At 38.2% G+C, this 72089-nt stretch overlaps 1 protein-coding gene across 1 annotated transcript; it reads right to left on the bottom strand.

Moving 5' to 3' along the window:
• Positions 1–42554: 42554 nt before the first annotated feature.
• Positions 42555–60266, bottom strand: ANKEF1 (ankyrin repeat and EF-hand domain containing 1; the record flags this gene model as incomplete). Its single annotated transcript, XM_081288832.1, has 9 exons — positions 42555–42713; positions 44212–44349; positions 45573–45736; positions 46948–47174; positions 48510–49332; positions 54524–54647; positions 55586–55735; positions 56498–56697; positions 59921–60266. The coding sequence occupies 9 exons, from the start codon at positions 60264–60266 to the stop codon at positions 42555–42557; spliced, it is 2331 nt and encodes a 776-aa protein (XP_081144958.1).
• Between the last annotated feature and the right edge of the window lie 11823 nt (positions 60267–72089).

The raw sequence follows: 72089 nt of genomic DNA, 5'->3' as shown, positions 1-72089 counted from the left end.
GGGCAGGACTCTCTGAGACTCTCCAATAAAACTGAGAGCAGGAGGGGTGTGCTGTGCTCCTCTCCAAGAAGACTCACTTTCTCTTTTCATTTTTCCTATTCCTTCAATACTCATGCTTGATATTCAGGGACATGTCTGAAATCTTTCTGTCATGATTACGAGAACTGATGAGAGAGGATCTTTGAAGCCACCTCATTTCTGCAGTGGAACCTTGCCCTATAACCCTGAGACCTGACAGACGAGAATGAGCCAGTCATAGCTGGGGCCTTTTGGGAAACCGAGGCAGTGCAAAGATAGACCTTCAAACTCCAGTTCTTGTGATCAAGTCAGACATGTCACTCAGAGTAACAGGCAATGAGTTTATTCTACTGTAGTGTAGACAGTACAAAGAACCAATATAAAAAAGGGAGGTGGGAAAAAGAGAAAAGGAGATACTATCAAGGGAGAGACTGAGCCCTCTCAGAGAGGAGAGGGACAGCATGCCTCTCCTACACTCCAGTTTTATTGAGGATCCCAGAGAAGTTTCCAGAGAGTTCCACTCAGGCCCACCTCTTGACTTTTGACTGACAGCAAGATGACATCAGATTTTCAAGTCCCCACTGCCATGACAACTCTAGATCACATTGGCCAGTTCTAATTGGATTCTTAACCAGAAATTCTTACAGACTTTATGATTAGAAGGAATTATGCTTATCTCTCTGAGTACTGGGATCTGATCTATGAAAAGGGTCACAAAAATCTTCCTCTTCCAGGGTTACTTGGGTTCCTCTTATCAACATTCTTTCAGGCCCACATTTCTCCTGCAGATAATATAGGCAGTTTGCTGAGGAAGTGGCATATCCTGACCACTTAAGCAAGGCAGGGCTTCAGGTAAATTGTTTCTTGGAAAAGAAAGCATGTGGGGGTCAGCACGGTGGGCTCATTTTATAGAATTATTCCCTTGACCTTGTGTTCCCACCACTCATATCTGTCTGTCCCCTATCAGTAGAAAGATCTGAGAAAGCTCTAAGAAGAGGAAACAGAAATTGGAAAATCCTAGGGTTGGCATAGGAGAAAGGAGTTGGCCTAGATACAGGAAGGTGTCATGGGGTTGGAGGGTAGGGAGAAAGAAATCTGTGAGAACTGCTGAATGAAGAATCAGAACCTGACCCCCTGAAAGGAGGACATCTCTGGCCTCTCTCCATCTTGCCAGGGAAGCTGAGGGTGGCTTTAGAAGGCAATGCAACATTTCCCAGGGTCATATTTTCTCTGGGATTTTTTGGAGTCCAGAAGAGGTTGTCCTAAACAAAAATCCCAGAAGGCAGAGCCAAGAACCTCTGAGACTCCATACTTCTTTGAAGCACATCATCTCTTCCCACATAGCTGGCCTTTTCTTTGTAGAATTTTGTGTATCAAGGCTGGCCATGGGCTTTCTCTAAGTTTTGTAGAAGGAATCTAGAGCTCTCTTTCACAGTCAAAGAAGAAAGGCAATATTTCTTTGCAGACTACATCCGCCCCGAAAGTCTGTTCTGGAAATAGGTTAGGTTCTCCTTCAAGGTAGAAGATTCCAAAGCCTTGAAGAATGTTAGAAAAATAGGTATTGTTAAATTTTAAAATTCATATTTATATAAGGAGGAGGATGTCCCTCCAGCCATATTTTCAAGAATTTTTTTTTTTTTCTCCTTAGGCCAACACTGTTCTTAGATTAAGAGGAGTCGGATGTCAGGGTAAGGCATTCAGACTTTTTTCTGTTTTCAGCATGGAAGAATAAAATATTCCATCTCAAATATGTTTCTTTTGGGCAGGGGGCGGGTATTGGAGATTGAATTCAGGGACCCTCAACCACTGAGCCATGTCCCCAGCCCTAGTTTGAATTTTATTTAGAGACAAGGTCTCACTGAGTTACTTAGCACCTCGCCATTGCGCAAGCTAGCTTTGAATTTGCGACCCTCCTGCCTCAGCCTCCTAAGCCTCTGGGATTACAGGTGTGCACCCCCATACCCGGCCTGAATATGTTTCTTTTGCATGTTGTGGTTTTGATTTTGTTATTCAGGGAAACTATTTCTGCAAACACAGCAGTGGCTCTGAAAATCTGTCCTATTATACAGAGAAATCGACATCCAGCTTCCTAAGTAAAGTAAATAGCAAATGCAGAAAAAGGCATTTCTGTTATTCCCCACTCTGTTTCTGCATTGGAGGAATATTTCCACAGGAAGAAGAGATGGAGGGTCTGACCGACCCCTGGCCCCAGACAAAGATGACCATGGTGGCTGCTCCCTGGGAGACTTCTGTATCATGAGACAACCTTTGCTCCCTTGTGCATATCCTCCCTCAAACTTTCACCACCTGTGCCACTTACCTTCCACTCAGAAGCCCAAGCCCCAATCCCTTTAAGTCAACTATCTGGTTCGCCTTTGAGATGAATACTTATATGTTTTTAGCAGATAATAAAATTTGTGTGTTCTTTTCCCTGTTATCTGTTTGTTGTTAGTTTATCTCATAGACTAAATTATTCAACCTACAGTGGAAGAGAGTAAATTTAAAACTTCCCTATGCTAGTGACATCCAACCAGCCAATCATCTGGCTTGACCCTGTCAGAGAGATGAGCCTAGTCCTTGAACAAATGTTGGTGGTTTTGAGTTAATCCAGAGCCCAGAGGAGGACCAAAAGGTACAATAAAGCTTTTTTGTTTTGTTTTAAGTGTGTGTAGGGGGGTCAATTTGCTTCAGGCACTGGCTAGGCACTATGAATGTATCATCTCATTTGAGGTTTAGGTCAATCCCCTGACATCTCATCAACAAGGAAATGAAAACTCAGTGTAAGAAGGATTTCAAGGTTCCTATCAATGCTGAAATCCATTAAGGCCTGGATAGATCCGGATAAAAAAGTCCTTTGCCTAACTTATCTTTCAGGAAAAACCTCTAGCTTTTCACTAAAGATGCTTACAGTTTGGAACAAGCTTTTCAAGAATGGACACGAGCAAAAGCCAGATCATCTGGTCAATGACGTCACAACCTCAAATCCACCCCACTCCCCAGATTATAACTCCCCCTGAAAAGAAATACATATCCTTTCTTGTTATGCAACCAACAAGCAGCTTTCCTCCTCTTTCTTCTTATAAATTCCCTCACCACCAACTGATCAGAGTGGCAGATTTGAGCTTACAGCTCCTGGCCTTCTTGCTGGTCAGCTGCCCAATAAAGCTTTTATTTCTGCAAAATCCCAGTGCCCCAGTATCAGTTTCTATGCACATCAGGCAGATAGCCCTTGCTTGACAACAGTGTCACTTCTTGAACATTTCCATTCCTGGCTAATTACAGGAGACCATCATTTCCTACCACCTTTGTGAAAATTTAAAATAGAGATAATAATGTAACAACCACCTGATATCCATTATGGGGGAATTAATCATTGTTGACATTTCATCTCACTTTTTAAAAATATTTCAAATAAAATGTCTTTGATCTTCATTTTTAACCGTATCTCTCCCATTTCCACTCCCAGCCATAAGGATAAATCTTTACTATAACTTTACAGTTTTTCCTTCTAGTCCATTTTTTATACATTTCAATGACCTTTTTGAGGTTACAAATCTTTCTCTGGACTGCTTCTTTTCCTAAGGGCTTTGTGAATCCTAATCCCTAGGAAATGCCAGCTACCTCTGCCTTCCCCTTTGCTTTATCCCAGCCTCCATGGTTTGTGATGTTGCTGCCAAAGTACAAGCTCAAGAGAGAGGTGGCCTTGGAGGAGCTGAAGTGGACCATTGTCACTATGGTAGGGACAGTTGTTTGCTCTGAACTCACGCTGCTGTTAAATTCCAAGGACAACTGGGAACTTCATTTGGCATTTTGTTTCCTGAGCCATAGGACAATTTGACATAATGCCATCTAGTGTCCCAACCTTTTCTGGCAAGAGAACTGAGGCATCAACCAAAATAAAGCAAACAGACTTAAAAAAAAAAAAAAAAGAAGGAAAAAAAAGATGTTTTGACTAAAAATAACTTCAACCAGAAGCTTGAGATTTCTTCTTCTTATTTTTCCTTCTTTGTCATGATCACATTGCAGGAGATGTTGTGGGTGCCCTTCCCTTTTTCTACCGTTATAACTTTTACCTGAACCACATCTGTGCACAGTGGTCTGGCTAACAGCTGTCAGCACCTGCCTTTCTTTGCCAAGCGCTGGTTCTGACCTCTGAAGCCACCCCATGCACTATGGGAGGTGAAATGATGTGGAATTAGTGCTTCTTGGGGGCAGCCCTCAACAAATGCCTGATGCGAATTAGCATAGAAACATCCCAGATCCCTCAGGTAGGGTTACATTGAGGCCTAGTTTCCATAGCTCCCAGACCTCTGCAGTGAAATTAAGCTCACACTGCCCAGGTGCCAGCTGACGTAGTTGTACGCCCTGTAGTAGCTGCCTCTTCTGTATCTCAATCTCCCACTCCCCTGAAGGTATTTCATCCACTTGCTACCTTCCTAACCCATTTGCCTTGGAATCTTTATCTCAGGGTCTCCTAAACTAAGTGAACTCCTCTGTGGCAGATTGCAAAATTGGCTATGAACCTTCACTCCCTTTTTATCTTTCTATTGTGCAGTTATAGTTCTTCTCATAGAGACATGGGCTGACCTTGAGTCTTGCTTTGGCCAATAAAATATGGTGGACATTATGTTCCAAACCTATGGAGTTTCATGCCTGTTTGGAACCTAGTGAGGCCCCATGTACATCTTTTCCTTTTTCGAAGACTTGTAAGCAATAACAAATGGGTGTCTTCCTAAGTCACTAAGGATTGACTTATTTGTCAATTCACAAAAACTGGCTGATACAACCCCCACCCCAAGTCCATATTTAAGCCTTCTTCTGCATTTATTCCTTTGAATTTTAGTATTGTTTTTCCTAAAAAAGAACATCTTTTCAGGCACAGAAAGTTTAAATGATCTTTACAGAGTTGCCAGTAGAATCTGGGTGCCAGTAGTTGGTAGTATACCAATTTATTACTGAGCTCCAGGGCCTCTGTGCTGAATCACCTGTCTGGGTCTGCTTGCTCGCTGCAGCATTCCCTCTTCTACTGTAGCAGTCAGCATGGCAGCTGGTTTTTTCCAAAGCCCTCTTTTCGCAGAGCTGTTAGGTAGGAGACCACTGTGTTTTCATAGATTGTGTTAGTGACATATGTGTCAGAAAAGGATTCTAGTGCCTGCAAAGCTGGCCTGAGATAGAGCGCTCACAGAAATACTGCAATTGCTGGCCAGAGAATTTATGGAGCTTCAGAGCCAGCAGCATGCAGCATAAACAACACAGCATAGAGTGAGTCAGGATGCTTACTCGTGGTTTACCTCTTGGCTGAGTACATGATCTTGGATGAGACCTTCAACTTGCATTTCCTTAAGTGAGACCAGGTGGTCTCTGACAATCCCTTAGCTCTAAAATGCCAAGAGTCAGAGACTGAGTAGGGATTAAGACAAGTCAAAAGTCCCATTAACATTAGGGTTAGTTATCTAGTTAAAAAAAGATCTGGTAGGCTAGAACAATGGTTTTCAATTTGGGGTCCCTGAAACATGCAGTATCACCTGAAAACTTGTTAGAAATACATATTTTCTAGCTTCACCCAAAACCACTGAATCAAAATCTCTTGGGGTGGGGCCCAGCAATCTATGCATGAATGAATCCTCCAGGTTATTTGAATACAGGCTCAAGTCTGAGAATTATTAATCTAAAGCCACATTATTGCAAGTGTGGTTCATGGCATTGACATCCTCTGGGAGATGGTTAGGGAAGCACAATCTTAGTACTCCCACCTCAGGCTCCCTGAATCAGTATCTGCATTTAACAAGATCCTAAAATAATCTGAGTGCATATCAAAGCTGTGTATAGGTTGCATCCTTGGAGACTGTGTTTCATTAAATGGGGAGTGGGGTGGGATTAGGCAATAAATTAATGCTTCGAAAAAGTTCCCAGATGCTGCTGATGCCACAGGTTCAAGGACCACATTTTGAGAAGCAAGGCTTTAGTATCAGGCCATGCTGAGAATCTTGAACATACAAAGTTTTCAAGCCAGAAGTTGGATTGGGCGACTCTGTTCAGATATGCAGGCTTCCCGATTCCATGAGGCATAATGCACACAGTCAAGAATTCAAAACCCAAATCTCAGTAAGACACAGGGGGGTAGCTAAAGGGTGGGTTCTAGAGTGCTGGAATTGGGTTTGAATCCGTGTCCTGCTGCTTACATAGTTGTGTGATATTGGCAAGTACATTCAACTGAGTCTCAACTTTCCTCATCTGTACAATGGAGATACTGAACGTTGTGTCCACCAAAAAACCATTCCCTCTGGCATTCCTTTCAGTTGAGGGAATAACAGATGTCATCGAATATGTAAATGTTGGCTCCTTGCTCTCTTTCAGCCTCCTCTTGGCCTCTTGCCTAATTGCCTGGTCAGGCTGAAAGCCAGGTGAGTATGATGGGCTTTTCTTTAGAACTCCCAGGGGTCAGATGAAGGCGATGCAGCCATAATGCAGGCTATTTATATTAGGAAAGCTTCCCATGGGGTTGGACAAATCGATTCATAAAAATGACAGATGTAGCCAATTTCCAACCGCACCCTAGATTCACTTACCTACCAAAGTCACAAAAGACAGTAATGGTGTCTGGTCCTGGTGAAGCTCTTTGCAAGGTCCCTAAAACATGAAATGGCTCAAATCCTTTGGGAGGGAAGGCACCTTGGCCCAATGGGCCTGCAAATCTCCCTTCCTCTGCAGCAAAGCTCTAGTTAGGCCTTCTGTGGGTTTCTGGGAGAAAAAGTTCATCAGAGACATTCTAGAACAAGTCTAAGGATGTGTTTGAGGTAAGTGAGAGCCCTTAAGGGTGTAAGTAGTCAAGAAGATGCTTTTAAAGCTCACAAGCCAACTAGGGGAAGATTAAGAGAGAGGATAAACTTGATGATATCAGAAAATAGGTACCTCTAAATTCCCTTTTTGTATTTCATGAGATGAAAAATAATGGAATATTAGTACATTTATTATTATTTATTATAAGTAGTAAGTTCATTTATTATTTATTTTCAATCTTGGGGCTGGTTGCATTTTTAACAGGAAGTGAAAGGGAGGGGGTTCAGGTGGGATTTCAGTCTGGTCCAGCCACTAGAGGGCCTCAGTGATCCAGGAAAACTGCTGGTGTTTGCTGAAAAGGCCCAGATTGCTGCCCATTTGGCCTGAGTGGGATATTTCCTGGGAATCTGAGGCCTGAGAACCTGCTTAGCAGGTACTGATCTTCAGGTGAGAAAGGAACAGTCAGCTCTGTTAGCAAAGCTAGGTCACTCACTGACTGGTTTATTCAGTAAGAACCTACTTCTGCGTGTAAGACAGTGTTCTATCCTTGGGGTGGAAGTAAAGGTGAGGGTGTTATCTCCAAATGAACAGAAAAATAGTTTTAGGGCTCGATGATAGGATCAACGATTGGGAGGTGTGGGATTTAATGTCCTCATTACTTCTGTGTGATGCCCCAATAAAATAGATTGCCACAATTTAATCCCTCCTTGTAGAATACAGAGTTATCTGGATTGGAGGCTTTCCAGGACTTAGTGAACTGGGATGACGCAGATTCCCTATGATTACTTAAAAACACTTTAAATAAGGTATACACTAAGGCAGAATACCTAAGAAATTTAGAAACTTGCCTTTCCTAGAGACCTATAAAGCAGGAGGGGCCATCTAGTTTGGGGCACATGCTAGATAATGATCTGCTGATGTGTTCCAGCCTGAGGAGTTGCTTGTCAAGTGCATGAGGGCAGAGCATGGTCAGAAAGCGCACTGACTGCTTCCTCTGTTAACAGATTCTTTTCCCTGGCCCCATCCTTCCAGCCAGGCATTCTGATAAGCAGAGGCCCTTTACCAACATGACCTACACTTCCCACCCTGACACCCACATCCCACATCTGGCATCTACTTTTGCAAGCCAGAAAGGTTGAGGGGTTGGAAAAAGGATTCCCTAAAGTGAGAGAAAGGTCTCCCAGCCCATGGGTTGTTCTGGGAGACCTGAGTCTTAAATGAATGCAGATATGGTTTCCTCTATGGGCAGAACTTCTAGGAAAAAGAAAGCAACTGGTTGGGTATAAAGCATATCTCCTATGAAGGAGATAGTCAGGAAAAAAATGAGATGAAATAGATGATCTCAAGCAATACAATGATACTTCCCTTTTCCATAGAAATATCCTTTTCAGAGACTACAAACTGAGTTAACCTATTATATCCCAGTTTCCAAAGGATAAAAGGAAGCCACTTCTTTGCAAGACCCCATGTTGCTGTCTGCATTGCTGGGGCCAGCCCTCTGCTTTCTCTCTTTCCAGGTGGTAGAGTTGACTACAAATCCCTCCTGTGGAAACCACTTTTGTCAAGTCTCTCTTTGCTCCCTGGTTCCTATCACATCAAGTTCAACCAGCCTTACCTGGCTTCCTAGGACAGTCTATCCCTTCCACCCCAAACCCATCCTCTGCTTTTATCCTGCTGGTCATCTCACTGTCTCTTAAAGGCATCATTGACATGAACCCTTCTGGGCTTTTGCTCATACAGTCAAACTGTTGGTTGTCTAACCTTTCTTTCTTGCTGGCATAAAAGAGAATTCAAGCTACAGTTCCTCCAAAGAGTTTCTCTTGACTACTTTAGACCTTATTGATTGTCAGTTCCTTTGAACTCTTCCATCTTCCTAAAGATATTAACGGTGTCAACCCAATACTGTTTTGTTCTCTATAATTTTAGGGAACTTGATTGCCTCTTAACAGCTGGCTAGTTCCTTTTTCTTCAATTAATTAATTTATTTATTCTAATGAGGTATGAATGACAGCAGAATGCATTTTGATTTATTGTACACAATTGCAGCACAACTTTTCAATTTCTCTGGTTGTACATAATGTAGTGTTGCAACATATGTGCAGTTATACATGTATCTAGGGTAATGATGTCCATCTCATTCCACCCTCTTTCCTGCCCCCATACCCTCTCCCCTTTCCCTCCCATTTGTCCAGAGTTCCTCCATTTTCCCATCCTCCCATTATGGATCAGCATACACTTATCAGAAAGAATATTTGGCCTTTAGTTTTGGGGGATTAGCTTACTTCACTTCGCATGATATTGTCCAACTCCATCTATTTGCCTGCAAAGGCCACAATTGTATTCTCTTTTAATGCTGAGTAATATTCCACTGTGTATATATACCTGGTTTCTTTACCATTCTTCTGTTGAAGGGCATCTGATGGTTAGATTCTTGAGGACAGAGGTTTGCATCCCAAAACCCCAGCCTGGTGACACTATGCACACATTAGAAGCTCAATTAACATTTGCTTGGTTAACTTCCATGCATCCTTTGGATCTTATGTTGAACCTCACTTCTTGAGGGCATCCATTAAATCCAAATCTATATGATAGACTCTCATAGAACCATTTGTCGCTTCGGAAGAGTGTTACTAAAAGATAGACATTTATATTTGTTTGATCATTCAGTTACCTCCATGAAGGCTAGAACTATGCCTGGTATTGTTTGGTATCTAGGGCAGTGCCTGGCACACAGTGGGTATTTATAAATGTTTATTAAATTAGTGGATGCATGTTGATGGCTAGGCTAAAATGAAATGTGATATGGACCTCTTGGGGAAGGAGAAGAACAGAGATCAATATATCAACCTCCTGCACAGTCCTAGACAGATTCTAACAACAGAATTTCAGAGAGGCCAAATTAGCAAAATCATTTAAAAATGGGCCACTAATGGCAATGAATGACATGACTTTTTTTCTCAGAAATATGAGTTATAAAAATAATACATATTCATTGTGGGAAATATATTTAGGAGATTATAAGGAGAAAAAGAAAAATATCTATGAGCCAACTACTCAAAAAGTTTTAAAAAGTTAATATTTCCCCCCCCCCAATAGTGGTTCAGTACATGTTTTTAATGGTGTGGAAATTTTGTTGCACATTCAATCCTAGCTCTTGTCTTCTATAGAACTACTCTATGATTAAATGATAAGTACATGCTCCTTTCTATTATTCTCTTTGTGAATCATAATTTTAAATAGATCCAGAATATTCTCCTTGATGGATATACTCTATTTCCCCTCCAATATGAGACGGGAAGGTTGATAAATGAGTTTCAACCCTTGTGATTTTGAAGACTTTCTAAAAATCTAAAGAAAATGATGATAAATGGGAGATGCATTAGAGACTTCCCCAGCTGTTTCAGTGAGCTACCTCCTTCCATTCACTGACATCCACGCTGGCTCTCTGGCTGTCAGCTGTACCCAGGAGAGTGCTCCTCTGTGCTTTCTCCCTTACCACCTGCCTCCTGTTCCTCCCCCTCTTTCCCTCCTCATGCAGCAGACACTATGGATGCTATGCACATTGACTCTCAAGGTCCAACATTTCTACATGTGCCAAGGTCTTCTTGGTTTCTCTGCCTAAAGACTTTCTTTGGCTGCAGGACTGAGCCTAGTCATGAAGGGGCAGTGGGGGTGCCAAACTGTAAACACTCCTGGGAACAGCCTTCAACCAATGATACATGGGAGTTAGTAGAAAGTGTCCCAGCTCCTATTCACACAGGAGGAACATAGAGCTCCCCCAGAACTGAGTTCCAGTGACCCACAGGCACTACTTATATTAATGCCTCTGTTTGTGCTTTCTTTCTCTTTGCTTCTTATTTCTGCATTCTCCTCTGTGTTTCTTGGGGTCACCTCACAAGCTATTTGAATTCAAGTGCTTGTTTCTGTGTCTGCATCTGGGGACCCAATCTAAGACGCCCCACCCCAACCCTTTATCTAACATTCTCCAACTTAGGTGTTCCCTCTTCTTTTGGACTAAAGTAGAAACAGAAACGTCTAAACAATCCAGCATGTATTTAAAGGAATAGGGTAAAAAATGCAAAACCCTGCCAGATTGCTGACTTCTTTTTCATCAGAACTTCTGATAGAAATGCTCCCAAGAGGGAATAAATTATACAGAGACTCTGGTGTCTTTGAAGGTGACTTTGAATTGTTCTTTCTTTCTCCTCTCTCTTGTCCTCTCAATTTCCTTCAGCTGCAGCAGAAGTTATTCTCAATGGAGCTATTTTTTTTGTTGTTGTTGTTGTTACCAACCCCTAATTAGGATTCCAGACACACCTGCAGGTCTGGGTGTGGTGCTAGGCAGCTCATAAAGCAAAGTCCAAGTTCATTTTATTGTTACACCTAGTTACTAAAGGCCCACTGCAAGCTGAGTGCTTACTAAGTTCTGTAGGAGATTCTGCAGGGACAGTGAAGATGCTGTTCCTGCAAAGACCTCGCACAGCTGGACTCATGCAGTGTTGCCTGTGATTATGTGTCGTTGAGGGGGCGCACACCTAGACAGCTCTGAAAAATGTAGCACTTCATTGTGGCTGGATTTTGAGAAAGTTTGGTGGATGAAGCCAAGAATGGTGGATGTATTAGATTTTAATAGATCAAGACACAGAAGAGGTAATCCAAGCATCCCTCATCTCCTTTCCTAGGGAACTTCTATCTGGTGATTTGATGGTTGAGGACAAGACTGCTGTTTCCATGTCTCTCCCTTCCCCTAGCAACTTCCAGTAGGCTATGAAACTTACAGAATTTTCTCCTGTTTCACTTCCTCTGATATCTAATGGGGAAAACTGTGTCTTTCTGGTGGAAACAGCCTGCGTTGAGACCCAAACCAAACCATAAAATAGTCATATTAGGTAGGAATTCATTTAATATTCAATATCACAACACCCTTCTTAGCAGGCTTACCCAAATTATGGACTGATTGAATCCCAAATAAAAAGAAGACTTGTCAGTAGGCATTGTGGCTACAGGGTGACATCATCAAAGACTCAGGCTTTTCCTGTCTTCCCCCCCTACCCTCCCTATGCTGCCAGCTTTTCAACCTCATGCTGCTTGCCTCCTGGGTATAGATTGGCTGCATAAGATTCAGGTGTCACATTTGCCTTCAAAACAACAAGGGAAAAGGGAAGCAATAGATGTCACTTTTTTTTTTTTTTTAAATCAAGACAGCAGAAGTTTTCTTGGGAGCCCCCTGAAAAACTGTGCTTCTATATCATTGACTAGATGACCCCTCACTGCAAAAAATTCTAGGAATTTAAGTATTTTGCTTTTTATATCTATAATTACATAAATAAAGGAAGAAGGATAGGGAATGGATACAATGAAATTCCTTCAAATGCTGCCTTCTCTGACAGCAGGAAATTTCACCTTCTGTGACCAGATGCTCATAGTCTTCTTCTCTCCTAGCTGATGGCTCCGAGAGGTTTCTACCATGACACTGCATAACAATCCACCCCAAATCTCAGGGCGTGTAATAATAAACATTTAATATCATGTTCACAGGTTTGCAAATGGCCAAGGTGGTTTGTTCTAGATATCTTTTCATTCTTTTGAAAGAAAAGAGTGATGTAGCAGAGGAACAAGCATAAATAGGTGAGGCCTCCTAAGTTTCGGCTCAGAACTGGCACATTGCCACTTTTGCCATATGCCACTGGTCAGGGCAAACCACATGGGGCCAAAGCAAGCTTCCTGGTGGAGAAAGTGCAAAGTTATTGGGCAAGAGTGTGGGTATGGGGAGAGGAGAGGAATGGGGAGCATCCCCAGCCCCCAGCTGAGTAACTTAGTATATTATCTGTGTGAACCTGGTGGTGGGGCACCACCAGGTTCAATGCATTTCCCTCCAGGTAGCAAATGCCTCAGTAACAGAGAAGGACCTACTGGGGGGCAAGGACTGATCAGTGAAGTGACTGTAGGCTTGTAATTTGAGACTAGTCCTTTTGGGAAGGCAGAGCATGTTGTGCCTTCAGTCACCTTTCCTAGGTGGCTCTTTCCTTTAGTGATTGTATCCAGCCAAAAAAAGGATTCTGGGACTCAGCTTCCCACCATATATCAGAGGAGTAGGCAATTCCCATTCTGTCTCCCTAGATACCTGGGAGTCTTTGTACCCTGAATGAGAACTAAATTCTGCCATCTCCAACAGAGGAACCTGGAGATGTAACCTTCACTTTGAAGGAGGCACTCCCCAGATAAACCTCACTGGTTATAATTATTGTCCTGGATAGCTTGATTAAGCCAAATATTGTGGCAATGAGATGGACTCGAGATAGAGGTAATTCCTCATGATAGTCATAATACCCAAATTGTTTCCTGATGCCATTAAATTAGCCAAAGCTTTCTTGACAGGAGGCTGCGTTGGTGTTAATTTAATTACATTCTGACGCATGCTCACAGAGCGAAATTACAGCACAGGCAAACCATGTTTAAGGGCATAAGCATGTCTCTGAAAAAAAGCATGCACATCTTTTACTTTGAAAATGAGATTTATCCATTTTATACATGTTTTCAGTAGTTTCTCATCTCTCTGGAGGCTACCCTGATAGGAAGAAGCATGTGAAATCATTTGAGAAGTCAATGAACCTTCTTAAGAAAAATATATAATACCACCTTTTTTTTTTGCATATTTATTTGGTGATTTTTTTTTAGCACTTGTCATCTGCCAGACTCTATGGAAAGCATTTCACAAATATTAACTTATTTAATCTTTATTATAAATGTATGAGGTTGGTCATGCTGTTATTTTCATTTTGCAGATGAAAAATCTGAAGCCCAGTGAGGTTAAACAACTTCCTAAGGTTGGAGAGTTTTTAAAAAGACATGAACTTCCACATAGCTCCTGGGGAAAGAAGATGGGGCACTTGGCAGAGGATACATTTTTTTCCCTCATGAAATACATAAATTATAAATTAACATAACCATTTGTGGGGAACAAACCAGCCTCCCATGGCTGAGTCTCAGTTTGCCATGTGATGGATTTTTCCTGCCCAGCATCCATTTCCTCAGCCTCCAGCTGTACTATCCCGTTCTGGTTTTTGCTGGAGAGCCAATCTCCCTCATCTAGTTCATGTGATTGGAATGGATAGCCATTGAAATGGACAGAGCCAACCCCTCCATCTCTGAGGCTGGGGAATGGGTCAGGCCAGGAGATGAGTTGAGGAATGATTGTGTAGTTTGGATATAGTTTATTGTGTCCCTCAAGGGCTCAAGTGTTGGAATTTAATCCCCTCTGTGAGATATTCAAAGAGTGAAGTCTTAACCTGACCACGGTATTCAGAGGCAGGGATCTTGGGAAATGATTAGGATTAGAGGAGGTAATCAGGGCGGAGCTTTCATGATTGAATTCTGATGGCTTTTATAACAAGACGAAGAGAGATCACATATACACTTGCTCTGTGCCTTCTACCATGTGATGCCCTGCATTGCCTCAGGAATCTGTCAGCACAAAGATCATCATGAGATATGGCTCCTTTGGTAGAAGCATGAGCCCAAATAAACCTCTTTTCTTTATAGAGTATCCTGCATCAGGTGCTTCATTATTGTAATGCAAAAGAGACTATGACATGATCCAAGAAAAGGTCTGTGAGTATCTAGGACTTTGACAGGGGGCTTTATAAAGGATAACACATCAGGCTGGGATAGCTGGATGGCCATCTTTCAACTGTTGGAGTGAGATTTAAAGCAACACAAGGAACATTGATCCTGGGAAAATCAGAAAAGTGAATTCTTAATGGTATTGTTTAAACCCCTGGTTTTGTTATGCCTGAGCTTCTTATTATAAAGCCTGTAGACTTTTTAGCTATGTGAGCCAAGAGAACTTTCAGTGTCAAAGCCAGTTTGAATCAAATTTTTATCATATAAAACAGAGTCCTGTCTAAAAGTGTGTGAGAACAGATTCATTCTGCTGTCTGAGGTCTCCATTCTTTCTGTCCAATAGAGCTTGAAGAGTTAAGTTGACTTTCTCTGAAGTTCACACCAACACCCTCTATTCATTCATGGGGCTTCTATTCTTTTCTCACTGTCTTCCTTATATTTATACCAAAGACAAGAACACAGTTTGTTTGTTTGCTTGTTTGTTTGTTTTTAATTGCAAGGCTTATGACTAATGATGATGAAGAGAAAACAGGTCATATGAAAAATTAGCATGAAAAAGTTACAAAGGTGAAAAAACTCACATGTTCTACAGTTGTGGTCTCTGATACTGTGTAGTGCTTTCAATATAGTGGCTATAAGCCTCAGTGGCTGCTGTGACTGAGAAAATAAAATTTTAATTTAATTTTAACTAAAAAGTTTTAAAAACCAATACTTGATTCGATTATTGAATATTATTTTTATATGTTCCTAGAACAACTTCAATACGTGAATCTTCCTTAACAACTGTAAATTTTCAGAAATCTAAATATAGGTCATATATTTCTGATTTCTGATAAATTTTAGTATCTGAACTGAGACATGGTATAAGCATAAAATACATGTCAGATTTCAATGATTGGATTTAATAAAAAAGAAAAATTTTATTAATTTTTATAGTGGTTACATGTTGAAATGATAATATTTTTGATATATTGAATTAAATAAAGATATATAGGTTGAGTGTACCTTATCTAAACAACAAAACAAAAAGATATAATCGTCCCGGAGAACTGAAGATTTTAAGGTTTTTAACATGACTTCATTATAAATGCAGAATGTACTCTATGAAGCAGGTGCCAGTCATTTCCTGTTTACTTTCAGCTCCAATCTCCACGCTTCCCCTGCCTGTGCCCCTCTGCCTTGCAGAGGGCTCATGTTGCAATTGACATTTTTCAGACTCCCCAGTCATTTAGCTTCTGGTTGGAAAAGAAAAAATAATTACTATGGCAAAGTTCAATTCTCCTGAAAAATATCTAGAAGTATGTTTTTCATTCTTCTTCTTTTTCTTTCCTCTTCCATTATCCAAAATTAACAGGGATTCTTTTACACCTCGTGACCTTCCATTCTGTTTTGGAGAGCAGTTAAATATTCATCACACATGGAAGGCAAGGGCAGAAGTGTGATGGGAAGATAGGAAGAAGCCATAGTTTTATTGTTCCTATTTCTTTCTTTGGATTCATCTTTGTTGGTGGTGGCTTTGTGTCCTGTTTTCTAGCTCATGTCAAGTGACCTTTCATTCTATGACATTATATTTAAAAACTATAGAAAGTTCAGACAAAATAATTCATAAACCTATTATGCATTTGCATATAATAGTTTTAAGTAGGTCATAAGAATATGCACTAATATATGATTGTGGATGATAGAAGGGGTTAGAGAATACAACTGAGCATTTAGGGCTAAAGGGAATCTGAGGTTCATTGTACGTAATGAATATTTTACTCCTTTCCAAAACAGACTGGAAAGTCACAGGAAATAAAAATAATCCCTGTTAATTTTGGATGATGGTAATGAAAAGAAAAACATCTAGACATTTGGGAGAAGAAATGAACTTTGCCATAGCACTTTCTTCTTTATCATGTTAATCTTTTCAGGAAATACTTTACAGCTTTTCATAGCTGTGCTAGTATTCTATTGCTGCTTAACAAATTAACACAATTTTAGAGGCTTAAAATGACATAGTCTTATTATCCTAGAGTTCTAAAGGTCAGAGTCTGATACAATTTTATAGTGATAAAAAGCAAAGTGTCAGGGCCAACATCTTTTCTGAACACTCTACAGAAAATCCGTTTCCTTGTCTTTTCCAGCTGTAGAAGTCACCCATATTTCTTAGCATGTGGCCCCTTCCTCCATTTTCAAAGCCAGCAAAATTGCACATCTCTGATCCTTCTTCCATGGTGGCATTTTTTTCTGCTCACAGCTGAGAAAGTTTTGTCGATTTTCTGGTCCTTGTGATTGAGTTAGGCTACATTAACCCAGATTATTCAGGGTCATCTCTATAATTCAAGATCCTTAATCACATTTACAAAGATCCCTTTTGCTTTGCAAGGTAATGTGTACACCATTTCCAGGGTTGAAATCTGGACAGCTTTGGGGAGGGGCTGTTATTGTACCTTCCACAGTAATTTACAGTAGGAAGACATCCTTCATCTGTAAACTGAAGAATATTGTAAGCTCCTTTTCCACCTAGCATGCTATCTTTCCGAGAAGACCAAAGCGTTTTATTCGAGTTCAAGTTCATTGCAGGAAAGACTCATCTTCTGATTATGAATTATGAGCAGGATATTTGTGCAAATTTTTATAATAAAAGACAATGAGTAATTTGCATGTTCATTAAGATGGTTTTCATCAGAATACCAGGCAGATCTCAAATTAAAATTATGTCAGAGCTCTCTGCTGGATTTCCCCCAATGAAGAGATGGCTATCATTTGCTCTAATTGTTGTTCTGCTATAGCAAATCATTTTGGCTATAATGAAAAATCAACACTGTTCTAGGAGAGATTATATCTTGCAGTGGGGTTCCAGAGCTTCTTCTGAAAACAGGTCAATTTCTCGTGGACCAGGTTTTTGCTGAACTGGTTAGTTGTTTAGAAACTGGGGCTTGGAACTACTTATTAGAAAGTGCTGATGTTCACTGAACTTTGATGAATAAACCTTCCTTCCTGAGTAGTGTAACTTTTCTTTAAGGAAAGAGCTAATGAAGTTCAGAAACTCCCAAAGAGATCACAAGTAGACACTTGATTAAGCAAGCAAGTTAAAGCAAGAATTTGGCACACAACCACGAAAACAGTGCTTGTCAAATCTCTTCACATTTCATTGAGCAATTGTATTCCTCCAGGAACCAAGGGAATAAAGCATTAAATCTTCAAGAACTGAAATTGTGCAATCAACCCCCAGAAATGCTCAAGCACAACTGTTAAACAGAGGGTTTAACTGGTTTTTCCCATCATCCTCTAAGTGTTTGTATGGCTTTTGTCTATTTCATTCCTGAGGAACTCTTTACTCAGGTGGAATTTCTTTCAAAATTTAAGACACAAAAACAGGACAGTTCTCTGATTTCATAGTTCAAAGTAAATGCTGCTCACCCAAGTTAGAAAAAAATCTATAGCTATTATTATTATTTTTTTCTGGTTTCTTCTTCTTTTTTGGATTAATGGAAACTGAGATAAATGGGCGTCTGCTTGTAGGCAGCTGTGTTGTCCGACCTGTCTTTTCTAGGCCTGAGTGCAATGAACTTCATAGCTTCCCCCAAGGATGCAATGTAATTTAAACTTGTTCCCATACAGCTCGCCCTTACGGGTGTTTCTGCTATGGAGGCACAGCATAGGATGTAGGAGTTGATCCCTCTATCTCCTAATCTTAAGAAGGCCAACCCTATCCTTGGCCTGGCCTCTCTGCCTGTGATGGGAATGGTGAACAATCATCTTTTCTTTCATTCCCTAAGTATTTCATCGAAAGTCATCTTAGTTCAACTTCCCTTAAAAGTTGACTCTGAGACAAAAATCCAGACGTAAGCAACTTATTTGGGAGGTGACCCCAGGAAATGTTGTAGGCAAAGTGTGGAAGTGAGACAGGAAAGGAGGTAGCCACAAGGAGTACACAATCAAGTGAGTTACCACTGTAGGTAACTGGACCTCAGTTCTATTGGGAAATTCTGGACGACCACGCAGAACACCAGAGGACACCTACAGAAAGGAGAGGTGGCCAGGTTCACTTCCTGAGGATCACCAATGAAATGTTTACTGCACTTAATTTCCCAAAACATCTAATGTACTGTGTCTGAGGTCACAGAAGCTTTCTGCTGCCTGGAAGAAAACCCTCTGGCAAAGAGATGCAGAGCAACTCTCTGCCAGAAGTTCCCAGTCTCTGACCAGGCACCAGCTCATGCTGCCAGTGGTCAAGTCCAAGGGGCAGTGTGCAAAAAGCCTTTTTATTTCAGTCTATGAGCAAGGTGCTGAAACAGGTATTGTAGAAAAGCTTAATTTACTTAGTACATTAGGTAGAAGCATCTAAGTACTCAGAATTGTACCACATACTACAGAGGAAATAGTAGAAGATACAAGTGTCTGATTTCAAGAAACTTACTAAGGAAGACCCTCTACCATGCAACAGTGAGCAAATGGACGAAATACAAGGGTGGCAAAGTCATTGGTGGAGAATTGGAAGTCTTGGGAATGGTTTTATGGAGAAGGTAGGAAATCAAGGAAGGATAGTATTTGTAGAATCAGAACCAGAGTCTCCTGAATGGGAGTCCTCTGTCAGTCTATTTTCCCACCTTGGCCTTGGCAAGAGAACTGGGTGTTCATACTCTGGCTTTTTGACCTTCACGGTCCTGAGAAAAAAGGAGATAAGTTCCTTACCTCTCAATTTCTCTACAGTTTAGTTGGAGAAGACAAATTTTCCAATATTTATGGACCACTAGAAAATAGATTTGGGGGTGGAAGAAAATAATAAAACCTACCCAAAGGAAGTTTGGTACCAATGGTACACATGATTGAACATCCACCTTCCCAGTAAATGTAGTAGAATCACTCAACAACACAAGCAGAGCTGATTTCCTCTCAGATTCTATTTTCTTATCTCTTCCAGAATTTCCTGAAAAATTACTGTTAAAGGGATATGGTAAGAACCTGGCAGGAGCCCAGTTTATAGTCAGCAGCTTTAACCCAAGAAAGAGAAGAGTAAATACCAAACCCAAGGTCGGTAAGAGGATTGTGTATTTTTCTTTTTCTGTTTCCCCTAAAGGCATGTTTGCTCTTTTAAGAACTGGAAACTTATTGTTTAAATTATTTTTGGTTCAAAGATCAGGCTGCCAAGAAAACAGTGGGCATTTGCTTGTGGTGGTTGGGGTTTTACCCAACATCTGTGACCTCTATTTAGTGCAGGAAAAGAATGCAGTCCAGCATCCACAAGACTTTTAGGAGTCTTATGGGTCCAAACTGATAAAAACACTGAGAGCTTTTTCTGTATAATAAGAAAATGTTATTCCATAAGATAGCATTTCATTTTAAAATATATAAACCAGTACACTTGCTAGTAAGTTGCCATATTAGAAATTCACTATTAGCAAATTTGATATTTATATAGCTGATGTGGCAGAACATTAGGGTTTATTTAGATCAGTAACTTCCACTAAATATTTCATAGTATGCCACTGGACCTTGTGTACCACTGCTGTACACTGTCCTGATGTCTGTGGACTGTATGGATTTCTTACAAGGCTTGAAGAGAACTCAGTTTCATCAGTGCAAACCTAGACAGTTTTTATTACAGCTATTCTTGCTGCTCAAATCACCAGGCATTGTTAGTTCCAATTAATCTTTATCTGCTTTCTTTTAGGTCTGGTTAATTTTCCTTTGTGGAAAAAAATGCTGTTTGAGTTTGGGTCTCCCTAGGTAAGGATAGAAGTTCAAGTTGTTTATGTGGGAGGAGATTCCAGGGGGTGTGGAAAGGAGAGTGGGGAAGAAAGACTGGGAAAAGAGAAAAATCAAGAAAGAGGTGTGCTAATGAGCACACTCACTGCTGTGGGCAACTGTGCACATGGGGAGTGTGAGGAGAATTTTCAGAACATACTTCTCAGTGTTGTCGCACCTAAAAGATAAGGAGTTGGAGGATTCATCCAGCATTTTCCGTTTGATGTTCATGGAAGTCTGCTTCTAGCAGTATCAGCTCACAGACACGTGTAGCTTTCCCTGCTGGCTGGAGAAAGTTCCTGCACTCTGAGAAAGCTCTCAAACAGAGACTGTCATGGAGAAGGATCAAAAGAGAGTGCTCACAGGAATTTGGCAGTCCCTGGTTGCTCTGACAGCATCCAGTACAGATGCATATTTCCATAAACAGTATTTGGGTCCATAATTTTCTAATTCTTGACTTTAAAACACATATGTGTTGCATTTCAATGCACTATCTAAGCCCTAATTGCTAAGTAGTAGAGAAATTTGAGGATGTGATCTTAAAATCAAAACCTGGATGATGGGAAGAAGCCAGCTATACAGAAAGTGAGGGGAGAGTGATCTTAACCTCTTCTGCGTCATTTTGCTCATTTTAATTCTGAGTCTGAAATATGAAAATTTAAATCTTGGATTGCTTGAAAATTGATTGTTAGAAATTACATTCTCATTCAGAATGAAATGATTTTAGCCAGCTCCCACAAGTTGAATTTTCCATTTTGGAATTATTTTAAACTTCAAACTTCTCTTGTCTAATCAGTTTCTCTGTGCCCACTCATCAGTCAAATTCCCCAATTCCATTTTCACCAAACACTGTTCGGCCGCTCTCATCTCTCCAACTTATATAGAAATTATAGTCCCTCAGAAAATAGGAACCCTCATTCGGGAGCTGGGAAATCTCAGTCCCCTCTACAAATGGTGAGGAGGACCATTTAGATTTCCAGCTCTGGACTTTCTCAAATCCATCTAGTTACAATTTTCTCCCACTTTGTCTAGTTTCTTAAGCAAAAGTTAATTCCATCTCTCAGACATTTTCCCTGGAGTTTCTTAGAATCTTAGTGTTCTCTGAGGTATTACACAGACTCCAAAAGAAATTAGATGAGTTTTTGAAGGTCTATCTTCCTCAAAGGCTCCAAGTTACAGAATTTTTTTTTTCCTTGCTATGGAGTCATTATCACTCATTTCTTCCTTCCACATTCTCAAGGGACACGTGGCTTCACCCTTCAGTAAGTTCAGGATGCAGAGAGAATACTAAAAAAAATTGAAGAATTATGGAGCTAGCTCATATCTCACTTTTTTAAAGATTTCCCAAAATTACAGTGGCGGAAGACAGTGTCTCTCACTATCATACAATTCTGGTGTCCCCCCTCCATCATATTCCTCTGGGCATCTCCCTTTCTTGAAGTTTTTCTTAATATTTGTTACATCTGAAAGAATCATTTTCTTCTATTCATATTTTTGAGTTGTTATCCTCTACACACAATTGTTTTTTTTTTCTTTCATTATGTTATTTTTAAACTTTTTATGGCACTGGGGATGAAACCCAGGGCCTCACATCTGCTAGGAAAGCACTCTACCATTGAGCTACACCCTCAACCCCACATGATTGTTTTCTAAGTCCCAGAGATCTTCACAATTTCTCATCCTCTGAAAGAAAATGAGGATGTTGGGGAATAAAGGCACACTCAGACATTGCGGTCAGACTGCAAATTGGTACAACCACTATGGAAAGCAGTATGGCGATTCCTTGGAAAACTTGGAATGGAACTACCATTTGACCAAGCTATCCCACTCCTCAGTTTATACCCAAAGGATTTAAAAACAGCATACAGCAGTGCCACCACATCAATGTTTATAGCAGCACAATTCACAATAGCTAAACTGTTGAACCAACCTAGATACCCTTCAATAGATGAATGGATAAAGGAACCATGGTATATATACATAATGGAATATTACTCAGCATTAAAAGAGAATAAAATCATGGCATTTGCAGGTAAATGGATGGAGTTGGAGAATATAATGCTAAGTGAAGTAAGCCAATCCCCCAAACCAAAGGCCAAATGTTTTCTCTGATATGTGGATGCTGATCCATAATGGGGGTGGGATGGGGGAGCATGGAAGGAATGGAGGCACTCCAGGGAAGGGAGGGAACATTGGGGTGGGAAAGACAGTGGAATGAGATGGACCATTACCCTAATTACATGTATGAAGACACAAATGGTGTGACTCTACTTTGTGTACAAACAGAGACATGGAAAAAATGTGCTCTACATGTGTGCTATGAATTGAAATGAATCCCCTGCCATGTATAACAAATTAGAATAAACAAATAAATTAAAAAGAAATAAAACTTTATTTGCTTAATGTACTATTATCAATTATGTTCATCAACTTTCTTTTCCTTTCAAATTCTTAACAATGGGAGGAGACACCTATATTCAGTTTGACATGTGATACCAGTTTCAACAGCACTTAATATGTGATTCTTTTTTTTTTTGCATATCCAGCAATACAAATTTGGCTCTTAATGAAGGGTGAATGAATAAAATGTTTAAATCATTCCTCTTTAAGAAGATCTAACCTAGTGAAGCTATAAACAACCTCAAAATGTGTGTAACAGGAATTTTAGGTATCAGGTTTTCTGACTTTGTTTCTAAAATCTCATATTAACTTAGTTCAATTTGTTTATATGTTGTTGAATAGCAGGGGGAAAAGTAATACATAAGCATATCTTCAGATAGCTGCAATAGAAAAAAAAAGAGAAAAACCCTTGAAGCTGTAAACCAGTATTTTAATCTGTGTATGATTTCTGCCTAAAGCCTCTCATTTAGTGATTTTTTAGCGTTCCTTTTTTTTTTTTCAATACTTCCAGTGTCAGCAAACTCTTGATCCCTTTATGAGGCAATTCAAATCAGTTTTAGAAAGCTCTGTTAAAAAACAAGTATTCAGAAGCTCAGTTATGGATTATGGACCATTTTAAGTGCTGTGCTGAAAAGTTCAGATGGCTTCCTCTGTCAGTCATCTTGATTAAACCACCTTAGCAACCCAAATAGAAAAAGAATAGCATTAACATTGAGCCTCAGGGTCCCTGGCATTTGTAAAGTCCTAATCTCCTATCCAATATATTTGTTTACCTAGCAAATGAGTTTCTATCTGCGTAACTGTCTCACTGACGTAATATGAATGACTATGATTTAGTAAGTACATTGCTCACAGTAGATTTATTCTCCCTTCAATTTGTAGCTCTGATAAATGATCCTGGGTTAAAGGAATATTTGCCTCATTATTTTGCAATGGTCAAATTGTCCAAGGAAGCGTTTTTGAAGTGATCACCCTGAGCAATCTGTTCTCCAGTATATGAGATAGCATAGGTCCCTGTTCCCTAACTTGAATTAAGAGTGCCAGAGTCTCACCCAGGTCTCTTCCATTGATTCCTATGGAGGAGGATCTAAAATACATTTTTAAAAAAATCTTGTTTAACCTTATATCATAAGACTGAAAGGAGATGATCAAGGCAAGTCTTGAGATGTGATCTTACTAACAATTTGGCAAACATAATCACCATCTAAGGTTGGTCCCCAGGTGGCATGCGGGGGGACAATGATGCTCTAAGCCTCCTTCACAGCATTGCTCTTCATCACGCGTCCATGGCCTTTGTTTAGGGTTCTCCATTTCTGATCTGGATGATGGTTAGAGCTTACTCTTCTCTCTGGCTTTCTTGTTACATCCTTTGCTTCTTGCAGCCAGACTGCTCTTTCTTAAGTGCATACCTGATTATGTCACTTTGCTGCTTAATTGTCTCATTGCACTCTGCATAACTTTCAGCCCCCTTATTATGAAATTCAAAGCCTGATCCATTGTCTCCCTCTTCATCTCTTGTTATTATCTTTTTTTCCACCAGCCATTTGGAATTACCTGTGATTCTGGACCGCATTTGGTCTATGGTGGCTCTCTCTTTCTCTGACTTGGCTGCGCCCATCCCTGAGAGATAAGCCTTACCTTATAGTCTCATATGCTTTCATTCCCCCTGAATCTGTCTCCTTCACCAGGGTAGGTTTGTCTCATATGATTCCACTGCATCCTGAGCTTATCTCAACTCCTGGCATTAATGACTCTGCACTGTAGTGGTTTTCTAGTTTGCATCCTCCCAGTGCCTCTTGCTCTCGGAGAGAACAGGATGAATTTTATAACATCAGGCTGTAATACATAGTGATTGCCCCATATTGCCAATGCTTGATGAATGTAGGTGTTCCAACTCAGAACTTAATAAATATTTGGCACTCTGGAAAATGTTAAGGACTGTTCTATAGAATGTACCTTTTTTGGTGGTGGAGACACAGGGGTTTACCAGGATTGAACTCAGAGATGCTCAACTACTGAGCCACATCCCCAGCCCTATTTTGTATTTTATTTAGAGACAGGATCTCCCTGAGTTGTTTAGTATGCCTCCATTTTTTCTGAGGCTGGCTTTGAACTTGTGATCCTCCTGCCTCAGCCTCCCCAGCTGCTGGGATTACCACACCTGGCCAGAATGTACCTTTTGAGTGAACTCTATAGTAGCCAAATAATGATTACTTTTAGTGGAATCACTAATTTCTGAAAATGATTATTTCTGAATTATTTCCCCTGGGCTATATTTTTGATTTTTTTTTTCAAAATTGCTTGTAAGGAAGCACATAGGTTGCATTTCAAATCAGAAACTAAAAATATCCATATATAATTTGTATATATCATACATATTTTACATGTATGATTTATAGTATATATGTATTTGTAATTTTGTATTTGCATTATACCTTAATTGAAAATGTTTGCAATTAAGGACTGGGGTAAAGTCTTTTAATGGCTAATAGTGGTTTCCTCAAGGATTGGAATGATGGATGATTTTTTTTCTTTTAATTTTCAGGGTTTTGTTTTGTTTTGTTTGGCTTGGCTTGGCTTGCATTTTTGCTACGATATGCTACTTTCACAAGACAAAATTTTAGGTATTTAAAAATTAAATAAGTGATGCGATTATCAAAAATTTATATAACCAAATAAACAAACCACTTCCATGAAGAAATTAGTGAATTTATTCAAATATCACTTATTTGTCAACTCACTTGAGCTGTTTTTTTGAGAACACAAGGAAAACAATATGAATATTGATATCTACCTTGTAAAATGGAGGAAAATCTGACTCTGGAAGTTATAAAATTGGAAGATTCATTTTAGCTCTTTTGGAAGCTAAATGCACCATTGGTCTGGGAGCAAAACCTAAGTCTAGTTATGAATTATAGACTTGGTTTTTAATGGAAAATAACCATCTATTTTTGTTGCCAAATCTATCATCCTTTAGTATATAAGACACCGGAGATTAAGATGCCATATATTCAGCAAAAGATTTTCTGTGTAGCAGTAAAAATAGATTTAGTCATAATTTATACAGGTACCTATTTATAGGTACAGCATGTTTGAAAAAAAATGACAATGAAAGAAAGGAAGAAACCAATATAATTTCAGAATATTATTTCTTTTGACTTTTTAATTTATGCCCATATGCTTTAGATTTATTACAAGTTAAGACTAAATACATTCTCAATATTTATAAACAGTTACAATTTCCCTCAACTGCATTTGGCAAGAGCTAAGTTAATCATTTGCATGCATTTATTTATATAAAGAAGACCAGGTATATTTTTAGCCATTTTGAGTTTACTTTTGTTAGTTTAGTAAGGTAAAGTTCTTAGAGGTTCATGCATGTCATCGATTACCATGAACTGAAAATATGATTTACAAGCTTGATGATCAATAATCTTAATGTATAACTAAATGTTAGAGGAGATACATCTAAAGGTAATTTGTATCAGTCTATTATAGACTTGAAAGTCAAATCATAAAAGCTACATGAATGCTAAACTTTGGACAAGGTCCAAGGATTCTTACCTGAAATATGAAAATATATGCATTTCGTACTTTCTGATGCGACAGATAGCAGTTGCCTAGTGCATATTATTCCATTAATTCCTTATCACAAACCTATGAAATATTAGTGAGGGTAGTCAGCATCCTAAAATCTCAATTGCTTTTAATGGACTATGTCTGTGTCCATGGATGAGCAGCTCTGAATTCTGTTCCTCATCTCCTAGGCTGACAGTAGAGATAAGAGCTCAGAGTTTCATTTCTGCAATTAATCTATTTTGGAAGTGGAAAACATCACTTCCACTCAAAACTCACTGTTCAGAACTCATCAATCATCTGGTATCTTCAGAATGACAAAAACACGCAGATATTTAGGCTCCATACATAAAAATTCTGATTTGATTGCAGGTGGGTATGGATTGGTATCTAGATTTTGAAATCTTTTTAGAGAATTCTCATGTATAAAGTTGGGGTCAGGGATTGGGGTTGTGGCTCATTGGCAGAGCATTTGCCTTGTACATGTGAGGCACTGGGTTTGATCCTCAGCACCATATAAAAATGAATAAATGAAATAAGATATTAAAAAAAAGTTTGGGTCAGTGACCTAATGGACTTGGTGATGTGGAAGTTTGTACAGAGCTTGGAAAAATGTCAATGAAGAGGGGTGGCAGAAGCCAACTGGGTAGGTTAAATAGTCCAATGTCCAAGACTTACCTTCTTGTTCTTTTTGGTAGAGCAATGTTAAAGCTCAATGTTAAAGATACTCCTTATTTACTAATCACAACTTCTTGATAGTCACTCTGTGTTCCCATAGCTTTCCTAGGTCTGGGGTTCTCAGTCCAGCTACAATTAGAACCACCTGGAGAGCTTTTTAACAACAATAAAAATGTTCTCAACCTCTCCCTTCTACCTCTGGTCAACTAAATCAGATCCTAAGAGTGGTATCAGGGTAACAGATTTTCATAAAAGCATCCCTGGGTATTAATGTGCAACCAAGGTGAAGACCACTTCCTGGATACTACTCAGAAGCAATGTCAATTTGTTCTTTAGGTGATTCTGAAGTGTCTTAGGGAGGTGGAGATTTTTCCATACTTATGGACAAATAGCAAGTCACAAGATGCCATGTGTTAAAAGGGAAATGATAGGGAAGAATTTCCATTGGCCAAAATTCTCAATGGAACTACAAGATTTTTAGACTCCTTGAGACTTTACCAATACTATATTCCTCCCAACACCTGTGCCTAAGAACTGAAAGATTATTAAGAAAAGGGGTTGAAACTGGTTGACATTTTCCCCTGAGGAGAAAGGATGATTTTTTTGTTTGGTTTGGTTTGGTTATTTTTTTTGACCAATATGCTGTGCAATTTCAGGAGGCCCTGTTAACATAGAATACTATATGAACAGTCCCCTTTGGAATCATGCAATGCAACACCCTTGTCTACAATTCATCTTAGTGCTGAATGCACACCTTTAAGGCAGGTACCTCTTTGACTTCTCATTGCTAACAACATCTCTTTCCATTCAGTTCCTCTGATCATTTTTCCCCCTTGCTCTCTTGGGCCAGCTATGCTATTTTGGTTTCTATATTATGGAAATCTTCAGACTTAAGCTCTTGGGTAGAATCCTAATCTTGTCCTCCTTGAAATCATTTCTTCCTATGACCCAAAAGGCTAACATTAAGCCAGAACTCCCAGTGGATATCACTAGCCCAGATTTCTCATTTGAACTTGTTTATCTGCTTAGTTGTTTTTGGGCATCTTCCCACTCACTACATGATGAAATGTATCCAATTGCACAAGCCAGAAATCTGGGTGGTGTTCTCAGTACTGCCTTCCTTACACCTCAATCAGAAATCCAGGCCCTTATCATGTCTCGTCTATTCTATCTCCCTGGTATTTTTCAAAACTACTCTCTTCTCTATTCCTCTACAAATAAATTAACCACATCTTACTGCATAACACTATATCCTAAACCTTAATGCCTTAAAACAATATTGAGTGTTTTATATCTCATAGACTTTCTTGGTCAAGAACATGGGGTAGCTAAGTTGAATGATCCTGGCCAGCAGTGTCTCAGGAGATTGTAATATAAATACTGGACAGAACTGCAGTTATTTGAAAGCTTGACTAGAGCAAGATCTACTTCAATGTGGCTCACACACATGGCTGAAGAGTTGGTGCTGGTTGTTGGTGGGAGTTCTCGGTCCCTTGCCACATGGAACTCTCCACAGTGCTGCTTGACTATCCTTACAACATGGCAGCTGGCTACCCCAAAATGAGTGATCCAAGAGAGATAATTTTTGTAGGGTTTTATTGATTATCAAAGTCAGCCATAATGAATGTATAAGGGTACTACAACAAGAATGTGAAAATCAGGAAGAAAAAATCATTGGGACTAATTTGAAGATTGGCTAGCACAACAGTCAATACTCTGAACTATGCCACAATCATTTCATACCTGGAGTTCAACAGTAATATCACTGATAGCTTCAACAGTAATATCACTGATAGCTTCAGTTCTTTTTCCTCATCTCAGTATTTTTCTCAAAGCAACCAATAGATGTTTAATAAAATGAATTGTATTGTGTTATAAATGCCAATAATTCCAGTGTAAGAGGTGAGCAACCAGAGATGGATAAATGAAAAAAAATGCTTAGATAAAAATAAAAACACTTTTTTTCTCTCTAATCTGGTATTTTTTAACCAAAGGACTAAAAAGGATTAACATTTTTGGAATATTGATTTTAAAATGAGGTATAAGAGATTTAAGTACATTTTGCTCCGTGGTGATTTTTTTTTTTAAGTAGAAAGGATTATATTGAAAACCACCAAACCAATTACTGCATTGGAATCAATAAGTGCATTTTCTTGTTTTTGTCAGACATTTCTTACCAAATGGCTTGAATAATATCATCTGTTCTTGTTTTTTGTGCATCTTATTCACACATCTCAAATGAAAAAAAGTCAACGGCTTTATGAAGCACTTGGAAAGAATTTTGTTGTTAACCAGTTCATATTACTGCAATTCTGTGGGTTTATAATACAGAGGAAAATGTAAGGCAAGTGATATGCTCTTGTATCATGAAACTTGTGACACATATAGGAATGAGCAGAAAGGGTAATTTTAATGCTGAAGAACACATGCATGGTTTAGCAATACAGTGTTTTTATTTTCCCAGGTCTTCCCCACCCTCATCACACCTTCCATAAAACCCTTGCAAGGTCATTTGCCAAAGATAATTAAAAGTACTTTCTCTTACTTGTTTGCAGTCCCTCCCTTTCTTCAGAAGGATCAGTAATTTTTATGCATTTGAGTCCTGGGGTAGAGCAGAGATTCAAAGGAAATAAGTGGGGTAAAAGAGAGCTTCTCCCAGTGGGCAGTGATTATGAACAGTTATTTGGAAGTCTTGTTACAGGTATCTATATTACCAGAGGTAAAAGCAAAAGTCAATAGAGTTAAGCAAAAAAGCAAGGATTCGTTCTCAAGAACAGGTGCAGGAACTCATGATTACAACAGAGATTAATTAGTGTGTGAACCAACTTCTCCCTACTAATTGGTACATATGCGATTTTTAGTTGAGCAACTAATTAGTTTTAAAATAATTTGTTTAAGCTGGGCTCATTGGCATACACCTGTAATCCCAGCAGCTGGGGAGGCTGAGGCAGAAGGATCACGAGTTCAAAGCCAGCCTCAGCAAGTGAGTCACTAAGCAACTCAGTGAGACCCTGTCTCTAAATAAAATAAAATAAAAAATGGACCTGATGATGTGGCTCAGTGGTTGAGTGCTCCTGAGTTCAATCCCCAGTACCTAAATAAATAAATAATAAATAAAACAATTTGTTTAGGTTCTAATCTTCTCAATGTGGCAGAAAAATCTGTCTGAAAAAGCTCAGTCATGATAGTTACTATGTCAGACAGATATTTAAATATTTGTATAGGTAAGGATAAAATTCTAACTGTAGCAAGTACATTGTGACCTAGGAATACATATATACGGTGATTTAGTCTATTAAAATGAAGGCAGACCATTTAAACTTAACAAAGTTTCCTTATGTAATAAAAAATGTTCTAGAAGGGTTCAACATCCCAGACTAAAGATGGTTCAGAATGCCCCACCCCACAATATGTGCAGATGAAATTTATAACCAGAGAAAGGAAATAATATACAGAAACCGCCTGATTGACTGCGTTTGGCATTGGTTTTTATATAGCCAGATTTGGGCAGCTTTTAGCTTCTGATTGGCTGGAGGTTCAGCTGCCATGATTGGGACTCTGTTACTTGGTTACAAGGATTATTAAGTACGAAACAAAATAATCCTTTTTTTTTTTTTTTAAAAAAAAAGGTTTCTCTGAGAGCAGTGTATAGAGAGGTTGCAGAAGAGACTGTAAAGAACAACTCAGGGAAATCCAAATCAGTTTTGTAGTTATAGACGATAGTGGGGACTGGCTGATATGGGTGAAGATAGTAGGTAAAATTTCAAGAGACATTTAAGAGATTCAATGGAGCTGAATTGGGATAGATAGATGCTGAGAGAAGAAAAATGTCATTATGATGTATGGAAGTTTGGTTTTAATTTAGAATTCTTGGTGTTTTCTGTAGGAAATTCTGAAAGAGAAGTAGACTGAAGGGTGGGCAGTGGATATCAAAGAGTTTGACTTGGGAATTATTGAGTTTAGGGACCTTTGAAATTTAAAAAAAAAGGATGTCAAGTATAATGAGACGCATGTTTGTGGGGCTTCGATAAAATAGCTGAGCTTAAGACATAAATGTGGTTGTCATCCACAGAAAAGGTTTAAACAAGCTTGTGTGTGGAGAGCATATACAGAGAGATGGGGGTTGGAACATGGTCTTGAGAAATTCTGACATCTAGTGGTTGGGCAAAAGTTGTATTGGGTATATATTCTTTTTGCCTTTCTAGAGTTCATAGCACTTTTTTCCCCCTTCTTACTTTTCCTCAGGGGAAAGTAGCAGTCTGAGTGATTTGGGTGGAACTAGCTCATCAATTAGATCTTGGGCTGCAAAATGATCAGGTCAATCAGGCCACAATGAACAGTATGGAGATAAATCTTTGACTGGAGTCTGACCTTGAAAATCTAGCCAGGGTTTTTAATGGACCAATTGGAAAAGCAGACCTTTTTATTACTTGGGGTTGTAGCAAGATATAAGACTGGAGCTTTTGGTGGACATCTTTGCTACCAGTTAAGGACATTCTGGCTCAGATTAGAGCACACACAAATGAGAACAGGGTGGAGAGAACAAAAAAGCTGAATAGTGAAGAGCACCATCAATTCCAGGAGAGAAAACAATTTTAGATAAAGATGTTTGGGAACCAGTCTTGTTCAATTCCTCCCCTTGAAATTCTGTTTTATTAAATTGGTCGGTGTCAAGAGTCTTCATATGAAAAAGAATGACCTACAAATGATATTGAGAAGCCTCAAGACAGTGTGATGCTTCTGGAATCAAGGAAATTTCTAGGGTAAAAGAGGCATCAGCAGACTCAAATGGAAATCAGTCATTTCCTCAGATCCATATGGTTGCCTTAAAATATCCCTTTAGAATCTAGCTTTGGCATCTTCCACAGCCCAATTTTTATTTATGCTCCTGTCTGTTATTCCACTTGCTGGAATGGATCTGCTTGCAAAATGCTGTTCCTTGCACCAGATTCTTCCTTCCCATTAGGGCCAACTTAGTTTCTCATGCCTTCTTCAGACCTCGGCTAGAATGTTCTCATATTAGTGAGAGTGTCCCTGATTCTCTGGCATCTACTGTAAGTTCACAGGCTGCATGAGGTAGGGTTGCCTTCCAGCTATACTAGAGCAGCTCCTCTCCTTCTCTCTTGGGGTGCCTGAAGTCTTGTCATAAGACTAAAATGAAACCTCATTCTAATCAGAGCCAACACACACACACTCTCTCTCTCTCTCTCTCTCTCACACACACACACACACACACACACACACACACACAAATGAAATGGGGTAGCTAGGACTTTGCAATGTGTTAAAGATAATTATTCCCCTGGAAGCAATCTGTATTAAACTTGTCTACATTGTTTAGGGGTATATAAATTGATAGTCTGTACACAGTTTGGGTGGCTAGGACTTAAATATGGTTTGGAGGTATTCCCCTGGGGTTTTGAAGCTTGGTTCCCTGGCTAGCAGTGTTGAGGAGATGAAACCCTTTAAGAGGTGGAAAATAATGGGAGGTCTTTAGATGACTTGGGATCCTGTCTCCAAATAAATTAAGGTATGTCTCCAGGTTACTCTTGTTAGTTCTCATAAGATAGTTTTTTTAAAAGCCTGAACCTGGGCCACACAATCTCTCTCTAGCTTTAAGTTTGGCCATGTAAGTTCTTCCTCACACATGTTCCTGCTGTTTCTGTCGGCCATCACAGCCAAGGAGGTCTTTCACCAGAACCTGCACCATATCAATTTGGACTTTCATGATCTAAAACTGTGATCCAAATAAACCTCTTTTCTTCATAAAGTTAGTTTGCCTCGGGTATTTCACTATAGTCACTAAAAAATGGCCTAATAATACACTAATACACAGGTTAAACAGCCTGGTTTTACTTGCGGACAGTGGGTATAAAAGACTCCTTAATATATGTGCCCAGGGTTACATTTATCTTAGTGGGTAATCTGAAGATAAAGTATATCCTGTCTCCAATGACTAAGGACAGACCAAAGGGAACTATGCCTGGAAATCTTAGACCTCTCTACAGTTTTCTTTGCTCTTTGTCCTGCTGTATCATATCCTTCACCTACATTAAACCTGTGTAATTGTCAATATGTACATTTTTCTATTGAGAAATATCTCTCAACCAAACCAGAAGCTCCATGAGGGCAGGGGCCATGCCTGATTTTTCTCCTGACATGCCAGTGTTTGATACATGATAAATCAGGATCCAACCAGGGAAAGAACTACCACTCTGAGTTCTGACCAAAGGGGAGTTAATGCAAGAATTTGGTTGTACAGGTGACAGTATAGGCTGATGGGGCCACCAGGGTACAGTGAGGCACAACAAAGGTAGCAGATACCATCCCTAGGTTGGAGGGACAGGAAAGAATGGATAGTGCTAACAGTGTCACCTAGTAGAAGCTGGCATCTCAGCAGGGCTATCAGGTGGGAGCTGAGGAGTGGGACAGGGAGACAGACACAGCTGTTGCTTTTATCATCTATTTAAGAGGAAATTCTTGTTCTCTCACTTCCTATTTCCTTTGGAGGGGAGCCTCATATTGGAGTCTCAATGACAAAGACCATAATAATCTCCCAGGTTTAGAGAAACATATGATTATTTCAAGTCATTTTACAAAACATCATTAAACCTATGGAAAACAAATCTTTTGTGTATTAGTTCCTCTTCAAAGTCTGCAGATGAAAAGGAAATATTGTCATTAATTCTGAACACACACACATACACACACACACACACACACACACATATCCCACCTCACACAATACTCAACTATTAATCTAGGATAAAAGAAACCTCCAGTGAGTTCCAGAATGTTAACAGAATATTCAGTTCTTCCTTATTACCCAGATAAAACTCATAATGTAGTAACAACTACCTAAGGATCTGAGAATGTTAGCAAGAGCTTATTTGATCTGCACAAATGACCCATCTACCTTTATTTGCAAATTTCCCTCGGGATCCTTGTTAAAGAAACACAAATCCATAAAAATATACATTCTGTGCAAATTGTTAAACAATAATAACATAGTTCAGATGGCTATTTACTTCAAAATTTATGCCTCTGTGTAGAAGGCATCTGGATTCTCCCCTTTCTCTTTTTGTACTACCTTCCTGAGTGGTTCTCTTGGGTACACTTCATGACTACCCAGTGAATTTCCTAAATTGCAAATTCAATAAAAGTTGCTCAACTAACTACACTGAGGCTGATTCATTTGTATTTATTAGACACGATCTTATCCTGAGCATGGGGGGGCTGGGACTGAGTTGCTTCTTTTGGTTTATAATTTTCAATGATTAATAATGCTCAAGTTTGAAGAGAAACAGTGCCAGTGGGATTTTGGAGTTGCGTTCCCCTTTAGGTAGGTGCTTAATCAGTTCTCATTGCTCTTCTTGCTCATTCTTCTTTATTTTTAAGAATTAATTAGGCAAGTTTGGAAGTGTGTAAAAGATATTTTTCTGGAAGAGAAAGGATGTTATGCAAAACGATCATAGCAAATCTCCTTCTAAAACTGCATCCAAACTTTGCACCCAAAAGCACATCACTTGTAGCAGATGCTATTGGTACCTAACCCAAAGCCCCTTTGTCAGCTGGCCTGTTCTGCTCAGCTGCTGTGGTTGGTGGCTGTCAGCTGCTTTTTTTTCCCCCTTTGGGAGGATTGCATTTGGCTGACTGGAGGCACTTTGAGAGTCAGCTGGGTGATACTGGTGACAAGGACAGTTAGAAGAGTAACAGCCCAGCCTGCTTCCCTCTGAGCAGAACAACTTCTAAGGTGCAATTCATCCTCCATGGCTCCCCAATGCCATGAGTCTGAGGCTGGCTCCCTTTTGAGGTCACATCCTGCCTTAGTTATTTTCCTGGTTAATCTGCATCCCTCATTTCCCTGACAGGTTTCTCCTGGAGACATTCCTCCACTTGTACTAGAGTTCCCTGTCTCAGCTCGTCTTTCTAGGGAATTTTAAAAATTGCCTAATTGTTTAGACTCCAGCACAAATCTGTTAGGTTTTGGAGACAAAAAAAAAATACTTTAAAAAGTAAACCTTTGGACCCCTTATCAATTGGAATTAACTGCTACTGGAATGGGCAACTAGTCATCATAGTCAATAGGTACTGTTCATCTTTCTCTCACCACTGGAAACTAGATAAACCCGATGAAACTGTAGATCGCATGTCTATGTGTTTAAACCACTTTGCTGAAAGTACATCTGCTCCAGCAGACCTTTGCTGTTCTAATTTTCCAAGTCCTCATCCTTCAGTCTCCTTTGGGTCTTTCTTTGTGCTAGAGACTGAAAGATGGTTAAAAGCAAACCACTTATTGAGCTCCAATTATGCCAGGCCCGTAAAGATGTTACTCCATTTGACTCTCACTAACCTGTCTATTTGAAGGGTATATCTCATTGTCCCTACTTTATAAATGATGAAATTGGAACTCAGGGATGATTTGGAACTTGATTCCATGACTGTAGTCACAGAGTGGTAGGGTGTGGATTCAAATTCAGACCTACTGATGACCAAACCCACCCTCCTACCTGGTGCACAGGTGTTAAATTAGAGATCAATGCCTTTTGCTATGGTAAGTACCCTCCCCCAGCTTCTGCCTACTTTTCAGCCAGTACTTCTTGCCACCACCTCCATAGAATTGCTCTTGAGCAGTAAAACAGCCTCTCCAGCCCTCAGTCCCTGGTAGCTATTAACAGACTGACATAGGAATCCAGAAGCCCAGCTCCTTTGCTGGTGCTCCAAAGCCCCTATGGACAACTTTGAAGCCAGGGCCTCATCTGAAAGCTCACCCTTGATGACTTTTTTCATTTCTGGCTTATTTCACCCTATTCACCCCAGGAGAGTATCCTGGGAGCACTCTTTCTTCATACCGTTTGCTCCTGAATTCTTGGTTCAGCATCACCTACTGAAGGAATCTTCACTTAGGTAACATATGGAAAGGAATAAAAGAGGAAAATACTAGTAAAATCATGTTGTTATTCTGGACTTTTGTGTCAACTAGCATTTCTTCCTCCTTCAAAATAATACATTTTTGTTTTAAAAAAAGAAAAAAAAAACAAAATTAGGCAAGTCAAAATAAAACCAATGTCAGATAACTCATAATTCTAAAACCTAGAAAAATTACTATCTGTGTGTTACATTATTTGCTCTTCTGAGGTTATTGTACATACTACTTAAAATGTAGTTTGTTCATTTATCATCAACAATGTCTCTTTATGCCAAGAAGATTTCCTCTATGAAATCTTTTTTTATAAAACTATATAGACTTATTTCAGGGGGGTGAGACCAAGCTCCCAGGTGATGTTGCTGCTATTGTTCTATGGACTACTCTTTGAACAGCATTGATGTCCTTACAGGCTATTGTTAGAACTGCCTTTGCTGTTAGGTTTTAGCAATAAACGCCAAATAAACCCAGTTACTTGAAGTACCCCTCACAGTTTTCATTCAGACGAGTTGCTGAGCCTCTAAAATGAATGCAAACGTCATAAATGGGGAAAGCGGTCTAGTAGGACCTGGCATTAACACTTTCTCTCAGTGGATGCCTGCAAATGGCTGAAGGCGATCACAGTACAGCACTACACGTCAAGCTGACACTTAGGAACTGTACTCACGAGGCTGAAAACAGTGCTACAGTCTGCAGATCTGTTATCACAGATTCATTTTTCTCATTACAAATGAAGGCATGTGTAAGCATTTTCCATCATATTCAAGAAATAAGAATTCTCTAGCTATTTTCAGAAGCAAAATGCCTGCTTATCAGGAGCCTATTTGAAGGGATTTCCATGGCCAAATCAGGGACATTTGAGCATCAAAGTTAAGTGATCATAGTAGAGAATTATATAGGAGAGGAGAAACTTTCTGTCTGTCCTAAGGTTGACCACTTGGGGGTCTGTGAATAAAACTAACAAAAGGCAGATAAATAAAAGAAAAGGGAGTTTATTTACAGGTGCAGTGTGCATGTACTTCTTATCATTAAGTGATGAGAAATTCAAAGGAGTAGTTAGAACGGGGGGCTTATATATCATCACATTATATACCACAAATACGTACACAATTGTAATAGTTTTTAAAATTTAAACAAATTTAAAAATATGAAAAGGGGAGGTAGAGAGGGTATTTATGTGGGAACAAATGGCTTTTTTTTTTTTAAGGATCAGTAGGGTTTCAGGAGAACAAACAGGAGATAATAAAGGTTTTGATAGTTTATCAATCTAGGTGTAAATGGTCCTTTTGACACTTTCTGAGCCAGAAAGGTTACATTCCTCAAAAATGGATTTAGAACAGTTTTATTTGTGTTTTCTCTCAGAAGAAGGTTTGTCCTGAAGGGGAACTTGTGGCAGCCTTAGAAATTGCTGCTGTTAGATACATTACCAACACTTGAGTGTTGAGTGGGTTCCTATAATTATAACCTGTTAAGTAAGAAAGTAATGCATGAGTCCATACTTATTTAAGTACATAAATTAGTGGAGAAAAGAAAGCCCTGCTCAACAGCAGAAAGATAACTAAGAAATGGAAATAATGATGAAGTTGAAAAATTAGCTTATGGCTATTGTCCCTTTAACACTCATTCCAGGCAAGTATCATCAATGAATATTAAAAATTAATGGGTGATATTTATGGACATAAAAGAAAATTTATAGTTTCAAAGATCTATCCATGAGATACTTATTTATACTATAAAGAGAAAAACGATGACTATAATAGAGAAACTAGGTAGACATCACTTTAACTTGAAGTTTACAAAGTTGACATCATCAGGTCCATCCTGCCACTGGTAGACACCCACTGGAGCTCAGTCTCTGGCACAGGATCGCCTCTTCAGGCCAGAGACCACGGTGGGAGCCCAGGCCCAGTCCACATTCGCCCACACTGACCTGAGCAGGACCCAGGCCCAGGGTAGGTCCAAGTTCGTCACTGCCACCCATCTGGGAGCCCAAGCCTACCCCACTTCCATCTTGGGACACTGCAGACATCACCATAGACTTCCCCATGCAGTAGCCCTACCTTTTGGACAACAGACAGGGCCTAGAAGCAACTGCAACTCAGAACTGGCAACCCAAAGACAGTGCAAGGCCCACCCTTTCAATCCCATCTCTGTAAGACATTGCATCCATCTTGGGGCATGCACTTCCACTATTATCCCAAGTTACCTTGGCTATTGCCACCACCACCTTTAGTTGCAATAGCATACATTGAAGGAAACTATCAGGGTCTGGAAGCCAGCATAAAGGTGAGGTACAGACAATCTGCATGGGTACTACAAGAATATACAGGAGAAACTGTAATATCTCAAGGGCCACATTGCAAGAAAGGAAGACATATAGACAACATTAAAAAAAAGAAGAAGAAAGAAAACAAGGGAGGAAAATGCCTTAAACAAACCAGGATACTACAATAACAGAACCCATGGACAGCAAAGTTGATGAAATGTCAGAGAAGGAGTTCAGAAGGTTCATAATTAAAATGATCTGTGAATTAAAGAATGACCTAAATGAGCAAATACAGGCAAAAATTGATCACTCCAACAAAGAGATAAAAGAGCAAATACAGGTAGTAAAAGATTACTTCAAGAAAGAGAGAGAGAGAGACTCTAAAAAAAAAGTCAGAAATCCTTGAAATGAAGGAAACAATAAACCAAATAAAAAAATCAATTGAAAGCATAACAGATTAGATCACTTGCAAGAAAGAATGTTAGATAATGAAGACAAAGTATACAATCTGGGAAAAAAAAAAGTTGACCACACAGTGAAGATAGTAAGAGACCATAAAAGAGAAGATACAAGAATTATGGGACAGCATCAAAAGACAAAATCTAAGAGTTATTGGGATAGAGGAAAGCACAGTTTCAAACGAAAGGAATGCACAATCTCTTCAATGAGATAATATCAGAAAATTTCATGAGCATGAAGAATGAATTGGAAAACCAAATACAAGAGGCTTATAGGACACCAAATGTACAAAATTACAACAGATCTTTATCAAGACACATTATAATGAAAATGTCTAGCATACAGAATAAGGAGAGAATCTCAAAAGCTGCAAGAGAGACAAATCAGATTACATATAGAGGGAGACCATCTTGTATCTCAGCAGATTTTTCAACCCAGACCCTCAAAGCCAGGAGATCATGGAATAACATATACAAAGCTCTGCAAAAAACTGGGTACCAACCAAGAATCTTATATCCAGCAAAATTAAGTTTTATATTTGATGATGAAATAAAAACTTTCCATGATAAACAAAAGTTAAAAGAATTTACAACTAGAAAGCCTGCACTACAGAACATCTCTGGCAAAATATTCTGTGAAGAGAAAATGAAAAACAATTATGAAAATCAGCTGAAAGATATATTACACTAAAGGGAAAAAATCAAGTTACATTAAATACCAAAAATAAACAAAAATGGCTGGGAATACAAATCATGTCTCAATAATAACCCTGAATGTTAATGGCCTAAACTAAACAATCAAGACATAGACGAGCAGATTGGATCAAATAAAAAAAAAGACCCAACAATATGCTGCCTCCAAGAGACTCATCTTATAGGAAAAGACATCCACAGACTGAAGATGAAAGGTTGGGAAATCACACCACTCACATGGACTGCAGAAGCAAGTAGGGGTTTCCATCCTCATATCAAATAAAGTAGACTTTAAGCTAAAGTTAATCACAAGGGATAAAGAAGGATACTACACACTGCTCAAGGGAACCATACACCAATAAGACATAACAATTATAAATATATATGCCCCAAACAATGGAGCATCTGTGTTCATCAAAGAAAGTCTTCTCAAGTTCAAGAGTCAAATAGACCACAACACAATAATTTTGGGTGACTTTAACACACCTCTTTCACCACTGGATAAGTCTTCCAAACAAAAGCTGAACAAAGAAACTACAGAACTCAATAACACAGTCAATAACTTAGACTTAACTGACATATTTAATTCCTTCAACGAGAGAATACACTTTCTTCTCAGCAGCACATGGATCTTTCTCTAAAATAGACCATATATTATGCCACAAAGCAACTCTTAGCAAATATAAAAAAGTAGAGATACTACCCTGTATTCTATCATATCATAATATAATAAAATTAGAAATCAATAATAAAATAGAGAATAAAAGCTACTCCAACACCTGGAGACTAAAAAATGTGCTGAATGAACAATGGGTTGCAGAAGACATTGAGGAGGCAATTAAAAAATTTTTGGAGGTGAATGAGAACACATATACAACATATCAAAATCTCTGGGACATTATGAAGGCAGTTCTAAAAGGAAAGTTCATTGCATGCAGTTTATTCCTTAAAAGAAGAAAAAATTAACAAATAAATGACTTAACATTGCATCTCAAAGCCCTAGAAAAAGAAGATCAAATTTACACTAAAAGCAGTAGAAAACAGGAAATAATTAAAATCAGAGCTGAAATCAATAAAATTGAAACAAACGAAACAATTGAAAAAACTGACAAAACAAAAAGTTGGTTCTCTGAAAAAAATATAATTTATAGATCCTTAGCCATGCTCACAAAGAGGAGAGAAAAAACTCAAATTACTAACATGTGTGATGAAAAAGGAAATATGACAGACACTACAGAAATACATAAGATAATTCAAAATTATTTTGAAAACTTGTACTCCAAAAAAATAGAATATTGAAAGCATCAACAAATTCCTAATCATATGATTTGCCCAAATTGAATCAGGATGATATACACAATTTAAACAGATCAGTTTCAAGTGATGAAATAGAAGATGCCATCAGAAGCCTACCAACCAGGAAAAGCCCAGGACCAGATGGATACACATCCGAGCTCTATAAGACCTTTAAAGAAGAACTAAAACCAATACTCTTCAATTTATTTCAGGAAATAGAAAAAGCAGGAGCATTCTGTGTGGCCACTATCACCCTGATTCCAAAACCAGGCAAAGACACATTAAAAAAACTTCAGACCAATATCTCTAATAAACATAGATGCAAAAATTCTCAATAAAATTCTGGCAAAATGAGTACAAAAACATATCGAAAAGATCATGCACCATGATCAAGTGGGATTCATCCCAAGGATGCAAGATTGGTTCAACATACAGAAATCAATAAATGTAATTCATCACATCAATAGACTAAAGAACCATATGATCATCGCAATAGACACAGAAAAAACATTTAACAAAATACAGCGCCCCTTCATATGTTCAAAACACTAGAAAAACTAGGGATAACAGGAACATATCTCAACATTGTAAAAGCTATCTATGCTAAGTCCCAGGCCAATGGAGAAAAAATGAAAGCATTCCCTCTAAAAACTGGAACAAGACAGGGATGCCCTCTTTCACCACTTCTATTTAACAGAGTTCTTGAAACACTGGCCAGAGCAATTAGACGAAAGAAATTAAAGGCGTACGTGTAGGAAAAGAAGAACTCAAATTAGCACTATTTGCTGACGATATGATTCTATACCTAGAAGACCCAAAAAGTTCCACCAGAAAACTTCTAGAACTAGTTAATGAATTCAGCAAATTAACAGGATACAAAATCAACACCCATAAATCAAAGGCATTTCTGTATATCAGTGACAAATCCTCTGAAAGGGAAATGAGGAAAAACACCCCATTTACAGTAACATCAAAAAAATAAATAAAATAAAATACTTGAGAATCAACTTAATGAAAAAGCAGTAGAAAAAAGGAAATAATGGGATTCCCTTAAGGGAAATTTACAATGATAACCTCTAGACGTTCTCATATTTTTTCCTGGCATCTGGAAATTCTGTTCAAAGTACCAGCTATTATGTGAATACCACTTGAATTGCCTCTTAATTGCAGATAAAGACTCTGAGGGAAAATTCTCCAGACTGGAGAAATGTTTATTTTGTAGTAAACAGAAGAAAAGGAAATGCATTTTCAATACTTTTGCTATGAGCCTCAGAATACCATAGATGTTGTCTTAGTTTAGGCCCTTCCAGAAGCAAAAGGAGACAAGGATTAGGTGTGTTTGGAGGTAATTTCAATAAAAATTAGCAAAGGAGGAGAAGAGTAGAACAGGGAAAGGAAAGTGATAATGAAAGGGTGAGTTATCACACCAGTCACCACTGTGGGAGACTTGGCCTTATGAGAATGTACATTTCAGAAAAATCTTACCAGAGAGCTGGGGGATCTGAATGTATTCATTCATTGACTGAGAGTTGCTTCCAGGGTATTGTGATTTCTCAAGCACTTCTGCTCTGCTGTTCAAGTTTAAGTGCTAGAGGTAGCCCTCTGGCATTTGGAAGTCAGGCCTGAGGGACTTACAGTCCCACAGTAGGAAGGGAAGTGAGTGTCCAAAATTTATTTGGCCCAAGGTATCTAAGTCACGTGAATTATAATGGTATGTGAGAAACAAACTCCTTCCTTAAACAACTGCATACTACATCTTCCTTATATTAAACTTTTAATCAATTTCTACTAGAATTTTATCTTTACTAAACATTACAGCATACATCAGGCAGATTTTTTTTGACAGCAATGTTTATACCCAAAGGCCAGATATTCTACTACATTTTGGTGATTGGGAGATTTATCCACAGTAACATGCCATTCATTGCAAAATAAAGCACATCTTCACTATATATCTCAGAACATTTATGGATGTTAAATAAAAAAAACAAATATTTGGTAATGAATGCTTAATTGGGGGATTTTGACTTTGATAGAAGCATTGACTTTCTCCAAAGTTCCATCCCTGTACCTCAGAGAATTTACCCTATGAAGAAACTGCTGTGATTCAGATCTTGAGAGCAGCTTCCAACGCTTGGGCTTTTTCAGTGATATTCTTCTGAAAAGGCATCATGAAATCCTCAAAGTCCACCTCATAAGTAAACCTCTCCCGCCGCAGCTCCCTTTTCCTGATCAGCTCGGCTGTTGTGGCTTCAGGACTCCAAATCTGAAATAAACCCCCAGACCCAAAGCAGCTATTGAGCATGATGGCTAGCGAATATGCTCATATCCAGACAATATTCATTACATAGTTTTAATTAAGTATATGCCAGGAAAGAGCTCCACCACTAAATTATATCCCTGACCTAAGCAGCTTTTTTAAATTTGTTTTAATTAGTTACACGTGACAGGAGAATGCATTTTGAGACATCATACATAAATGGAGTACAATTTCTCATTCTTCTGGTTTTACATGATGTAGAGTTACACTGGTTATATATAATCATATATGCACATAGGGTAATAATGTCCAATTCATTCCACTCTCTTTCTCACCCCTATGCCCCTCCCCTTCATTCCCATTTGTCTAATCCAAAGTACCTCTATTCTTCCCTAGTCTACCCCCTTTATGAATTAGTATCCACACATCAGAGAAAACATTTGGCCTTTGATTCTTTGGGATTGGCTTATTTTGCTTAATATTATATTCTCTAACTCCATTCTTCTTTAAGGATGAGTAATATTCCATTGTGTATATATACCACATTTTCTTTATCCATTCATCTGTTGAAAGATACCCCCAGGTAGGTTCCATAGTTTAGCTATAGTGAACTGAGATGCTATAAACATTGATGTGTCTCTATCACTGTAGTATGCTGCTGCTAAGTCCTTTGGGTATAAACTGAAGAGTGGGATAACCAGGTCAAATAGTGGTTCCATTCTAGGAAGATTTTTGATAAGTTGAAATTATCAAATTAACTTCTAAATGTATTTTTAACATTGTATCCACTCTTATATACATTGGTTAGATGAAACTCACTACTTCTGGAGATGACTATATGGGACCTGAGCTCAGAAAGGTTCTTGAATTAATTCATCTTCAGTTATTCTTAGTTATCCTCAGGCCATCTGTTGTTCATTTTTATCGTGTCAAAACAGGAAAGCAAAAGGAACTGGAAGATCATCTGGGTTTACTACCTTTATGTCTGACGTGGAAGTCAAAACTATTTTCATACAGGAGGCATTGCTTATTCAGTAGGGTTTGATGTGCGTTGGGAAGACAACTTCTCCTCCAAAATTCCACGTATAGATTTATCCACAACTGTAGATGTTTTAAGAGACTATTGAATATATCTAGTCTTAATTAGTAAGAAACTCCCAGGTGAGATGCTGGTAGTGAATATAAAGAAAGGCTGGGTTTGAGAAGTACCAAGGTGAAGTATCAATAGAACTTTGTCACTAAATGACTGTAGGGAATATCATTGACCAAAGAAGACTTTAATCTTTTAAGGAAAATTTAAATGTTAATATAGAAATGCTAACAAGGGGAAACAGATATTAGAATCCAACAGATGGATATCTTGAATTGAAAGCAGGAGGACCTGGCAAAAGAACACATTCAAATAGTAACCATGAAAGATAAATTTTGGACATTTGTTTAGATGGTCTGCATAGAAAACATTTGAAAAATAAAATCATGAGCTCCACAATTCCAAAGTACTTACCCTTTGTGGAACATATGTGATATCCACTTTCTTGGTATAGCCCCTGGTAATCAATGAATTGAGATAAACCACATTATCCCTTTGTATTTTCTTTTCCTCCGATATGACGGGCATACCATAAATGGATGAAAGTGGTTCCTGGAAACAAGATTTTAAAACTATAAATTTCAAATCTGGTATTTACTTTCTAATATTATTCTTTGTTTTTCTATATATTACTCTGAAACCAGGAAAAAAAAACCTTTAAAATACTACTAAATAAGATACAATTTGAGATAAAATAGAATATTTTTATATTAGTTTGCTTTGTTTAACTCTACTCATTTTATAGTTATCAGGGACAGATAAGAAAAGTCTTCAAAATATCTACCTTTAACCTGTGGCTACTATTCATTAAGGAGAAGGATGAAGTCCTTCTAAAATGAAAATGCCTGGATAGCAGAAGCCCCAACTGACTGAAATTTCTTCACCTCTTAATATTTTCCCATTCTCCACAGTGGTACTTTCTAATGTTTGCCTACAATCTCTTTCCACTTCCTACAATCCTCATTTCCCCAACCCTATTCAATTTGATGGCATGAGTGAGCGTGTTTCCTTCCTTCTTCCCTAGTCCTCTATCTTGCAAGAATTTTTCTTTTAAGATTTTAGAATTAAGAATTATTTTCTTTGAAGAATTGCAAGAATTCTTAAAAAAGATGCTTCCAACCAAGAATGTGCACATTCCCTGATAATGGCAAACTTTTGATGCCTCGGTAACCCATAGGCAGCAACCTCAACCTTGTGCTGGCAGTTTAGGGTTTCTTAAACCACTCCACATTACCAGGTACAGTCAATCTGGCACATTCTAAACCTGCTAGAGTCACTTTGCTGAATATCCAAGTTACAAGTGGGCTCCATATCCCAGAGTTCAGTGGAATTCATTAAAGTTCCTGGGTGGGGACAGGGAAGAAGGTAGGCAATGAAAGAGTATGAGATCAAAAGGAAGGAAAACCATGCTTTACATTATTTTTCATAAGGTTTCAAAACCCTCCCCCTTCCCTGCTTGGGTCATGACATCAAATCTGTACAATGCAAGACCAAATGTATACATATCTCCTAGACTGTTGTTTTACAACATCCTAAGTATATTTGGTTTTGTGCAGATTCTGTTTTCAATGAACACTTTTTAGTGTCTTCAGTAACTGGAAACTTCTTGCTGGATATTTCTTTAAAAGTACTGTATAACAGTGCTGAAAGTTTGCACTGTGTATGACTTTGCCCAGTTGTATAATAGCACATAAATAATGCTGCTGCTCACCCAAACCCCCAAAAAGTTTTTAATGAGTTCCAGTTACTAATGGGTAATTGAGCTCTTTTCTTACCTCCTCTTTCTTAATCTCAGGGCCTTCAGTTTTCAATTTAGGAGGTGTCTTGCTTTTCATTTTTTGATTTTCTGCTGTTTTAGGCAAGTTATCTATCTTTTCTTTAATCAAATCAATTATTCTATAATCGGCATATGCCTTTGCAACATCCATGGCACTATGCCCTGTTTAAAACAAACATAAATTTAGAGTTTTAATAAGTGGATTTAATGACAAACCATGTGTGGGGGGGTGGAAACAAAAAAAACCTCAGCATCACAGCTTTAAGCATGCACAGTCAGGGTGATTACTAAAACTAACCATGTAAATTCATAAATCAGATTGGATATCCTTCAAAAGTGGACCTGTGATAAAACTCCATGGTTTTAAAGCACCATTTACTGACAAAAATTGATTTTTTTCTTTTAACTAAATTTCTTAAAAAGTGGATTGGAAATATTAGATTATATTTTGAATATCCAACTGATGGTTTTCTCCCCACACTGCAAACATTTCCTTTTGTGTAATAAATTTAACTTATCTTCCTTTTTCCATGTTGTAAGAAGGTAAATTCCAAAAGGCCTGGGGAAGCTGGTGCTTGCTCACAAGTGCTCAGGCAGGTGATTGGGTATTATGTTACCTGTCATATCATCAGGTACTCCTGGTGCAATTCTATCTGACTCAGGGACAGCCCAAAGAAGCCAGAGATATGAGCAAAGTCTCAGAGCAAAAAGAAGCAATGGGTTCCAATATTAGAAAATAACACTACCACATAAGGAGCTTAAGTATTTATTCAAGTGATGTTTCAATTGTTCCTGTGTGGTGTTTATGACATAGGGTAGGCCATCTGTTTATTTCCTAGAGACAAGGAAGCCTCAATTTAGGAATGACTTTGTACAGCTATTAGAGGAATCCAAAGTCTCTAGAGTCTCTAGCATGCCAATCGTTGGGAATTGAACATAGCATTGATAACTCAGATTGTGACCTGCAAACTAGTTCGGGTCCACAAATCAGTGGTTCCTGATCCACAATGTAATAACCACAAAAATTAAGTGTTAAGAAATTATAGAACTATTTAATAGATAGTCTTTTTCAAAATTTTTTTTTGTTCTTTAAATCTAATGATTGAAAAGCTTGGGCTTCCATTTCTACTAAATCATTTTTATTGTATTTTATAAAAGTCCCTAACAGATTGCAAACATAAAGAACTGGCCCTTAAATATCAATGCTTTGAGAAGTACTTAAGAAGAACTTTCATAACATTTAACTAAGGCTCATGTTTGCACCAGTAACCCAGGGGAAAACATGGTTCTATCAGAATAGAATTGGAGGGGTGTGGAATCTAACATAAATTCTCCTTCACTAACCCCCAACCATCAATAATACAAACACATACCTTTTCTATTTTCCAGCTGGAATTTAGCACCAATATCAAGTAGGTATTTTACAGTATCCAGTCTGCAGCTTTCAATGGCTCGACTTAAGGGAGTTGAGTTGTTGATTGAAAGTGCATCTAGGGTAGCTCCAGACTTAACAAGCAGCTCAGCAATGTCTTGCTGCCCTGCATGGCATGCAAAATGAAGTGGAGTCCATAGAAAATTATCTGTTGCATTAACGTTTGCCCTGTAAAATAAGATAGATGTGGGCTGGGCATGTGGCTCAAGCGGTAACTCGCACGCCTGGCATGCGCGGGGCGCTGGGTTCGATCTTCAGCACCACATAAAATAAAGATGTTGTGTCAGCTGAAAACTGAAAAATAAATATTAAAAATTCTCTCTCTCTCTCTCTCTCTCTCTCTCTCTCTCTCTCTCTCTCTCTCTCTCTCTCCTATCTCTCTTAAAAAAAAAAAAGATAGATGCACAAATTAAAAATTGTGGTTGCTCTAAGTACTGGGACCTAAAAAGGCAAGTACAATTTTGGACAGTTTTATCAGTTGTTAATTTGCCAAACTTGTGCCATAATTTTTTGGTAATCTCTTTGTTCTGCATTACTTTGACAGTCTTAACACTGTGGACATACACATTTTGTTTAGCTTGAAAGGTACTTACAATGTTTACAAAGGTTAAAATCCAGGAAAATTACAAAACTGGATCCAGTGAAGATAAAAATTGATGTAAAAGATAAAATGTAATTTAAAGCATTACAATATATTATTTAAAATTTTGGAGCTTGTTAGGATTTCACTATCCAAAAGTTCAAGTTCTCCTTAATGATTTCACATTTCTTTTGAGAATATAAACTTGAGTCTTTGACATTAAATGTTTCAATAGTAACAACATCGATACATTTTTCAAGTGTGCAGTTACTGCATCATTAAGTGCTCTATGTAAGTTAACGCCTTTAATCGTTTACAAATTCTGAGATGAGGCCCATTAGAGCCCCATTACATAAATGAGAAAACTGAGGCACAGAAATATTAAGAAACTTAAGGCAGGTTATTCAACTATGGTAGACGTAGGAATTCAACCAAAACAACTGTTTTAGTATTAAAAGTTAAATAAAAACATCATGTTTTGATATTTTAAAGATATTTATAAGTGAATCAAGGGAAAGACTGCCCCCTATAAAGGAGGATGGTGGGTTATAGAGGGATGGAAATATGTTCTTAGTTATTCTATCCATCATCCCCCAGTTTGACTCTGTTGGGATCCCCACAAAGCAAGAGGCTTTAACTCTACACCGTCCAGGTGAAAACAGTGATAATTAGAAGTCTCTTCTAATCCCAGAGTGAACATTTAGTTGGCTTTTACTTTCTGTACAACTTTCACTGGCAAACTGTCTTTTACACACAGAATTCTAAGTTGTCATTAGCCTGAATCCTCATATGGGACCTATTTAGTTATTGAAACACATTCCCATACTATTAAAATTCTGAGCTGAATGTTTCTTATGACCTTCTTTTACTTCTTTGAAATGTGAACACTCATAAAAACTTAAATCTCACTCAACAACACATACCCTTTTTCAAGAAGAAACTTGACAACATCTATGTTTCCACTGGCACACGCTGTCATTAGTGGTGTTTTGTAATAATTATCCTTCATATCCACAGGTATTCCTGCTTCAAAAGCCTTTTTCAGAGATGCCAGGTCCCCGGCCTTGGTGACAAAATTAATATTTGAAAATACTTTCCCTGGATCATCAACGTACCAAGAAGAATCATCCTGAATGGGATGTTCGGGTGGGTGATCTTGATTAAACCGGCTGCAATCAGTTACATTCTGGTAGGTTTCAATCATGTAATATGGAGGCCCACCATCTGGCCTGAATGGAAATACACTCTCAGGAATGACACAGATTGGGAGGGGTAAAACGAATTTGCCTTTCCGACCCTTTTTGCCCATTCCTCTTTTCTTTTTCTTAGGCCCATAAGATCCCAAGACAAAAGACTTGCTTAAGTATCTGGTTCCTTTAAAGAAATCATTTATGTTGACTCCACCATCCCGGGTCTTTTCATGAAGTTGAGCTATGATGGCCAGCTGTTCAGAGGTTGCATACTCTTGCTTATCCTCCAGGATCAGCACAAAGTCTTCCTTGGACACTGTCCCGTTTCCTCTGTCTAAAAAGGAAAAGCCTTCCCGAAGGAGGGCCTCGTGTTCTATGGACCAATCATGTAATCTGAGGGCCCACACTGGATTGGGGTTTTTGACTCCAGGTTTTTCCAGTTTTTTAGCAATTCGCTCAGCTCGTCGTATTTCTTTGCTTGCTGCTTTGAAGCCTCCTTCTTTGGCCACAGCCCTTGGAGTTTTGTGATCTAAATTCTTCCATTTCAGTTCACATCCTAAAACACAAAACATCATAATTAGGTATGGGTGCCAAGGCATCTGCATGGTCCTACAACTGATGATCATCCAACTGTTTTCTCAATTTGGGGTTATTAGTCAAAAGTTCATCCTAAAATTATATATACACAGAGAAAAGGGCAGCTAGCTATTGTAATTATGAAATTAAGCCATATTTTTTCCCTGTGGCTTTCACTTTTATGAATTCTGACAGAGATGAGTTTGCAATTTTATATCTGCTTACAAAGGAGAGATTTTATCTCTAAAGATAGAAATGTTAGAAAAAATATAGTCAAAATAAATATTAAATGGGATGCTTGCTGAGGAGATTTTATATCAATGGGAAAAGAGCAAGAGTACATTGGAATTTGGAGAGAAGTGTCTAGATTCGGCTTGCAATGTTGAAAGACACTTGTTTCTTTTTGATTGACTTCAAAAAGAAACCACTCACACAATCTTAATATTTGACTTGTATTCTTCATTAAATTAAGGTAATTTATACTAGTTCACTTTTTTGTCTTGAGGTCATACACAGCCTTTACAGAGGAAAACTAATTTGTTAATCAAATCTGAGAATTCCAAATTTATATTTGTGTGCAACTTAGACATCAAAATGCTCTTTCCATTTTGGTTCCTTACTTAAAATTATGAGACCAACATTATTTGCAGATATTTCCCCCAAGGAAGAAACTTTTCTGAGTGCATTAGGGAATCTATTTAACAGCACACCAAGGAGGTGGTGTTCTCTCTAATGTGTCTTGAGACATTGAAATTTCTTCATGTGTATAAATAAGTCAGACCACAAAGATGCTCTTTCCAGTGTTTCCAATCTAGAAGGCGGCTAAGCTGCTGTTTTGCCAATATCACATAATCAGAAAGGATTGTCTGTCATCCAATCAGATACCAATCAAAATGACAAGTAGCTGCATGCAAACAAGACCCTCCAATACTTTGTGGTTTTAATTCCTTGTCAAAAAGATGCTTACATAGAAGGGTACTGTAGGGTTCATGATATTTACTTTTGTGTGTTTGAGAGAAGAAAAAAGGCATCTGGAAACCCAAAGATAATAAAAAAGGGGGTTGCTCAATAAAAAATAAAAAATAAAAGCTTGGCAATATTTTTCAAGATTAATACTTTTGTATTGTGAAACATTACATATTTATAAGGCTAATGATTTTACTAGTGATAGAAAAACTCAGAAAGGTTATTTGGTCAATAAAGATTCTAAAATTTCTGTATTTGACAGTTGTATTTTTGTTGTTGCTTACTTATCTGTATGTGTGTGTGTGTGTGTGTGTTTCAATACTGGGGATTGAACCCAGGACCTCTCTACCACTGAGCTACTTCCCCAGCCCTTTTTATTTTTGAGACAGGGTCTTGCTAAGGTGCTGAGGCTGGCTTCAAACTTACAATCCTCCTGCCTTAGTCTCACTTGTCACTAGGATTACAGATGTGTGGCATCATGCCTGGCTATATTGGACAGTTGTAAGAACAGTGATTTATTGAGAAAGAGGTCCTGAGAATGTGGTCTCAATAGTAGAAGTCCATAGCATAATAATTCCATAGTAATGCAAGTCTACTCCTTTTCCTAAGCTATTTTGCTCATTCAGGGACTCTGGGCTTTTTTTTTTTTTTTTTTGGTTGTTGCTTTTCCTATATTTCTCAAGCCACCTCAACAAGAAGGGTCAAAGAGTTTCAGACCAGCGTTAGCTTGCCCTATTTTGCCAGTGTCCTTCTATTAGGAACCTTAATATGGATAAAAGGCTCCAATGTATCAAGGAAGACATTTTAATGTGAGAAAAGAATCCAGTGATTTATGAGTGCTTTACATTTTAGTACTAAATAAATGCTCAATTACTCAGAAATGAGCATTTCATTGCTAATGGTTTCTCGCTGTTCTGATTGTCTTAGATAGGATTCTAAAGATGGAAATGTCACTTCTGCTATGGAACTGGGTCACCAGTATAGAATCTAGTGACATGTTTGTATTTTCAAACACTCTACAGAACTCTGTTTTCAGATATTTACTTTAGAAATACAGCTTTAGGATCCCTCCAGAAAGACAGATATTTTCTGAATCAGTGGCAAAACTTTTTCCCATGATCCAAGCACTACCCTTTGCTCTTGATGTGCTTTCTGAAACTTTAGCCTAGGTACATGAAAATAACAGAGCTCATGTGTGGTGATATTTGTCCCAGTAAGAAATAAGGCCACAAGTGAAAGTTTAAGAAGTGTGCCTCAACTCAGTAAGACAATTATCTTTAGAAATACACAGTGTTAAAAAATGAGATGTCAGAATAAACTGCTGATTGATAGTGACTGATTTGAAGCTAAGACCAGTAAAATAGTTTGAGAGGATAAAAATTACATTTGATTTAGCTTTTTTCCTTATTTTTAAAAAGAATTACTATTTGAAGAAGGGAATATGAACTTATAAAAATTAAAAATGGATCAATTATACACTATTAGTTATGTGGGCATGTTAGTTTAACTTGTATTAATGTTTAAACTGTAGAATATTTAGGTCCTAGTGGAAATACTTTTTCTGCTTATTAGAGATCTTAGAAGATGGAAAAATATACCCTGTTCATGGATAGGCAGAACTAACATTATCAAAATGGCGATATTACCAAAAGTTCTCTATAGGTTTAATGCAATGTCAATCAAAATCCCAACGGCATTTCTTGTAGAAATAGATAAAGCAATCATGAAATTCATATGGAAAAATAAAAGACCCAGAATAGCAAAAGCAATTCTAAGCAGGAAGTGTGAATCAGGCAGTATAGCGATACCAGATTTCAAACTATATTACAGAGCAATAGTGACAAAAACAGCATGGTACTGGTACCAAAACAGGCAGGTGGACCAATGGTACAGAATAGAGGACACAGAGACTAATCCACAAAGTTACAACTATCTTATATTTGATAAAGGGGCTAAAAGCATGCAATGGAGGAAGGATAGCATCTTCAACAAATGGTGCTGGGAAAACTGGAAATCCATATGCAACAAAATGAAACTGAATCCCTTTCTCTCGCCATGCACAAAACTTAACTCAAAATGGATCAAGGAGTTTGATATCAAATAAGAGACTCTGCGTCTGATAGAAGAAAAAGTTGGCTCCGATCTACATATTGTGGGGTCGGGCTCCAAATTCCTTAATAGGACACCCATAGCACAAGAGTTAATAACAAGAATCAACAAATGGGACTTACTTAAACTAAAAAGTTTTTTCTCAGCAAGAGGAACAATAAGAGAGGTAAATAGGGAGCCTACATCCTGGGAACAAATTTTTACTCCTCACACTTCAGATAGAGCCCTAATATCCAGAGTATATAAAGAACTCAAAAAATTAGACAATAAGATAACAAATAACCCAATCAACAAATGGGCCAAGGACCTGAACAGACACTTCTCAGAGGAGGATATACAATCAATCAACAAGTACATGAAAAAATGCTCACCATCGCTAGCAGTCAGAGAAATGCAAATCAAAACCACCCTAAGATACCATCTCACTCCAGTAAGATTGGCAGCCACTATGAAGTCAAACAACAACAAGTGCTGGCGAGGATGTGGAGAAAAGGGTACTCTTGTACATTGCTGGTGGGACTGCAAATTGGTGCGGCCAATTTGGAAAGCAGTTTGGAGATTCCTGGGAAAGCTGGGAATGGAACCACCATTTGACCCTGCTATTGCCCTTCTCGGACTATTCCCTGAAGACCTTAAAAGAGCATGCTACAGGGATACTGCCACATCGATGTTCATAGCAGCACAATTCACAATAGCTAGAGTGTGGAACCAACCCAGATGCCCTTCAATAGATGAATGGATAAAAAAATGTGGCATCTATACACAATGGAGTACTATGCAGCAATAAAAAATGACAAAATCATAGAATTTGCAGGGAAATGGATGGCACTAGAGCAGATTATGCTTAGTGAAGCTAGCCAATCCCTAAAAAACAAATACCAAATGTCTTCTTTGATATAATGAGAGCAACTATGAACAGAGCAGGGAGGAAGAGCAGGAAGAAATGATTAACATTAAACAGAGACATGAGATGGGAGGGAAAGGGAGAGAAGAGGGAAATTGAATGGAAATGAAGGGAGACCCTCATTGCTATACAAAATTACATATAAGAGGATGTGAGGGGAATGGGAAAATAAACAAGGAGAGAAATGAATTACAGTAGATGGGGTAGAGAGAGAAGATGGGAGGGGAGGGGAGGGGGGATAGTAGGGGATAGGAAAGGTAGCAGAATACAACAATTACTAATAGGGCATTATGTAAAATTGTGGATGTGTAACTGACTGACGTGATTCTGCAATCTGCATTTGGGGTAAAATTGGGAGTTCATAACCTACTTCAATCTAATGTATGAAATATGATATGTCAAGAGCTTTGTAATGTTGTGAACAACCAATAAAAAAAATAATAAAATTAAAAAAAAAGAAAGTTGTTGGACTATATTTACATTTTTGCCTATTTCTCATAAATTGGAAAAAAACATAAAATCCAGCAAAATGCAATTCTATCTCTATTAAAGAATTAAACTTTTGATGTACATTCAATGAAAAGGTAAATAACAATAAATATATCTAATCTTGAAACTCAACTTGCTAATTTTTTTACTTTATGGAGCTCATTATGCTGTACTATACATAATACAGCTTATATTTCTAAATTTATAGTTGCTTAAAAGCTACAGGAAAATAAAAAATACTGATTACATTTCACATGTTCCAAAAATTTTTCCTTTTATTTTATGTACTTCCCAATATTTTCTCAGAAACATTCAAAGAGGTTAACTTTACATGGACATATCAGACTATTTTTAAACTAAAAATTCAGACTAAAAGAAATTATTTTCAATGTTTCTTCTTTAAATTGATGTTGGCACTTCTAAAGTGAGGAGTTTAATCAATTATAAACATTTTAATATTTAGTTAACTCATGAAAAATCCCCTTTAGGTTTTTAACAGTAACATAAAACTTTGGGGAAAATGGATTTTGTACTTTTAAGGCAACCCACCATGGTTCAATAGAATATCTTATATAAAAACACAATTTCAATTTTATTTCTACATGAGTAAGGTGCTGAGGCTGACTATTGAAAAAGATAAGCAACTAACAAGTGAAATGTGTAAACCAAATAATTTAAACACAAAATTGCTAGACAATTTTACCTCGTTGAGCGATATATTTACAGCAATCTGCAAAACCACCCATGGCAGCGTAGTGAAGTGGTGTGTTCCCATTCATTGCAATCAACCCCATATTTCCATTGTAGGCAAAAAGAAGCTTCAATATCTGCAAAATAAACAGTGGAGATTGTGAAGAATAGGAACACACATTTGCTGAAGGAAGACTGGCACCTGGGCCAGCACTACCCACTATACTATCTATTAGTTACATGTGGCTATTGAAAATTCAAATGGAAATGAATTAAATGTTTTAAAAATTAAAAGTTTCATTTCTAGCCACACTTTCTTGGCCACATTTAAAATGCTAAAAAGCCACAGGGGGTTACTATATTATATAGATCAGATATAGTGCATATCTGTCATTGTCAAAAATTTTATCAAACAGCAGTGATTCAGGATATAGAAAAATCTATACTCAGCTAGGGCATTATCATTCGGTAATTGTAAGCAACTTAAGAAAACCTCATAAAAAGTAAAAGTAACTGTGCAAAACTCAAAGAAAATTCATTAAAGACATTTTAAGTGAAATTCGGAATTTAAAAAAGTAGGGTAGAGCCTTGGTTATCATTTTGTTTCTGCAAGGTCACTGTATCCATGACACATCCTTTGCCAAAATGTCAGAGTATTCTGAGTTTAAAAAATCAGGCATATCATTAGATGTGCATATACAGTAGGGAGACAAGGGAATGACAGCATTATTTTCCCCACAAAATAGTAGATCAAACCATACTTTGAAGATTCTAAAACATAAGGGAGGCACAAAATAGGGTAGTCCCAGTGGCAGAAATTTTGATTGTCAAATACACAGACAAAATTTTATTGGTAATATTCAGTGAATAAATCAGAAAGTAGACAAACCTGAATAAAGAGCTACAATATGTTGTTAAAGTTTAAATTTTTATGTTTAGGGAAATCAAGATGTGAAAACAACACAGGTAACTGAAAAAAAAAATACTCCCTGAGTATAACCTATATGATACATGAAATAATTTGAGAAAAAGAAAATTATAGCAACCAATTTTAAAGCCAAGAGTGGATTATTACATCAAAAAAGCCTCCTTTGGCAGCAAAATGAGCAGCATCATGTCTGTCATTGTCAAATACATTCACTTCGGCTCCTCTTTCCAGCATTCCCCGAACTAGTTCCAGCACCCCTTCTCTTGATGATTCCATTAAAGCGGTGCGACCTGTGGACTGAGTATGAAACAGATCCAGTGTTGTTTAAATGTTGTTTACACCCATTACGTCCTGTTCAATAATGAATTTGGTATAAATATGGGTTGACTCCATTATGACATTAGCTTTACCCTTGATAAATTTTTATTCTCTACATCTTCATATAAAGAAAACAAAACATTAAGGAAGTACATACAATGGATCAATGTCCAAAACACAGAACTTTAACCTCAGAGTTAGGCTCACACCTTGTGACAACACCTTGCTAAGAAGATGTCCTTCTTGAAGAGAAAACAAAGTAAAAATGGTGGGGGGGATAAAGTGGTGTCATATAGGCTAAAATTAGGTCATCCGTGTTTTCTAGTAAGAAGAAAATATATTTTGTGTTGTGTGATTCTGGAAGTGACCATTAAAAGAAAACTCAATAAAATTAGACAATTCAAGTGTAAAAACAAATGTACATGAGAAATAGCAGAAATATATATTTTATTTCCAAAAAGGGATAAATTTTGATTAGGCATCAGTGATATCTCTTCTACTATTTCCTACAATGATATTTTGACATTATGCAAATAAGTACCAATTTTCAAAACATAATTAGGAAGTATACTGTGGAATTACAACAATATCATGAAAGTATAACATTTTCAAGCATTTGAGTAGAAACAAAAAAATCTCTAAGCTGACAGGATAATTTTACCATATCTAAATGCAAAATTTATACGAATATGACACTGTAATAGAATAAAGAAATATTTATAATCACAGGGATAGTCATACTGAGTTGATAGAATTGGGATTGGCTCCTTTTTCCAAAAATGTCAGGCACATGTCTTTAATATCATGTGCTTCTTCACAAGCTCTAAGGAATACTGGTTTTCCTTCATAGTTAATATTGTTGACATCTGCACCATGTTCGAGGGCAATCAGAGCACAACGATAATGCCGCTTCGTAGGTAAAATGCAGTAAAACAAAACACCTGCAGAAAAATAGAATCCCCAAAGAGTATTTAGTTAACAGCCTACACATATTTGAATATGATAGGAAAGAAAAAAAGGATCATTTGAAAATCCATATTTAACTAAAGATGGTAGAGCACAGGCATGTCTGCCTTGGTTTTCCTTCTGAAACCAACTAAAAATACCGAAACAGGAAAATAAAAACTGAGAAACCTGATCTGTGATCAATTTTGAAAATAGTAATTAACTAAATGTTATAGGATCTGATTTCAGGATAAATTGGAGAACTCATATGTGAGCCTTTGTCAAGATTTGGCATCTTTCAGTTCATACCTAAGTGTTTCTTGTTAGAATTTGCAGAGATGTGTGGTGAATGGCTGGGTTCCCTCTGCACAGGTTTGCAAGGAGCAGGCTTTCAGTATAATAGCAGTGAAATGAAAAACTAGATGGGGCAAACAGCTCTGCCACTTTGGCAAACAATTTTATTGCAAGGAAGAGAGGAAAATGCTAACTCTTCATACCCAGGACATATAACATATACAACATCAACATAATCCATGTAGAAAATGTACTATATATAACAGTGGCATTGTTATACCCTGGGGCAGTTGTTGGTAAGGAAGTCCTGGTCATCCAACAAATTCTAAATTGACTTTGCAATGAGCTCTCTCCAAAAAGATGCTTCATTCAAACAGGCACAATGACCAAAAAGAAAATAGCATGTGACCTATGAAAAAGATTCTGCAAAAAAAGTAAAGAACTTGATAATGAAAGCCAGGTAAGATAAGTAACGTGGTAATGAAAGCCAGGTAAGGTAAGGAACTTGGTAATGAAACCCAGGTAACAAGTGAATACTAGAAAAACCATACCAATGAAAGTTATTGACTGACCCGTTTCCTATGTCAGCAAAGAAATTAAATACAACTTGTTCTAAAATAGAAGTGCAAAGATAGACCAAGACCAAAAAAGAAGGACTGAAGAACATAGAAGATGAACAGAAGAAAACCTGGTGAAATGGAGCCAGCAGAACTTAGAGAAGCAATGATAAAGAAAAATAAAACCACTGAAAGAAATGAATGTCAAATTAGAAGCAGTAAAAAAAAAAAGTGCAGATGCTGCCAAAACCATGGGCAGGGACAGGAAAAACAAAGAAAAATGTAATTGAGAGGATGGAAGAGTTCAGAGACAAAAAAGTTTCAATGTGTCTGTAATTTGTTTTCAATTATATAGAATAGAATAAAATTTCCTTGAACTGAAAAACCTGAATCTGAAGATTGAAAGGGAACCTGTGCCTTAAGAAAAGTTGATTAAGAATAATCAACAAGATATATCAAGGGTAAAGTGTAGTTAAGGTCTAGAACATAGCTCACATCCTCCCCAAAATAGCCATTTAAATGTTTGCTTATCCTTTATAAACAATGTACAGTGAGTCACACAGCAGTCAATGAGAAAGACTATGTTAATGGTCGAGAGATTACTATGGAATTAGCAAAGCAGTTTGGCAAGTGGGGGCCCAGCTAAGGATGCTACAAAGGTGAGCAAGGCTCAAGGATGGAGGATGAAACCCGGAGTCATGGGCAAACCATGGGTTATACCTAATCAACTAATAAGATTCCTTGGGAAATGAGATTTCACATTTGTTTCAAGTTTTATTTTATGCTTTCATTTTCTTCCCATATGATTTTCTGATTGTTTTTTCATACATGAATTTCCCAGAACCTTGACTGGTTTAACATTTAAACAAGCATATATATTAACCATATGGCTATACTATTTGTTATGAATATTTAGTTGGCTTTTTGCTTCTGATTTTACCTTGATTTTTTAAAAAAATTACAATTTTAGATCTTTATGCTATAAAATTTCTCAGTTTAATTTGTATATGACTTACATTTTCCTTCAAACTTAAGAAAGTGAAATTTTTCCATTATATTGAAAAATTTTTCATTATATTGAGTGTTCCTCAACATTTATTACACAAAGTCCAAAATATATTTAATGACATTTGGAAAAACTAATTCATGGTTAAATAAATATGGAAAATGTTAGCATCTTTGGTCTAATAGTGTGAAAGATACATATCTAAATTTGTTTTATTCATTGGTTCTCTAATAAATTCAATGGTGGAACCAATTTTACATGAAAAACTCTTAATATCCCAGTGATTCAATGGTCCATGAGACACACTTAAATGATATACTGTAAAGCTTTAAGAGACTTCTGCTTTTTCAGGATTCAACATTTTAAACCACATTTAACTTTTAAATGATCTTAAGTAAATTTTGTTATGTGATTCTCTTAAATTTAATTTTTCTTCTCCTTTGTTCTCTCTTCTTATTTTAAGCAAGTCATCTCTCAAATAGCAAGCCTGGAGAGAGCTACAAAAATAGATTTTGCTTCTATCAGAAAACACTAACATTATAAAGTAGGATTCATTTTTCTGGTATAAAGCTGACATGTTAATGGGTTTGCACTTAGAGCAATTCCCCCTTGAAAACTGATTCAATCTACCAATTCACATTAAGTCCAGTGGGAAGTAACTTGGTGATTTTCATGACTTGACTAAACCTGAAGTTGTTTAGGCAAGAAGCCCCAGACCATGGTTTTGAGATGAAATCAGAGGAGGTCATAGGACGTGGAAATACAGCCCTTTCACCTGAATAATCCTTGAGACACCATTTCTAAGGGCTTGAGTTCCATTTCCAAGTACATTAAAAATTTTACCCTAGAAAGTTGGGAGTTTATACCAGAATCCACCCTGGTCCTCTCAAGTTTCTGGGTACAAGTCTTTTCTACATCAGACAACAATTGAGATGTGACAGAATCCTTTTGGGGTCCTAGGTCTAGTACTAGCCAAGGTTTGAAAATGTAAAGAATAAGAAATCATCTCCATCATCTTTTGTCTTACATAAGAATTTATATATGAATAATTATGATTATAGTAATACAGTATGGATAATGTTGATAATTTTCCTCATTTAAAAAACCCCACCAAACATAGATTAATTTAATACTAACTTCCTTTTTCAATAAAGCCAGAACTGGGATTTTCTAAGATATACTTAAACTGTGATAAAATTATGAGGATGCAAGATCTTTAGGTACAGGAATAACAACTAAACTTTCACTTAAAACCATGAGTAATTTCACCTCTAAAGTTGGAAAACAAAAAGGCCTATCTTTTATTGATGTCTAGCTATAAATTGAACTTTATTCTGCTGGATAGAATGTGAGGACTGTTACCTTTTCCTTCATTATCAACTATAGTCATATCAGCCTTTGCCTTGGCTAGTATTTCCATTGACAGTTCATGGCCCAGTTCTGCAGCCTTCATTGTTGGAGTAGAGCCATTTCGGTCTTGCACATCAGGGTGAGCCCCAAGTTCAAGGAGAAAGCTGACCATATCAATGTCATTGGAAACTGAGGCTAAGTGCAGAGCACTGAGTCCATCAACAGGTTCTGTGAAATTGATCAGTTGAGGGTATCCAAGTTTGGTCAGCTTTTCTATCTGTTTCTTGTCTTTGTTCCGAACACACTGAAGAACTTTGTAGATCTGCAAGTTCTCAAGTCTCTTATCTGCTAAAGACATGCTTCACCAGCCTCTCTAAAAATGCTTCCTGTACTAAAATAATAACTACAGCAGTTAAAAAAAAGAAGAGATAAAGAAAGAAAAGAAAGAATTCCAGATTAATTGTATCATCTTTACTTTTATTAAGTTGCAATATTTCAAAGCATATGTTCCTAAGAAGACAGGCTATTTCTTATGAAGAGTTATTATAATTTATTGTAACTGATTTCAGAAAGTAGGGATTATATATGAATTTAAAAAATATTCATGTGACATAAAGTTCGAATATTTTTTATAAAACTTATTCTTCCATCACCTAATTTATTATTAGGTTGCTAGGTAACTCTTTTGGTACTCCTTTTAACCTTCTCTCCTCACCACAGTTTTACCATTTTATCCAAGATGTTGGAGGTAGAGTTGATGGGTAAACTCTTGAAGGTGAGGTTAACACAATTGCCAAAATAATAACTTGAGCTCCTGTCTGTGTGGCTCCATACCAGCATGTCTCCCACCATGTAGACATCAGACAAGTTTAGTGGTTTAAAAATATTATAAAGAATGTATTGGATTTTGAGGTGCTCATTACAAATAGGAATCTATTGGGCTCTGCAAGATACCAAAGTTGTGAGAATGATTTTTGTGTCACCTTATTTAGGAATGAGGCAGTTCAAATGGTTGATGTAACTATGAACTTTCATAAAGAACCACACTATTAAATCATGATGGGCATATGTAGTTTTATCTCCTTTTATTGTTTATGGAAAAAAAATGTTGTTTTGGATTGAGTGGTATGGCCAGCTTGCTTTTCTTCCTGCATGTTTTTTTCTAGGACAAGAACCCCATTGTCATAAGGGGAGTCCATTTTAGGTAGTTTGAATGGGATTGTTCTTTCTGTTCTTTGGCATAGGAATGGGTCTGTGACCTTGGCATGGCCCATTTGAATAAACCAACCCTCTACAGATGCACTAAATTGCTGAAACATGCTCATAACCAACAGTGGCCAATCAATGTCTTATGGCATCCTCTGTGAGAACCACATGGAAAGACTATTTCTGCTGAAGTTATTGAACAACAGAATGTGGGGCTGGGGCTTCAGGAACTATCCTTCCTATCACAGAATAAGCACATGTTTGAAAGATGAAGAGAAGCAAAGATGGATGAAATGAGTTTTAGCTTGGGTTCTATTATACCAGTTTATGTTCAGGCTTTCATGAGTAAATATACCCCACTGCCTCCACATATCTTATTTGGGCATACAGTTGTGTTGGCTGGGCCTCTAACATTTGCAATGGAAAAATTCTGACTACAAAATCTGAAACTCTGTACCATTTTTCACCCCAACCACAAACTCACTCCCTCATCTGCATTCTCTATAGCAGTGAGTTGCACTCTTGATCACATGATTCTTCTTCAAATTAGTCTCTATAGGCAACTATGACATCCCCATGCTTATTTCTATTCCTACATCATCCCTTACCCCTCCTCATCCTCCTTTGCTGGCTCCTGTTCATCTATTAAATGTCTAATTTTTGGAGGGCACATGGAACAAGGTCATCAGGATTCCACCCTCAGGAACTCCCTTGGTGACTCATCCCTTTTCTTGAACTTTGGCCAAATTTTTAGCATCTGGTTATTCACCTTCAACTTTATGTCTTATGGAATCCATTGCTGACTCTCCTCAAAGTTCAAGAGTCTATCCACCTGTCTACTCTTCATTCTTACTTGGATGTCTAATAGGCATTTATAATGTGACACATCCAAGCAGAACTCTTGATAGCACCTTGACCTTCCACATTGCTCTCCAGTCTAATAGTGGCATTGCCATCCATCTAACCACTCAGATTAAAAATGAGAGTTATCCTTCAATCTTTCTGTGCCTCACAGACCCTCTCTCACTTTTTAATTTCATCAGCAAATACCATTGACTTTATCTCCAACTTTCTGACTTCAACCCAGTGATATTATGCTAGGTCAAATAATTTCCAATCTTGTAATCTGTCTCACTGTTCCATAATAGTCCCCTTAGGTCTCTAGTCAACTGCCAGAATAATCTTTTTAAAAAGTAGATTAGTGGCCAAGTGCTGTGGCACACACTTATAATCCCAGCAGCTCCAGAGGCTGAGGCAGGAGGATCAAGAGTTCAAAGCCAGCCTCAGCAAAAGCTAGGTACTAAGTAATTCAGTGAGACCCTGACTCTAAATAAAATAGAAAACAGGGCTGGGGATGTGGCTCAGTGGTCAAGTGCCCCTGAGTTCAACCTCAAGTCCTATTCCCCCCCAAAAAAAGTAGATAAATAGATTAGTTAGGATCATGCTCCCCAACAGTTTTGGATAAATATTTTTAAACATAAAGTGTGTATTGAACACTCATATATCTATCACAGAGATCCTACCAGTAATTATTTACTGGCTTTATTACATATTTATCCACTCCTACATCCATTAACCCAGCTCATATTTGATTCACTTCAAAGTAAATTAGACATATTTCAATATACATATTCTTAACTGGAGTTCAATATATATTCGTTTTTTCCATAATTTGAATATAATGAAACATATAAGTAGTAAATGTGTCATTCCATGAGGTTGACAAATGCATACACCTGATAATCCACACCCCTACCAAGATGCAGAACATTACTTTGTGACAAAAAGTTCTCTAAAAGCACTTTAACACTTTTCCTTTGCAGCAGAATAAATATAAATTGCTCACTATGGTCTCATAATCCCACCCCTCTGACCTCACTTCTCCCCCATTCCCCCTGACTTAGTGATCTCAGGTTACAATGGCTTTCTTTTTATTTATGAACAAAAGTTCATTCCTGCCCCTGAATTTGCACTTCTTGTTCCTTCTGCCTGGGAATGCTCTTGGCTCAGACCTTCCATTGATTGGTGCTTCTCAACATTTCAACTGCAGCCACCATGTTAGACCTTCTCCTTTTTTCTCCAAAGCATGGATTCTCTGAAAATAGTTCAGATATTTATGAATTGTGTTCTTTCTCTCCATAGACTACAGCCTTCATGGAAGCCTACATTTTAATTAGCATTATTCCTCTACCACCTAGAACCCGACTCATATGAGGCATTTGATAATTACTTTCTCAATGAATAATGATGGAAAGTTAAAATAAGAAGGACTCAAAGAAAACTCTCAGGTTTCTGGTTTGAGCAATTAGATCCCTGTGTGTGAGATGGGGCAGTTAGGACAAGGTCCAAATTGGTCAGGTAATGTAGACATTTAATCATGGGCATGCTGAGTTAGAATCTATGAGACAATATAAAATTTAGGAAGTTAGGAGAAAGCTCTAAGCCTGATCTACAGGGAGTTATGAAGTCTTGGCAGTTTCAGGGCAGCTAAGACTGGGAGAAGTCAAGGAGGAGAGCAATCACCAATGTCAAACACATGCTGGTGTGTCCCATTCTTTTTTTGTATTTTACACTCCTCATTCTTTGCCTGGTTTTTCTTAGTGTTTCCATCTTGCTGCTGGGACATCAGGGATCACATGGCTGGTGGTTTCAATGTCCTGTTTGCTATAGCCCCTCTTTTCCCTTCGAATCTGTTTACAACATATGGAGGAGGTCTAGGAACCAGAGAATGTCACTTGTTAGATTCATTATATGAATAGGGTCTGAATAAAGCCGTAAGCTGTTTCAGAGTCATCTACTTGACTTTTGCTGTGTGGCTTGGTGACACTTATTTTAGCTACTATTTTAGGGCATGTTTTATGATTAGTAGCCATATTATGGTCAGGTTCAGTATCATACTGCATACATTCATATAACATATTCAGACTAAAGTAGGTTGCTCCTCAATAGCTTATTGATTGTATCAGTACAATGCCACTTCATTTGAGAGGACAGAAACTTCCTAATCAGAGACTTCAATGTTGTCTCTGATACCATTCATCTCAAAGAATCAGCAGCATGTAACATTTTCCAATCATGGGTCAGTTTAGTATAAAATTCATCTCTCTCAGCGAATGCCCCACTGGGGAGAGGGTAGCACTCTGTACCCTTTTCCTTTACAATCAAGACTGACCAAAATCTCCACCCCTGGAGGCAATAACAAAAGTCCTGCCCTCTAACCCTAGGTACCTTGTAAGTGGCATGGCATATACTATCCCAAAGAGAGTAATCACACTAGCACACTTTTACTTTTCCTCAGCAAGGCCCGAGTCATCTTGGCTAATCAGTAGTATCGACAACCTCAAAAGAAAATGGAATAGAGTAGAATGTCTTCACTTGGGAAGGTGGTGTACATTTGGGCTCTGAATACCTTGAAATTATATGAAAATTTATGAATATGTGTGTGTGTGTCCAAGTGCTTCTTGCCTTGATAGGGAGACACACAGCTCATTAAATTCTCAAATGGGTATATGAAATAGGGAGGTTCATTAGAAACAGATAAGGTTGGCACAGTGTAAAGAGTCTAGGATTTTCCCTCTCCTGCATCATTATTTACACCAACCTACCTAGTTTGTCCCTCAATTTTTCCATCTGTGAACTAGGGATAATAATAGGACTCACTTCATCGGGCTGGATGGGAAAAGAATGAGATAATCCTTACAAAGTATTTAGCAATGTCTCACAGTACAGGCTCTCTGTGAATAAATTAAACTTTCATGGGCTTCAGCTCATCAGTAAGCTTGGTTTATAGGGGGGTTGGGTCTCAACTGAGCTTTTCAGTTTTAAGTCTCAGAAAAATCTGGAAGAGAGAGGAGTAGATAGAGATGTAATTTCGAGGAAAGTCTAGGTAGCAAGTTCAAGGTACCCATCTCACCTATTAGTCCTCCGGACGATCAGGAGCCCCGTGTCTCTGGGCACCAATGCTCCTGGGCCCGCGAGGCCTTTCCGGGGCTGCCCGGGCTCTCTTTCTCTGTGCTCTGGCTGACTCCCAGCCGACGTTGGGCTCTGGAAGCCTGGCTTTCGCGCCCAGAATCAAAAGGTGACCCTTTAGGCAGAGCGGGGGAGCAGGCGCGCGTCCAGAAGGGAAGGGTGTAAGTGTCCATGGGCCGCGGGCCGCAGAGGGCAAGTGCTCAGCCAGGTGAGCTCAGGGGGCGGGGTGGGAGCCGCAGAGACTGCCGCCAATTGTGAGCGTGGGCCACGCAGGGCCGGTTGCTAGGGCAACCGCCCAGGTGCGTTGAGAGGCGGGGCTCGCCTCCGCCCCGCCCACTGCCCGCCCCCACTGTGGCTGCTTCCAGGAAAATGAATGGGAGGGAGGCGAGAAATCATGAGGTCTCCAGGATTCTGTCCTTCTTTCGTTCTCTTTTCTGCCTGTGGCCCTCAAGCAGAATATGATTTAATTAGAAAAGTAAAGCTGCATATGGTAATAATAATAATAATGATGATGATAAAACATCCAATGAGTTTAGAAAGTAGGATTAAATGAAAAATTCAAGAAATTATACAATAAAATGAAAAGTGAATTTATTCTCAGATGTTGTAGATTCTTGTAAATCTTCCCAGATATGTTCTTTCCATACTCTGGGAGATATACATGCTTTAAAGATATTTCTGCACACGTGGGAGCAAATATATCATGGAGATGATTTTATTTCAAAGCCTACAAATGCACCATAACACCTCTCCCTTTCCCTAGAACACTTTTTCAGAGGCAAATAATGAAAGTTTTTGTTTATGTGAATGAAAAACATGGATTTTCAATAGCAGTATAAGAGCTTCTAAAGACCTCTCTCTCTCTCTCTCTCTCTCTCTCTCACACACACACACACACACACACACACACATTTTATAGAAAGTACAAAAATCAAAGCATTCCATGACTAATGAAAAAGAAGGCTGTGTAAAAAAGGGTAACAAAAAGAAAAAAAGCGGGGAGCAAAAAGTAAGCTGAGAGAGAGGAAAGTAGGGAGGGATTGGGGGAAATGGGGGGGGATAGGAAAAAAAGAGAAGTCTACCTCTACTGCCAAATCCCTGTATATTTCTTCCCAATATTGATTGTACCCCTCCTGTCTGCAGAGATAATATCTATTCTGGATTTTGTATTTGAAATATCCATATCCAAGGGCTTTAGAAATATATTGTTTCATATGAATTCTGACTTAAATAATGTCTATTCAGTATTGTGTGTTTTGAGAGTTTATACAGATGGGGTAGAATGGTACATATTGCTTTGATGACCTTTTTCCTTTCACCATCTTATTTGTGAAATGCATCTTTGTGGATATATTTAACAGTGGTTCCTTTATCTTAACAGATGTATGAGCATTCCATACCCCTTCAAAGTTAGTTCTACTTATTGATGGACATTTGGGATGTCCTCAGCATTTGCTATAAAAAGCAATGAAAATGCTGCTAGGATCATGCTTGGACATTGTGTTTAGAAGAGCAAGTTCAAGTGTTCCTCTGAGATATAGAGTAAAAAGTGAAATTTTTGAGTCCTAAGTTATGTATAACAAGATAATAACAACTTGTTTACCCAGTATGTGTAAGAATTTATGTAATTTCAGCAGTGTGTGTGTCTTAGCTAAAACTTGATGTGTGAACAAATCAAAAGTTTGATGTGTGAACAAATCAAACTTTTTGTCAATATAATGGTTGCAAATGGTTTTTCATGATTTGACTTTGTGCATTGACTTTGAATGATCAATTTTTTTTCTAAAAAAATTCTTATTCTAAATCCTTGGAGATATATGAGTAGAAGTTTATTGTCAAGCTACACTATTCACCCTTCAGTACTTACTGTATAACTCTTAAATTATTTTAACAGATTCTAAGCATCATTTTTTGAATAGCTGCTTCTCAGTGTAGGTAAAGCCTCACAATTCACTTAGTTTGTTGACCTAGTAGGGTTTGGAAATGTCATTTATCAGCCTAATTCATAGAGTGTATTAAACTCTTGTAATAAGTGTATTTTTATCAATCTCTGCTTCTATTTCTGGTAATTTTTACTTTATTTATTTAGCTGCCATCCTGACTTTTGCTTTTTATTGTCACATATATCTTCCTTTTTCTTGGGTAGAATGTCTGGTTATAAATTTGGGTGTCTTGTCAGACTACACTACATTTGGGTGTCTAGTCAGCAACATTACCCAATGTGCATATAAGCTTGGGGGATTTATTTATTTTAGTGTTTGCCCATTTGTGTATTGACTTTTTCTCCCCACATTTTAATTAGTGGGTAACAATTGTGCATAATGGTTGAATCTTGACATATTCATACATGCATACAATATTAACAGTGTAATTTGACCAATAAGGTTCCTCAGTAAAACCTGAGGATATTAAATAACATTTTGGGGTTTCAGAAAATAATAACAATATTGTGGTGTTTTAAAAGTTTTACGTATCCTTTGACTCTCCCTTCAAAATACTATAGCTTGATTCCTCTTCCCTTTGATATATGCTGGATTTATTCTCTTGATTCTAATGAATAGAATAAAATGGAAGTGAGGATCCAACATGGCGGCCGGCGAGGAAGCAGCGATTCCAATGTCTCCACATTAACGGGATCAGAAAGACCCATTGGAACAGCTGCAGTCTACCTACTGAGGAACTTCTAGCAAAATTCCGTTAAGAGGAGACCTGCTGGGAATTGGTAGGTTTATTAGAAGTGACAGTTTGTCCCAGACAAGTGGATCTTGGCCGGCCACGCAGGCGCAGAGGTCCAGTCCCGCAGCCACCAGCCGCTTCTGTGGGGGGCCGGCGGCCCGGAGCGGCGCGGCCCGCCTGAACCAGCAGACAGCCCCCGCCATCCTGGCTCTCCCAGGAGGCTCCATTCTCGCTCTGCGAGCGACCGCCCCGCCCGCCCGGCTCTTAGCCACAAGGCCGCAGCTGCCTGGCTCTACAGGCGGCCCCCGGCGGGCGCAGAGGTCCAATTCCGCGCAAAAATCCTCAATAAAATCCTGGCGAATCGAATACAAAAGCATATCAAAAAAATAGTGCACCCTGATCAAGTAGGATTCATCCCTGGGATGCAAGGTTGGTTCAATATACGGAAATCAATAAATATTATTCACCACATCAATAGACTTAAAGAACCAAAAGCATTCGACAAAGTACAGCATCCCTTTATGTTCAAAACACTAGAAAAACTGGGGATAACAGGAACTTACCTTGACATTGTAAAAGCTATATATGCTAAGCCTCAGGCTAGCATCATTCTAAATGGAGAAAAACTGAAGGCATTCGCGCTAAAATCTGGAACAAGACAGGGATGCCCTCTCTCACCACTTCTATTTAATTTAGTCCTTGAAATACTAGCCAGAGCAATTAGACAGACAAAAGAAATTAAAGGCATAAAAATAGGAAAAGAAGAACTTAAAATATCACTATTTGCGGACGATATGATCCTATACCTAGAAGACCCAAAAGGGTCTACAAAGAAACTACTAGAACCAATAACTGAATTCAGCAAAGTGGCAGGATATAAAATCAACACGCATAAATCAAAGGCATTCCTGTATATCAGCAACAAAACTTCTGAAATGGAAATGTGGAAAACCACCCCATTCACAATATCCTCAAAAAAAAAAAATACTTGGGAATCAACCTAACAAAAGAGGTGAAAGATTTATACAATGAAAACTACAGAACCCTAAAGAGAGAGATAGAAGATCTTAGAAGATTGAAAAATGTACCCTGCTCATGGATAGGCAGAACCAACATCATCAAAATGGCAATATTACCCAAAGTTCTCTACAGGTTTAATGCAATGCCAATCAAAATCCCAATGGCATTTCTTGTAGAAATAGACAAAGCTATCATGAAATTCATATGGAAAAACAAAAGACCCAGAATAGCAAAAGCAATTCTAAGCAGGAAGTGTGAATCAGGCGGTATAGCGATACCAGATTTCAAACTATATTACAGAGCAATAGTAACAAAAACAGCATGGTACTGGTACCAAAACAGGCGGGTGGACCAATGGTACATAATAGAGGACACAGAGACCAATCCACAAAATTACAACTTTCTTATATTTGATAAAGGCGCTAAAAGCATGCAATGGAGAAAGGATAGCATCTTCAACAAATGGTGCTGGGAAAACTGAAAATCCATATGCAACAAGATGAAGCTGAACCCCTTTCTCTCGCCATGCACAAAAGTTAATTCAAAATGGATCAAGGAGCTAGATATCAAATTAGAGACTCTGCGCCTGATAGAAGAAAAAGTTGGCTCCGATCTACATATTGTGGGGTCGGGCTCCAAATTCCTTAATAGGACGCCCATAGCCCAAGAGTTACATACAAGAATAAACAAATGGGACTTACTTAAACTAAAAAGTTTTTTCTCAGCAAGAGAAACAATAAGAGAGGTAAACAGGGAACCTACATCCTGGGAACAAATTTTTACTCCTCACACTTCAGATAGAGCCCTAATATCCAGAATATACAAAGAACTCAAATAATTAAATAATAAGATAACAAACAACCCTATCAACAAATGGGCCAAGGACCTGAACAGACACTTCTCAGAGGAGGACATACAATCAATCAATAAGTATATGAAAAAATGCTCACCATCTCTAGCAGTCAGAGAAATGCAAATCAAAACCACCCTAAGATACCATCTCACTCCAGTAAGATTGGCAGTCATTATGAAGTCAAGTAACAATAAGTGCTGGCGAGGATGTGGGGAAAAAGGTACACTTGTACATTGTTGGTGGGACTGCAAATTGGTGCGTCCAATATGGAAAGCAGTATGGAGATTCCTAGGAAAGCTGGGAATGGAACCACCATTTGACCCAGCTATCACCCTTCTAGGTCTATTCCCTGAGGACCTTAAAAGAGAATACTATAGGGATACTGCCACATCAATGATCATAGCAGCACAATTCACAATAGCTAGATTTTGGAATCAACCTAGATGCCCTTCAATAGATGAATGGATTAAAAAACTGTGGCATTTATACACAACGGAGTATTACGCAGCACTAAAAAATGACAAAATCGTGGATTTTGCAGGGAAATGGATGGCATTAGAGCAGATAATGCTAAGTGAAGCTAGCCAATCCTTAAAAAACAAATGCCAAATGTCTTCTTTGATATAAAGAGAGCAACTAAGATCAGAACACAGAAGAAGAGCATGAGGAAAAGACTAACATTAAACAGAGACGAGTGGGGTGGGAGAAAGGGAGAGAGAAGGGAAACTGTATGGAAATGGAAGGAGACCCTCATTGTTACACAAAATTACATATAAGAGTTTGTGAGGGGAAAGGGGGAAAAACAAGGGAGAGAATTAAACAACAGCAGATGGGGTAGAGAGGGAAAATGAGAGGGAAGGGGAGGGGGGATAGTAGGGGATAGGAAAGGTAGCAGAATACAACAGTCATTAATATGGTATTATGCAAAAATGTGGATGTGTAACAGATGTGATTCTGCAACTTGTATTTGGGGTAAAAAATGGGAGTTCATAACCCACTTGAATCAAATGTATGGAAGATGATATGTCATGAGCTTTGTAATGTTTTGAACAACCAATAAAAAAAATAAAAAAAATAAAAAAAAATTTAAAAAAAGAATAAAATGGAAGTGACAGTGTGTGGCAAATGAGATGAGGTAATAAAAAATATGGTGGCTTCTCCATCTCTCTCTCTGGGAATGTTTGCTGTGAGGGAAGCCAGCTGCCATGTTATAAGGACTCTCAGTAGTCCTATAGGGAGGTTCATGTGGTCAGGACCTGAGGCCCCCTGCCAACAGCCATGTGTGTGGCTATTTAGGAAGCCAGTCCTTTAGCTCCAATCAAGCCATCAGATACCAGAAGCTCTGGCTGAGAGCCTCAAGAGAAACCGAGAATCAGAGCCACAGCTTCCAGATTCTTGACTTACAGAAATCAATAAATAATATTTCATTGTTTTTAGCCTCTAATTTTGGGGGATAAAGTTATAGAGCAAAAGATTCACTTCCCAAGATTATGATGAGGGATTAATGATGGGGCATATAAAAACTTCACTATTATTTTCATCTGATCTAATAATTTACCTACATCAAAAGCTTCTTTGGTTATCACTTTTTTTCCTTTATTGAGACAAGGTCTTCCTATTTTCGAGTCTAGCCTTAAACTCCTGGCTGAGGTGATCCTCCTGATTTAGCCTCTGCAGCAGCTAGGACTACAGGTGTATGCCACCATGCTGGGCTCCACTTCCTTCTTTTCATCCCCAGACCTTTGCTTTTCTGTCTGGATCATTTGTTTTATGTTAGAGTTTTGTCTCCAAAATTTACTATGGACTACAGGAAAGCTAGATTCTCTGATTCCTTGCAAATCTGCAAATATCTTTATTTCACCCTGACAAGTAAATCTATCTCAGTTGTATACTGAATTTCTGGGGTTTCTTTCTCTTCCTCAGCACCCAGTCTTTTCAATTACTGTCTAGCTCCTTCCATTTTGTTTTAGTGGAGATGTTGCCAGATTCACGCAAGGAGAGACAGGGCATTGGGCTGTTCAACAGGAAGTATTTTGTACTGGCCCTGACTGGGTGGATTCTCATCCAAAATCCTCTAGGCAGTAGAGCTGCACCTTATGTAGCCCCTCTTTCCCCTCCACCCCCATTACATATTTGCCCTTTTGTTTCTCCTATATGGAAAAATACATTTCACATGGGTATTCTATACTGTAAAATAATAAGGAAGTTCCAAAAAACTGTACAGGTACAGGTGGCATAGTGGGGTATTCCAGCAGGGTTTCACACGCATCCTGAGTGTCAGCGAAGTTTTGCATGTGCAGTGAGTATCCGAGAAACACTGTGCATACGTGATTACTAAAAGTGCAACATTGTCTGACAGTCACACATGCAAGCACAGATCCTAGCCATGCTGCATAGTCCTGTCTTTTTTTGAAGAGGTCTCCTACAACAGATAATTATTCTCCTCCTTTCTAGCAC

Source organism: Spermophilus citellus (assembly GCF_964194105.1).
Source record: "Spermophilus citellus genome assembly, chromosome: 4".
Classification (NCBI taxonomy): domain Eukaryota; kingdom Metazoa; phylum Chordata; class Mammalia; order Rodentia; family Sciuridae; genus Spermophilus; species Spermophilus citellus.
Note: the sequence above shows the minus strand (reverse complement) of the source record. Positions and strands in the feature narration are given on the sequence as shown.